This window comes from Triticum aestivum, chromosome 7A, assembly GCF_018294505.1.
Source record: "Triticum aestivum cultivar Chinese Spring chromosome 7A, IWGSC CS RefSeq v2.1, whole genome shotgun sequence".
NCBI lineage: Eukaryota > Viridiplantae > Streptophyta > Magnoliopsida > Poales > Poaceae > Triticum > Triticum aestivum.
Window position 1 is genome coordinate 585,220,430 of NC_057812.1, and position 71,546 is coordinate 585,291,975.

At 44.6% G+C, this 71,546-nt stretch overlaps 4 protein-coding genes and 1 long non-coding RNA gene across 9 annotated transcripts; 3 read left to right on the forward strand and 2 right to left on the reverse strand.

The window, feature by feature from the left end:
* Positions 1-24,436: 24,436 nt before the first annotated feature.
* On the forward strand, positions 24,437-26,095 carry LOC123152403 (uncharacterized). Its single transcript, XM_044571964.1, has one exon. It carries the CDS (start codon positions 25,245-25,247, stop codon positions 25,863-25,865), a length of 621 nt encoding a protein of 206 aa, XP_044427899.1. The 5' UTR covers positions 24,437-25,244; the 3' UTR covers positions 25,866-26,095.
* Positions 26,096-29,877: 3,782 nt separating this feature from the next.
* On the reverse strand, positions 29,878-39,097 carry LOC123148455 (uncharacterized). 2 transcript variants are annotated; one of them, XM_044567886.1, is made up of 14 exons: positions 38,817-39,097; positions 37,568-38,020; positions 37,397-37,474; positions 36,661-36,818; positions 35,506-35,569; positions 34,708-34,775; positions 34,101-34,356; positions 33,563-33,706; positions 33,334-33,440; positions 33,196-33,249; positions 33,036-33,119; positions 30,919-31,082; positions 30,686-30,832; positions 29,878-30,343 (listed from the first exon to the last, which is right to left on the reverse strand). In XM_044567886.1, the coding sequence occupies exons 2-13, from the start codon at positions 37,899-37,901 to the stop codon at positions 30,688-30,690; spliced, it is 1,656 nt and encodes a 551-aa protein (XP_044423821.1). In that variant the 5' UTR covers positions 37,902-38,020; positions 38,817-39,097; the 3' UTR covers positions 29,878-30,343; positions 30,686-30,687. The 2 variants fall into 2 exon arrangements, with proteins under 2 accessions (XP_044423821.1, XP_044423822.1); XM_044567887.1 differs by having other exon boundaries at positions 29,878-30,305; positions 38,817-39,096.
* A 1,204-nt stretch (positions 39,098-40,301) lies between these two features.
* LOC123152404 (uncharacterized) lies at positions 40,302-43,202 on the forward strand. 2 transcript variants are annotated; one of them, XR_006476179.1, is made up of 3 exons: positions 40,302-42,777; positions 42,853-42,906; positions 42,988-43,202. It is a non-coding gene; the product is annotated as an uncharacterized lncRNA (long non-coding RNA). The 2 variants fall into 2 exon arrangements; XR_006476180.1 differs by having other exon boundaries at positions 42,877-42,906.
* A 6,798-nt stretch (positions 43,203-50,000) lies between these two features.
* LOC123148457 (uncharacterized) lies at positions 50,001-52,749 on the reverse strand. Of its 2 annotated transcripts, none has more exons than XM_044567891.1 (3): positions 52,489-52,746; positions 52,221-52,388; positions 50,001-50,247 (listed from the first exon to the last, which is right to left on the reverse strand). In XM_044567891.1, the coding sequence occupies exons 1-2, from the start codon at positions 52,597-52,599 to the stop codon at positions 52,266-52,268; spliced, it is 234 nt and encodes a 77-aa protein (XP_044423826.1). In that variant the 5' UTR covers positions 52,600-52,746; the 3' UTR covers positions 50,001-50,247; positions 52,221-52,265. The 2 variants fall into 2 exon arrangements, with proteins under 2 accessions (XP_044423826.1, XP_044423827.1); XM_044567892.1 differs by lacking the exon at positions 50,001-50,247 and adding an exon at positions 50,269-50,461 and having other exon boundaries at positions 52,489-52,749.
* A 41-nt stretch (positions 52,750-52,790) lies between these two features.
* Positions 52,791-56,726, forward strand: LOC123148456 (protein N-terminal asparagine amidohydrolase). Of its 2 annotated transcripts, none has more exons than XM_044567889.1 (9): positions 52,791-53,046; positions 53,138-53,463; positions 53,818-53,882; positions 54,017-54,110; positions 54,200-54,238; positions 54,388-54,573; positions 54,963-55,141; positions 56,048-56,167; positions 56,313-56,726. In XM_044567889.1, the coding sequence occupies exons 1-9, from the start codon at positions 52,806-52,808 to the stop codon at positions 56,419-56,421; spliced, it is 1,359 nt and encodes a 452-aa protein (XP_044423824.1). In that variant the 5' UTR covers positions 52,791-52,805; the 3' UTR covers positions 56,422-56,726. The 2 variants fall into 2 exon arrangements, with proteins under 2 accessions (XP_044423824.1, XP_044423825.1); XM_044567890.1 differs by having other exon boundaries at positions 52,903-53,046; positions 53,138-53,311.
* Positions 56,727-71,546: the final 14,820 nt, after the last annotated feature.

Below are 71,546 nucleotides of genomic sequence, written 5' to 3' on the forward strand. Positions count from 1 at the left end.
CTTTTCCAGCCCAGAATTCCAGTTGCTGGCATTCTCCCTCTTCGTGTAAACCTTGTAAAATAAGAGAGAATAGGCATAAGTATTGTGACATAATGTGTAATAACAGCCCATAATGTAATAAATATCGATATAAAAGCATGATGCAAAATGGACGTATCAAGGGGCACCCCAAAGGCACACCAGGATTTGTCTTAGCCGTGTGCGGTGCCCCCCTCCACAGTTACACACCTCGGTCATATCGTCGTGGTGCTTAGGCGAAGCCCTGTGCCGGTAACTTCATCATCATCGTCGCCACGCCATCGTGCTAACGGAACTCTCCCTCGGCCTCAACTGGATCAAGAGTATGAGGGACGTCATCGAGATGAGCGTGTGCTGAACACGGAGGTGACGTACATTCGGTGCTAGGATCGGTGGGATCATGAAGACCTACGACTACATCAACCGCGTTGATATAACGCTTCCGCTTCGGTCTACTAGGGTACATGGACACACTCTCCCGCCCGTTGCTATGCATCACCTAGATAGATCTTGTGTGATCATAGGTAAAAAATTTGAAATTACTTCGTTCCCCAACAATAAGTACCAGAGGGGGCCCACCAAGTGGGCGCAACCCACCTGGGCACGCTAGGGAGCCCAGGCGCGCCCTGGTGGGTTGTGCTCCCCTCGGCCCACCTCTGGTGCCCATATTTTGGTATATAAGTCATTTTGACCTGGAAAAAATAAGGAGAGGACTTTCGGGATGAAGCACCACCGCCTCAAGGCGGAACTTGGGCAGGAGCACTTTTGCCCTCTGTCGGAGCGATTCCACAGGGGGAACTTCCCTCCCGGAGGGGGAAATCATCATCATCATCATCACCAACAACTCTCCCATCTTGGGGAGGACAATCTCCATCAACATCTTCAACAACACCATCTCCTCTCAAACCCTAGTTCATCTCTTGTGTTCAATCTTGTTACCAGAACTATAGATTGGTGCTTGTGGGTGACTAGTAGTGTTGATTACATCTTGTAGTTGATTACTATATGGTTTATTTGGTGGAAGATTATATGTTCAGATCCAATATGCTATTTAATACCCCTCTGATCATGAGCATGTTTATCATTTGTGATTAGTTACTTTTGTTCTTGAGGTCACAGGAGAAATCATGTTGCAAGTAATCATGTGAATTTGATATGTGTTCGATATTTTGATAGTATGTATGTTGTGATTCCCTTAGTGGTGTCATGTGAACATCGACTACATGACACTTCACCATATTTGGGTCTCAGGGAATGCATTGTGGAGTAGCAATTAGATGATGGGTTGCGAGAGTGACAGAAGCTTAAACCCCAGTTTATGCGTTATTCCGTAAGGGACCGATTGGATCCCAAAGTTTAATGCTATGGTTAGAATTTATTCTTAATATTTTTCTCGTAGTTGCGGATGCTTGCGGGAGGGTTAATCATAAGTAGGAGGTTTGTTCAAGTAAGAGCAGCACCTAAGCACCGGTCCACCCACATATCAAATTATCAAAGTACCGAACATGAATTAAACCAACATGATGAAAGTGACTAGATGAAATTCCCATGTACCCTCAAGAACGATTTGCTCATCATAAGAGATCGTTTTGGCCGGTCCTTTGCCTCAAAAGGATTGGGCTACCTTGCTGCACTTCTGTTATTACTATCGTTACTTGATCGTTACAAATTATCTTGCTATCAAACTACTCAGCTACTTACAATTTCAGCACTTGCAGACATTACCTTACTGAAAACTACTTGTCATTCCTTCTGCTCCTTGTTGGGTTCGACACTCTTACTTATCTAAAAGAGCTACAGTTGATCCCCTATACTTGTGGATCATCAGAGGCCGCGTCAAACTGGGTCCGGAAGTAGGACATCATCAATATAAAACCACTCCGAAGACCATTCTGGGGATACCTCTTTGGGAGTTCCAATAGGGTACCTGATCCGGCTATGTGCCATACTTCGGCGCCGCCCACTTCAAATATGGAGCCCCCTCGATGGCGAGGGACGAGGCAAAAGAACTTTCTCCATAATTTGAAATGGGCCTCGCAGCCCAGAAACAGTTCGCAGAGAGCGGCGAAGCCTGAGATGTGCCGAATTGAACCTGGGGTGAGGTTGTGCAGCTGGATGCCATAAAACTGTTGGGGAACGTAGTAATTTCAAAAAAATTCTACGCACATGCAAGATCATGGTGATGCATAGCAACGAGAGGGGAGAGTGTTGTCTACGTACCCTCGTAGACCGGAAGCGGAAGCGTTAGCACAACGTGGTTGATGTAGTCGTACGTCTTCACGGCCCGACCCATCAAGCACCGAAACTACGGCACCTCCGAGTTCTAGCACACGTTCATCTCGATGACGATCCCCGGACTCCGATCCAGCAAAGTGTCAGGGATGAGTTCCGTCAGCACGACGCCGTGGTGACGATCTTGATGTTTTACCGTCGCAGGGCTTCGCCTAAGCACCGCTACAATATTATCGAGGACTATGGTGGAGGGGGGCACCGCACACGGCTAAGAGATCAATGATCAATTGTTGTGTCTATAGGGTGCCCCCTGCCCCCATATATAAAGGAGTGGAGGAGGGGGCCGGCCAAGGACGGTGGTGCGCCCTAGGGGGGAGTCCAACTCCCACCAGGAGTAGGACTCCCCTTTTTCCTATTAGGAGTAGGAGAGGGAAGGAAGAGGAAGGAGGGAGGAAGGAAAGGGGGGGCGGCCCCCTTCCAATTCAGATTGGTCTTGGGGGGGCGCCCCTTCCCTTGCTCCTTTCCCCTCCTTTCCACTAAGGCCCAATAAGGCCCATATACCTCCCGGGGGGTTCCGATAACCTCTCGGTGATCTGGTATTGTCCCAATCTCACCCGGAACCTTTCCGGTGTCCAAATATAGTCGTCCAATATATTGATCTTTATGTCTCGACCATTTCGAGACTCCTCGTCAAGTCCGTGATCACATCCGGGACTCCGAACAACCTTCGGTACATCAAAATATATAAACTCATAATGAAACTGTCATCGTAACGTTAAGCGTGCGGACCCTACGGGTTCGAGAACAATGTAGACATGACCGAGACACGTCTCCGGTCAATAACCAATAGCGGAACCTGGATGCTCATATTGGCTCCTACATATTCTACGAAGATCTTTATCGGTCAGACCGCATAACAACATACGTTTGTTCCCTTTGTCATCGGTATGTTACTTGCCCGAGATTCGATCGTCGGTATCTCAATACCTAGTTCAATCTCGTTACCAGCAGGTCTCTTTACTCGTTCTGTAATACATCATCTTGCAACTAACTTATTAGTTGCATTGCTTGCAAGGCTTAAGTGATGTGCATTACCGAGAGGGCCCAAAGATACCTCTCCGACAATCAGAGTGACAAATCCTAATCTCAAAATACGCCAACCCAACATGTACCTTTGGAGACACCTGTAGAGCACCTTTATAATCACCCAGTTACGTTGTGACATTTGGTAGCACACAAAGTGTTCCTCCGGTAAACGGGAGTTGCATAATCTCATAGTCATAGGAACATGTATAAGTCATGAAGAAAGCAATAGCAACATACTAAACGATCGGGTGCTAAGCTAATGGAATGGGTCATGTCAATCACATCATTCTCCTAATGATGTGATCCCGTTAATCAAATGACAACTCATGTCTATGGTTAGGAAACATAACCATCTTCGATTAACGAGCTAGTCAAGTAGAGGCATACTAGTGACACTTTGTTTGTCTATGTATTCACACAAGTATTATGTTTCCGGTTAATACAATTCTAGCATGAATAATAAACATTTATCATGATATAAGGAAATAAATAATAACTTTATTATTGCCTCTAGGGCATATTTCCTTCAGTCTCCCACTTGCACTAGAGTCAATAATCTAGATTACACAGTAATGATTCTAACACCCATGGAGCCTTGGTGCTGATCATGTTTTGCTCATGGAAGAGGCTTAGTCAATGGGTCTGCTACATTCAGATCCGTATGTATCTTGCAAATCTCTATGTCTCCCACCTGGACTAGATCCCGGATGGAATTGAAGCATCTCTTGATGTGATTGGTTCTCTTGTGAAATCTGGATTCCTTTGCCAAGGCAATTGCACCAGTATTGTCACAAAAGATTTTCATTGGACCCGATGCACTAGGTATGACACCTAGATCGGATATGAACTCCTTCATCCAGACTCCTTCGTTTGCTGCTTCCGAAGCAGCTATGTACTCCGCTTCACATGTAGATCCCGCCACGATGCTTTGTTTAGAACTGCACCAACTGACAGCTCCACCGTTTAATGTAAATACGTATCCGGTTTGCGATTTAGAATCGTCCGGATCGGTGTCAAAGCTTGCATCAACGTAACCATTTACGATGAGCTCTTTGTCACCTCCATATACGAGAAACATATCCTTAGTCCTTTTTAGGTATTTCAGGATGTTCTTGACCGCTGTCCAGTGATCCACTCCTGGATTACTTTGGTACCTCCCTGCTAGACTTATAGCAAGGCACACATCAGGTCTGGTACACAGCATTGCATACATGATAGAGCCTATGGCTGAAGCATAGGGAACATCTTTCATTTTCTCTCTATCTTCTGCAGTGGTCGGGCATTGAGTCTTACTCAACTTCACACCTTGTAACACAGGCAAGAACCCTTTCTTTGCTTGATCCATTTTGAACTTCTTCAAAACTTTGTCCAGGTATGTGCTTTGTGAAAGTCCAATTAAGCGTCTTGATCTATCCCTATAGATCTTAATGCCCAATATGTAAGCAGCTTCAACAAGGTCTTTCATTGAAAAACTCTTATTCAAGTATCCCTTTATGCTATCCAGAAATTCTATATCATTTCCGATTAGCAATATGTCGTCCACATATAATATCAGAAATGCTACAGAGCTCCCACTCACTTTCTTGTAAATATAGGCTTCTCCAAAAGTCTGTATAAAACCAAATGCTTTGATCACACTATCAAAGTGTTTATTCCAACTCCAAGATGCTTGCACCGGTCCATAAATGGATCGCTGGAGCTTGCACACTTTGTTAGCTCCCTTTGGATCGACAAAACCTTCCGGCTGCATCATATACAACTCTTCTTCCAGAAATCCATTCAGGAATGCAGTTTTGACATCCATCTGCCAAATTTCATAATTATAAAATGCGGCAATTGCTAACATGATTCGGACAGACTTAAGCATCGCTATGGGTGAGAAGGTCTCATCGTAGTCAATCCCTTGAACTTGTTGAAAACCTTTTGCGACAAGTCGAGCTTTGTAGACAGTAACATTATCGTCAGCATCAGTATTCTTCTTGAAGATCCATTTATTCTCAATTGCTTGCCGATCATTGGGCAAGTCAACCAAAGTCCACAGTTTGTTCTCATACATGGATCCCATCTCAGATTTCATGGCTTCAAGCCATTTTGCGGAATCTGGGCTCACCATCGCTTCTTCATAGTTCATAGGTTCATTATGATCTAGTAGCATGACTTCCAGAACAGGATTACCGTACCACTCTGGTGCGGATCTTACTCTGGTTGATCTACGAGGTTCAGTAGTAACTTGTTCTGAAGTTTCATGATCATCATCATTAGTTTCCTTACTAATTGGTGTAGGTGTCACAGAAACCGGTTTCTGTGATGTACTACTTTCCAATAAGGGAGCAGGTACAGTTACCTCATCAAGTTATACTTTCCTCCCACTCACTTCTTTCGAGAGAAACTCCTTCTCTAGAAAGGATCCATTCTTAGCAACAAATGTCTTGCCTTCGGATCTTTGATAGAAGGTGTACCCAACAGTCTCCTTTGGGTATCCTATGAAGACACATTTCTCCGATTTGGGTTTGAGCTTATCAGGTTGAAGTTTTTTCACATAAGCATCGCAGCCCCAAACTTTCAGAAATGACAACTTTGGTTTCTTGCCAAACCATAGTTCATAAGGCGTCGTCTCAACGGATTTTGATGGTGCCCTATTTAACGTGAATGCGGTCGTCTCTAAAGCATAACCCCAAAATGATAGCGGTAAATCTGTAAGAGACATCATAGATCGCGCCATATCAAGTAAAGTACGATTACGACGTTCGGACACACCATTACGCTATGGTGTTCTGGGTGGTGTGAGTTGCGAAACTATTCCGCATTGTTTCAAATGTAAACCAAACTCGTAACTCAAATATGATGGGGAACGTAGTAAATTCAAAAAAAATCCTATGCACACGCAAGATCATGGTGATGCATAGCAACGAGAGGGGAGAGTGTTGTCTATGTACCCTTGTAGACCGAAGCGGAAGCGTTGACGCAACATAGAGGAAGTAGTCGTACGTCTTCCCGATCCGACCGATCCAAGCACCGTTACTCCGGCACTTCCAAGTTCTTGGCACACGTTCAGCTCGATGACGATCCCCGGGCTCCGATCCAACAAAGCGTCGGGGAGGAGTTCCGTCAGCACGATGGCGTGGTGACGATCTTGATGTTCTACCGTCGCAGGGCTTCGCCTAGGCACCGCTACAATATGACCGAGGTGGAATATGGTGGAGGGGGGCACCGCACACGGCTAAGGAACGATCGCGAAGATCAACTTGTGTGTTCATGGGGTGCCCCTTGCCTCAGTATATAAAGGATGGAGGAGGAGGAGGCCGGCCAAGGCTTGGTGCGGCCAGGATGTGGAGTCCTACTAGGACTCCAAGTCCTAGTAGGAGTCCACCAAGAGGGGAGGAAGGGCGAAGGAAGTGGAGGAGAAGGAAAGGTGGTCGTCCCCCTTTTCCCTAGTCCAATTCGGACTAGAGGGGAGGGGGGCGCAGCAGCCCCTTGGCCCTTTCTCCTCTTCCCACTAAAGCCCATCAAGGCCCATTGCTTCTCCCGTAACTACCCGGTACTCTGAAAAATACCCGAATCACTCGGAACCTTTCCGATGTCCGAATATAGTCGTCCAATATATCGATCTTTACGTCTCGACCATTTCGAGACTCCTCGTCATGTCCCCGATCTCATCCGGGACTCCGAACTCCTTCGGTACATCAAAACTCATAAACTCATAATATAATTGTCATCGAAACCTTAAGCGTGCGGACCCTACGGTTCGAGAACAATGTAGACATGACCGAGACATGTCTCCGGCCAATAACCAATAGCGGGACCTGGATGCCCATATTGGCTCCTACATATTCTACGAAGATCTTTATCGGTCAGACCGCATAACAACATGCGTTTGTTCCCTTTGTCATCAGTATGTTACTTGCCCGAGATTCGATCGTCGGTATCCAATACCTAGTTCAATCTCATTACCGGCAAGTCTCTTTACTCGTTCCGTAATATATCATCCTGCAACTAACTCATTAGTTGCAATGCTTGCAAGGCTTCAGTGATGTGCATTACCGAGGGGGCCCAGAGATACCTCTCCGACAATCGGAGTGACAAATCCTAATCTCGAAATACGCCAACCCAACATGTACCTTTGGAGACACCTGTAGAGCTCCTTTATAATCACCCGGTTACGTTGTGACATTTGGTAGCACACAAAGTGTTCCTCCGGCAAACGGGAGTTGCATAATCTCATAGTCATAGGAACATGTATAAGTCATGAAGAAAGCAATAGCAACATACTAAACGATCGGGTGCTAAGCTAATGGAACGGGTCATGTCAATCAGATCATTCAACTAATGATGTGATCCCGTTAATCAAATGACAACTCTTTGTTCATGGTTAGGAAACATAACCATCTTTGATCAACGAGCTAGTCAAGTAGAGGCATACTAGTGACACTCTGTTTGTCTATGTATTCACACATGTATTATGTTTCCGGTTAATACAATTCTAGCATGAATAATAAACTTTTATCATGATATAAGCAAATAAATAATAACTTTATTATTGCCTCTAGGGCATATTTCCTTCAGTATCCCACTTGCACTAGAGTCAATAATCTAGTTCACATCGCCATGTGATTTATTAGCAATAGTTCACATCACCATGTGATTAACACCCATAGTCCACATCGATATGTGACCAACACCCAAAGGGTTTACTAGAGTCAGTAATCTAGTTCACATCGCTATGTGATTAACACCCAAAGAGCACTAAGGTGTGATCATGTTTTGCTTGTGAGATAATTTTAGTCATCGGGTCTGTTATATTCAGATCCGTAAGTATTTTGCAAATCTTTATGTCAACAATGCTCTGCACGGAGCTACTCTAGCTAATTGCTCCCACTTTCAATATGTATCTAGATTGAGACTTAGATTCATCTAGATTAGTGTCAAAACTTGCATCGGCGTAACCCTTTACGACGAACCTTTTTTTCACTTCCATAATCGAGAAACGTATCCTTATTCCACTAAGGATAATTTTGACCGCTGTCCAGTGATCTACTCCTAGATCACTATTGTACTCCCTTGCCAAACTCAGTGGTAGGGTATACAATAGATCTGGTACATAGCATGGCATATTTTATAGAACCTATGACCAAGGCATAGGGAATGACATTCATTCTCTTTCTATCTTCTGCCGTGGTCGGGCTTTGAGTCTTACTCAATTTCACACCTTGTAACATAGGCAAGAAACTCTTTCTTTGACTGTTCCATTTTGAACTACTTCAAAATCTTGTCAAGGTATGTATTTATTGAAAACCTTATCAAGCGTCTTGATCTATCTCTATAGATCTTGATGCTCAATATGTAAGCAACTTCACCGAGGTCTTTCTTTGGAAAATTCCTTTCAAACACTCCTTTATGCTTTGCAGAATAATTCTACATTATTTCCGATTAACAATATGTCATAGACATATACTTATCAGAAATGTTGTAGTGCTCCCACTCACTTTCTTGTAAATACAGGCTTCACCGCAAGTCTGTATAAAACTATATGCTTTGATCAACTTATCAAAGTGTATATTCCAACTCCGAGATGCTTGCACCAGTCCATAGATGGATCGCTGGAGCTTGCATATTTTGTTAGCACCTTTAGGATTAACAAAACCTTCTGGTTGTATCATATACAACTCTTCTTTAATAAATCTATTAAGGAATGCAGTTTTGTTTATCCATTTGCCAGATTTCATAAAATGCGGCAATTGCTAACATGATTCGGACAGACTTAAGCATAGATACGAGTGAGAAACTCTCATCGTAGTCAACACCTTGAACTTGTCGAAAACCTTTTGCGACAATTCTAGCTTTGTAGATAGTAACACTACTATCAGCGTCCGTCTTCCTCTGGAAGATCCATTTATTCTCAATTGCTTGCCGATCATCGGGCAAGTCAACCAAAGTCCATACTTTGTTCTCATACATGGATCCCATCTTAGATTTCATGGCCTCAAGCCATTTTGCAGAATCTGGGCTCACCATCGCTTCTTCATAATTCGTAGGTCCGTCATGGTCAAGTAGCATGACCTCCAGAACAGGATTACCGTACCACTCTGGTGCGGATCTCACTCTGGTTTACCTACGAGATTCGGTAGTAACTTGATCTGAAGTTACATGATCATCATCATTAGCTTCCTCACTAATTGGTGTAGTAGTCACAGGAACAGATTTCTGTGATGAACTACTTTCCAATAAGGGAGAAGGTACAATTACCTTATCAAGTTTCTACTTTCCTCCCACTCACTTCTTTCGAGAGAACCTCCTTCTCTAGAAAGGATCCATTCTTAGCAATGAATGTATTGCCTTTGGATCTGTGATAGAAGGTGTACCCAATTATAACTTTTTGGGTATCCTATGAAGACACACTTTTCCGATTTGGGTTTGAGCTTAGCAGGATGAAACTTTTTCACATAAGCATTGCAACCCCAAACTTTAAGAAATGACAACTTTGGTTTCTTGCCAAACCACAGTTCATACGGTGTCGTCTCAACAGATTTAGATGGTGCCCTTTTGACGTGAATGCAGCTGTCTCTAATGCATAACCCCAAAACGATAGTGGTAGATCGGTAAGAGACATCATAGATTGCACTATATCCAATAAAGTACGGTTATGACGTTCAGACACATCATTATGCTGTGGTGTTCCATGTGGCATGAGTTTGTGAAACTATTTGACATTGTTTTAATTGAAGACCAAACTCGTAACTCAAATATTTGTCTCCGCGATCAGATCGTAGAAACTTTATTTTCTTATCACGATGATTTTCCACTTCACTCTGAAATTCTTTGAACTTTTCAAATGTTTCAGACTTATGTTTCATCAAGTAGATATACTCATATCTGCTCAAATCATCTGTGAAGTTCAGAAAATAACGATACTTGCCGTGAGCCTTAACACTCATTGGACCGCATACATCAGTATGTATTATTTCCAATAAGTCAGTTGCTCACTCCGGAGAACGGAGTCTTAGTCATCTTGCCCATGAGGCATGGTTCGCAAGCATCAAGTGATTCCAAAATCCCATCAGCATGGAGTTTCTTCATGCGCTTTACACCAATATGGCCTAAACGGCAGTGCTACAAATAAGTTGCACTATCATTATTAACTTTGCATCTTTTGGTTTCAATATTTATGATTATGTGTATCACTACGATCGAGATCCAACGAACTATTTTCATTGGGTGTGTAACCATATAAGGTTTTATTCATGTAAACAGAACAACAATTTATTCTCTTACTTAAATGAATAACCATATTACAATAAACATGATCAAATCATATTCATGTTTGACGCAAACACCAAATAACACTTATTCAGGTTCAACACTAATCCCGAAAGTATAGGGAGTGTGCAATGATGATCACATCAATCTTGGAACCACTTCCAACACACATCGTCACTTCACCCTTAACTAGTCTCTGTTTATTCTGCAACTCCCGTTTCGAGTTACTAATCGTAGCAACTGAACTAGTATCAAATACTGAGGGGTTTCTATAAACACTAGTAAAGTACACATCAATAACATGTATATCAAATATACTTATGTTCACTTTGCCATCCTTCTTATCTGCCAATCACTTGGGGTAGTTCCACTTCCAGTGACCAGTCCCTTTGCAGTAGAAACACTTAGTCCCAGGCTTAGGACCAGACTTGGGCTTCTTCACTTGAGCAGCAACTTGCTTGCTGTTCTTCTTGAAGTTCCCCTTCTTCCCTCTGCCCTTTTCTTGAAACTAGTGGTCTTGTCTACCATCAACACTTGATGTTTTTCTCGATTTCTACCTTCGTCAATTTCCGCATTACGAAGAGCTTGGGAATCGTTTCCGTTATCCCTTGCATATCATAGTTCATCACGAAGTTCTACTAACTTGGTGATGGTGACTAGAGAATTCTGTCAATCACTATCTTATCTGGAAGATTAACTCCCACTTGATTCAAGCGATTGTAGTACTCAGACAATCTGGGCACATGCTCACTAGTTGAGCGATTCTCCTCCATCTTTTAGCTATAGAACTTGTTGGAGACTTCATATCTCTCAACTCGGTTATTTGCTTGAAATATTAACTTCAACTCCTGGAACATCTCATATGCTCCATGATGTTCAAAACGTCTTTGAAGGCCCGATTCTAAGCCATTAAGCATGGTGCACTAAACTATCAAGTAGTCATCATATTGAGCTAGCCAAACGTTCATAACGTCTGCATCTGCTCCTGCAATAGGTCCGTCACCTAGCAGTGCATCAAGGACATAATTCTTCTGTGCAGCAATGAGGATAAACCTCAGATCACGGATCCAATCCGCATCATTGCTACTAACATCTTTCAACACAATTTTCTCTAGGAACATATAATCACAGGGAAGCAACAACGCGAGCTATTGATCTACAACATAATTTGCAAAATACTACCAGGACTAAGTTCATGATAAATTTAAGTTCAATTAATCATATTACTTAAGAACTCCCACTTAGATAGGCATCCCTCTAATCCTCTAAGTGATTACGTGATCCAAATCAACTAAACCATGTCCGATCATCACGTGAGATGGAGTAGTTTCATTAGTGAACATCACTATGTTGATCATATCTACTATATGATTCACGCTCGACCTTTCGGTCTCCGTGTTCTGAGGCCATATCTGTATATGCTTGGCTCGTCAAGTATAACCTGAGTATTCCGCGTGTGCAACTGTTTTGCACCCGTTGTATTTGAACGTAGAGCCTATCACACCCGATCATCACCTGGTGTCTCAGCACAAAGAACTTTCGCAATGGTGCATACTCAGGGAGAACACTTCTTGATAATTAGTGAGAGATCGTCTTATAATGCTACCATCAATCAAAGCAAGATAAGATGCATAAAAGATAAACATCACATGCAATCAAAATATGTGACATGATATGGCCATTATCATCTTGTGCCTTTGATCTCCATCTCCAAAGCATCGTCATGATTTCCATCGTCACCGGCATGACACCATGATCTCCATCATCTTGATCTATATCAATATGTCGTCACATGGTCGTCTCGCCAACTATTGCTCTTGCAACTATTGCTATCGCATAGCGATAAAGTAAAGCAATTATTTGGCGCTTGCATCTTATGCAATAAAGAGACAACCATAAGGCTTTTGCCAGTTGCCGATAACTTCAACAAAACATGATCATCTCATACAACAACTTATATCTCATCACGTTTTGACCATATCACATCACAACATGCCCTGCAAAAACAAGTTAGACGTCCTCTACTTTGTTGTTGCAAGTTTTACGTGGCTGCTACGGGCTTAAGAAAGAACCAAACTTACCTACCCATCAAAACCACAACGATAGTTTGTCAAGTTGGTGTTGTTTTAACCTTCGCAAGGACCGGGCGTAGCCACACTTGGTTCAACTAAAGTTGGAGAAACTGTCACCCGCAAGCCACCTATGTGCAAAGCACGTCGGGAGAACCGGTCTCGCGTAAGCGTACGCGTAATGTCGGTCCGGGCCGCTTCGTCCAACAATACCGCCGAACCAAAGTATGACATGCTGGTAAGCAGTATGACTTATATCGCCCACAACTCACTTGTGTTCTACTCGTGCATATAACATCAGCATATAAAACCTAGGCTCGGATGCCACTGATGGGGAACGTAGTAAATTCAAAAAAATTCCTACGCACACGCAAGATCATGGTGATGCATAGCAACGAGAGGGGAGAGTGTTGTCTATGTACCCTTGTAGACCGAAGCGGAAGCGTTGACGCAACATAGAGGAAGTAGTCGTACGTCTTCCCGATCCGACCGATCCAAGCACCGTTACTCCGGCACTTCCAAGTTCTTGGCACACGTTCAGCTCGATGACGATCCCCGGGCTCCGATCCAACAAAGCGTCGGGGAGGAGTTCTGTCAGCACGATGGCGTGGTGACGATCTTGATGTTCTACCGTCGCAGGGCTTCGCCTAGCCACCGCTACAATATGACCGAGGTGGAATATGGTGGAGGGGGGCACCGCACACGGCTAAGGAACGATCGCGAAGATCAACTTGTGTGTTCATGGGGTGCCCCTTGCCTCAGTATATAAAGGATGGAGGAGGAGGAGGCCGGCCAAGGCTTGGTGCGGCCAGGATGTGGAGTCCTACTAGGACTCCAAGTCCTAGTAGGAGTCCACCAAGAGGGGAGGAAGGGAGAAGGAAGTGGAGGAGAAGGAAAGGTGGTCGGCCCCCTTTTCCCTAGTCCAATTCGGACTAGAGGGGAGGGGTCGCAGCAGCCCCTTGGCCCTTTCTCCTCTTCCCACTAAAGCCCATCAAGGCCCATTGCTTCTCCCGTAACTACCCGGTACTCTGAAAAATACCCGAATCACTCGAAACCTTTCCGATGTCCGAATATAGTCGTCCAATATATCGATCTTTACGTCTCGACCATTTCGAGACTCCTCGTCATGTCCCCGATCTCATCCGGGACTCCGAACTCCTTCGGTACATCAAAACTCATAAACTCATAATATAACTGTCATCGAAACCTTAAGCGTGCGGACCCTACGGTTTGAGAACAATGTAGACATGACCGAGACATGTGTCCGGTCAATAACCAATAGCGGGACCTGGATGCCCATATTGGCTCCTACATATTCTACGAAGATCTTTATCGGTCAGACCGCATAACAACATGCGTTTGTTCCCTTTGTCATCGGTATGTTACTTGCCCGAGATTCGATCGTCGGTATCCAATACCTAGTTCAATCTCGTTACCGGCAAGTCTCTTTACTCGTTCCGTAATATATCATCCCGCAACTAACTCATTAGTTGCAATGCTTGCAAGGCTTCAGTGATGTGCATTACCGAGGGGGCCCAGAGATACCTCTCCGACAATCGGAGTGACAAATCCTAATCTCGAAATACGCCAACCCAACATGTACCTTTGGAGACACCTGTAGAGCTCCTTTATAATCACCCGGTTACGTTGTGACGTTTGGTAGCACACAAAGTGTTCCTCCGGCAAACGGGAGTTGCATAATCTCATAGTCATAGGAACATGTATAAGTCATGAAGAAAGCAATAGCAACATACTAAACGATCGGGTGCTAAGCTAATGGAATGGGTCATGTCAATCAGATCATTCAACTAATGATGTGATCCCATTAATCAAATGACAACTCTTTGTTCATGGTTAGGAAACATAACCATCTTTGATCAACGAGCTAGTCAAGTAGAGGCATACTAGTGACACTATGTTTGTCTATGTATTCACACATGTATTATGTTTCTGGTTAATACAATTCTAGCATGAATAATAAACTTTTATCATGATATAAGGAAATAAATAATAACTTTATTATTGCCTCTAGGGCATATTTCCTTCAAAATATTCTCATCCACGATCAGATCGTAGAAACTTTATTTTCTTGTTACGATGATTTTCAACTTCACTCTGAAATTCTTTGAACTTTTCAAATGTTTCAGACTTATGTTTCATTAAGTAGATATACCCATATCTGCTTAAATCATCTGTGAAGGTGAGAAAATAACGATACCCGCCATGAGCTTCAACATTCATTGGACCACATACATCTGTATGTATGATTTCCAACAAATCTGTTGCTCTCTCCATAGTACCGGAGAACAGCGCTTTAGTCATCTTGCCTATGAGGCACGGTTCGCAAGTACCAAGTGATTCATAATCAAGTGGTTCCAAAAGTCCATCAGTATGGAGTTTCTTCATGTGATTTACACCGATATGACCTAAACGGCAGTGCCACAAATAAGTTGCACTATCATTATCAACTTTGCATCTTTTGGCTTCAACATTATGAATATGTGTATCACTACTATCGAGATTCATCAAAAATAGACCACTCTTCAAGGGTGCATGACCATAAAAGATATTACTCATATAAATAGAACAACCATTATTCTCTGATTCAAATGAATAACCGTCTCGCATCAAACAAGATCCAGATATAATGTTCATGCTCAACGCTGGCACCAAATAACAATTATTTAGGTCTAATACTAGTCCCGATGGTAGATGTAGAGGTAGCGTGCCGACCGCGATCACATCGACTTTGGAACCATTTCCCACGCGCATCGTCACCTTGTCCTTCGCCAGTGTTCGCTTAATCCGTAGTCCCTGTTTCGAGTTGCAAATATTAGCAACAGAACCAGTATCAAATACCCAGGTACTATTGCGAGCTCTAGTAAGGTACACATCAATAACATGTATATCACATATACCTTCATTCACCTTGCCATCCTTCTTATCCGCCAAATACTTGGGGCAGTTCCGCTTCCAGTGACCAGTCTGCTTGCAGTAGAAGCACTCAGTTTCAGGCTTAGGTCCAGACTTGGGTTTCTTCTCCTGAGCAGCAACTTGCTTGTTGTTCTTCTTGAAGTTCCCCTTCTTCTTTCCCTTGCCCTTTTTCTTGAAACTAGTGGTCTTGTTGACCATCAACACTTGATGCTCCTTCTTGATTTCTACCTCCGCAGCTTTTAGCATTGCGAAGAGCTCGGGAATTGTCTTATCCATCCCTTGCATATTATAGTTCATCACGAAGCTCTTGTAGCTAGGTGGAAGTGATTGGAGAATTCTGTCAATGACGCAATCATCTGGAAGATTAACTCCTGGTTGAATTAAGTGATTATTATACCCAGACATTTTGAGTATATGCTCACTGACAGAACTGTTCTCCTCCATCTTGCAGCTATAGAACTTATTGGAGACTTCATATCTCTCAATCCGGGCATTTGCTTGAAATATTAGCTTCAACTCCTGGAACATCTCATATGCTCCATGACGTTCAAAACGTCGTTGAAGTCCCGATTCTAAGCCGTAAAGCATGGCACACTGAACTATCGAGTAGTCATCAGCTTTGCTCTGCCAGACGTTCATAACATCTGGTGTTGCTCCAGCAGCAGGCCTGGCACCCAGCGGTGCTTCCAGGACGTAATTCTTCTGTGCAGCAATGAGGATAATCCTCAAGTTACGGACCCAGTCTGTATAATTGCTACCATCATCTTTCAACTTTGCTTTCTTAAGGAACGCATTAAAATTCAACGGAACAACAGCACGGGCCATCTATCTACAATCAAACATAAACAAGCAAGATACTATCAGGTACTAAGTTCATGATAAATTTAAGTTCAATTAATCATATTACTTAAGAACTCCCACTTGGAAAGACATCCCTCTAATCTTCTAAGTGATCACGCGATCCAAATCAACTAAACCATAACCAATCATCACGTGAAATGGAGTAGTTTTCAATGGTGAACATCACTATGTTGATCATATCTACTATATGATTCACGCTCGACCTTTCGGTCTCAGTGTTCCGAGGCCATATCTGCATATGCTAGGCTCGTCAAGTTTAACCTGAGTATTCTGCGTGTGCAAAACTGGCTTACACCCATTGTAGATGGACGTAGAGCTTATCACACCCGATCATCACGTGGTGTCTGGGCACGACAAACTTTGGCAACGGTGCATACTCAGGGAGAACACTTTTATCTTGAAATTTAGTGAGAGATCATCTTATAATGCTACCGTCAATCAAAGCAAGATAAGATGCATAAAAGATAAACATCACATGCAATCAATATAAGTGATATGATATGGCCATCATCATCTTGTGCTTGTGATCTCCATCTCCGAAGCATCGTCATGATCACCATTGTCACCGGCGCGACACCTTGATCTCCATCGTAGCAACGTTGTCGTCTCGCCAATCTTATACTTCCACGACTATCGCTACCGCTTAGTGATAAAGTAAAGCATTACAGCGCGATTGCATTGCATACAATAAAGCGACAACCATATGGCTCCTGCCAGTTGCCGATAACTTGGTTACAAAAACATTATCATCTCATACAATAAAATTTAGCATCATGTCTTGACCATATCACATCACAACATGCCCTGCAAAAACAAGTTAGACGTCCTCTACTTTGTTGTTGCAAGTTTTACGTGGCTGCTACGGGCTTAGCAAGAACCGTTCTTACCTACACATCAAAACCACAATGATAGTTTGTCAAGTTGGTGTTGTTTTAACCTTCGCAAGGACCAGGCGTAGCCACACTCGGTTCAACTAAAGTTGGAGAAACTGACACCCGCCAGCCACCTGTGTGCAAAGCACGTCGGTAGAACCAGTCTCGCGTAAGCGTACGCGTAATGTCTGTCCGGGCCGCTTCATCCAACAATACCGCCGAACCAAAGTATGACATGCTGGTAAGCAGTATGACTTATATCGCCCACAACTCACTTGTGTTCTACTCGTGCATATAACATCAACGCATAAAACCTAGGCTCGGATGCCACTGTTGGGGAACGTAGTAATTTCAAAAAAATTCCTACGCACACGCAAGATCATGGTGATGCATAGCAACGAGAGGGGAGAGTGTTGTCTACGTACCCTCGTAGACCGGAAGCGGAAGCGTTAGCACAATGCGGTTGATGTAGTCGTACGTCTTCACGGCTCGACCGATCAAGCACCGAAACTACGGCACCTCCGAGTTCTAGCACACGTTCAGCTCAATGACGATCCCCGGACTCCGATCCAGCAAAGTGTCGGGGATGAGTTCCGTCAGCACGACGGCATGGTGACGATCTTGATGTTTTACCGTCGCAGGGCTTCGCCTAAGCACCGCTACAATATTATCGAGGACTATGGTGGAGGGGGGCACCGCACACGGCTAAGAGATCAATGATCAACTGTTGTGTCTATGGGGTGCCCCCTACCCCCGTATATAAAGGAGTGAAGGAGGGGGCCGGCCAAGGAGGGTGGTGCGCCCTAGGGGGGAGTCCAACTCCCACCGGGAGTAGGACTCCCCTTTTTCCTATTAGGAGTAGGAGAGGGAAGGAAGAGGAAGGAGGGAGGAAGGAAAGGGGGGCGGCCCCCTTCCAATTCGGATTGGGCTTGGGGGGCGCGCCCCTTCCCTTGCTCCTTTCCCCTCCTTTTCACTAAGGCCCAATAAGGCCCATATACCTCCCGGGGGGTTTCGATAACCTCTCGGTGATCCGGTATTGTCCCAATCTCACCCGGAACCTTTCCGGTGTCCAAATATAGTCGTCCAATATATCGATCTTTATGTCTCGACCATTTCGAGACTCCTCGTCAAGTCCGTGATCACATCCGGGACTCCGAACAACCTTCGGTACATCAAAATATATAAACTCATAATGAAACTGTCATCGTAACGTTAAGCGTGCGGACCCTACGGGTTCGAGAACAATGTAGACATGACCAAGACATGTCTCCGGTCAATAACCAATAGCGGAACCTGGATGCTCATATTGACTCCTACATATTCTACGAAGATCTTTATCGGTCAGACCGCATAACAACATATGTTTGTTCCCTTTGTCATCGGTATGTTACTTGCCCGAGATTCGATCGTCGGTATCTCAATACCTAGTTCAATCTCGTTACCGGCAAGTCTCTTTACTCGTTCTGTAATACATCATCTTGCAACTAATTTATTAGTTGCATTGCTTGCAAGGCTTAAGTGATGTGCATTACCGAGAGGGCCCAAAGATACCTCTCCGACAATCAGAGTGACAAATCCTAATCTCGAAATACGCCAACCCAACATGTACCTTTGGAGACACCTGTAGAGCACCTTTATAATCACCCAGTTACGTTGTGACGTTTGGTAGCACACAAAGTGTTCCTCCGGTAAACGGGAGTTGCATAATCTCATAGTCATATGAACATGTATAAGTCATGAAGAAAGCAATAGCAACATACTAAACGATCGGGTGCTAAGCTAATGGAATGGGTCATGTCAATCACATCATTCTCCTAATGATGTGATCCCGTTAATCAAATGACAACTCATGTCTATGGTTAGGAAGCATAACCATCTTCAATTAACGAGCTAGTCAAGTAGAGGCATACTAGTGACACTTTGTTTGTCTATGTATTCACACAAGTATTATGTTTCCGGTTAATACAATTCTAGCATGAATAATAAATATTTATCATGATATAAGGAAATAAATAATAACTTTATTATTGCCTCTAGGGCATATTTGCTTCAAAAAATCCAACAGACTCCTGAGAAAGGGATGAATCAGAAATCCTAAGCCCCGCAAGAGAAACGGAATGAAGCACACCCTCTCCTCCTTATTGGGGTTGGGGAAATTTGCTGCTAGTACATCATTGCCAATCAAAGCCGATCCCGCTCGTACAGAGACTAGATCTACAAGGGGAAGATATCCCTGCATTTGGAGTCGACTCGACTGAAGATGAGACCCTGAACAGCTCTGCCAATCACCCTCTTGAGGGCCATGGGGCGCGAAGAAGAGCCTGGGGCGCTGGCCATGTTTTGAAGTTTTTCGTTTCTAGTCCTGGTGTTCTCTACACGATGTCGATGGCACTTGGAGATCTAACCTCTTTATATAGGCGTCGTCCCTATGTGGCCAGGGGTTTTCTTTTTGGTAAAAATTATTATGGATCGTTTGCATTCGACCAGCGGGTGGAAATCGAGGCGACGACAGGGAAGGAGTCATAAAGGCAGAACATGGAAGTCAGGGCCGGATTGTTATCCGTCCAAGGTATGATGAAGAACCAACCTTGCAACAGCCGAAGACATAAGCCAGATACTGCATCGACATTTGAAGGCCTATTCGGGGGGCTACTGAGGGAGTCCTGGATTAGGGGGTCCTCAGGTGTCCGGGCTATTCAATATGGGTCGGACTGATGGGCCGTGAAGATACAAGTAGAAGACTTTCCCCCCGTGTCCGGGTAGGACTCCTGTATGCGTGGACGGCAAGATTGATATTCGGATATGTTATTTCCTTCCCCCACAAACCGACTTTGTATAACCCTAGGCCCCTTCGGTGTGTATATAAACCGAAGGATTTAGTCCGTCGAGGCTATCAGAATTCTCATAGGCTAGACTGCTGGGGTTTATCCATTACGATCTCGAGGTAGATCAACTCTTGTAACCCCTATACTCATCAAATACAATCAAGCGGGACGTAGGATTTTACCTCCATTAAGAGGGCATGAACCTGGGTAAACATTGTTTCCCACTTGTCCCTTTTTACCATCGATCCTCAGACGCACAGTTCGGGACCCCCTACCTGAGATCTGACATTTTTGACACCGACAATGGGGATCTCACGGCGGCGAGCTCGCGGCCATGGACGACACCGTGGAGGAGCTCAATCCTCCTCGCCGGAGCTGCCGAGGTCGATGTATGTCTCCTTCTACTCCTCGCGGATGCACCGCCACTCATCGTCCTTCTCCTTGGCAGTGATGTTGGCTGCGACCGCCTTCTGGAACACGAGGTCTTCGAGCTCCTCGTGGTGGCGCCGGTGCTCCACCTCCTCGCGCAAGCTCCGCTCGGCAATGGTGGCGGCGAGAGGTCGTGGTTGGTCCACTTCCTCGCCCCGCGCTTCCTCGCGCCGTCCGACCGGACGCGCCGCTCATGCTCGGGGTCACTGCCACCGCCGGATCTCCTCTCGGAGCCGCATCCGGGGCTCCACATGCGGCCCCACATGGCGGCTGGAGGCAGAAGGGGCTCGCCGGCGGCGAGAAATGAGAGGAGGTGAGTGGGGAATTGAGGAGCTCGGGGGCGGTGGGGGGATAGGGTTTTGACCCGCAAATGCGCCGCGAACCCGTAGATATACTAGTCGGGGCGGGCGGTTTGCGGGCCGCGGTAAATATTTTTACGGGCCGGGCGAGTATACGGGCTCTGTTCTGACCGGAAAATTGGGTCGAGCCCGTATACTCACCGGAATTTTGCGGCTTTTGCGAATTCTGCTAGAGTTGCTCTTAGAACAGATCACAAGATTAACACCGAGTGATTGACAAAAAAACTACCACTTTAGGGGTTACCGTCCCACATAACAACAATTTTTTTAAAACTGACCGAAAACTACCAAAATTTTCTAATTTTGTGACTAAAAACTATCACTTTCAAAAAATGGCCAGTTTAGATGATTTAAACAGGTTTATGACATATGCAGGACCCACCCGTCAGAGCTGACGTGGCTGCAAAGTCAACTCCATTTATTTTAACCATTATTTTGACCGTTATTATAGATGGGGTCCACATGTCAGCATCAACCTCCTCCTTCTTCATCCTCTCTCTCTAGCATTTCCTCGAACACCTCTTATGCACCTGCGAGCCACCTGCACGGCCCTCCATTGCCGGCGCTCGCGGTCGTGATCTACACAGAATTAACTTTACTCCAGTGCAGTGTGTGTCCCATGGGGAAGGAGCTGCAAGTCAAGGCGCTCCTGGGGCAGCGCCGGGGGAACTTCGCTGCGACCGGGTCCAAGTGTGCGCTGCGGTTCCCCGCCAAGGCTGACAACGCCATCTGGGCCGACGCCGAGGACGACCTCGACCCTGCCCCCACCAGCACCCTAGCGAGAGACATGCTCGAGGAGTTCGAGAAGGAGGTAGGGGCGGCAGCAGCATCCAAAACCTCGCCGGATCTGGCAGCGACGGCGGGTTCCTCGCCAGGAGATGGAGGGGCGGGTGCTCTTCGGCCCCGCGGCGCTGGCGGCTGCCTCACCGGGAAGATGGAGGGGCAGGCGCTCTTCGAATCCTGCGGCTCCGGCGGCCAGTGGCTGCCTCGCCGGCCGTATCGAGCGACGGTGCGGGCTCGAGAGCAGAGGTACGTGACAGCAGGTGGACTTCTTTTTTTCTTGATTGAGATTGTGGATTTAGGGGGAAAAATAAGCATATTTGTTAGACTGACATGCAGGCCCCACCTGTAATAACAGTCAACTTAATAGTTAAAATAAACGGAGTTGACTTTGTAGCCACGTCGACTATGACGGATAGGTCATGCATGTCATAAACCTGTTTAAATCGTCTAAACTGGTCATTTTCCAAAAAGGGTACTTTTTAGTCACAAAATTAAAAAAATACTAGTTTTCGATCAGTTTTTAAAAAGTGGTATTTCTGTGGGACGGTAGTCCATAAAGTGGTAGTTTTTTGTCAATCATTCATTAACACCAAGTTGCTCGATCGGAAACGTCGTGGATACAAACCAACCCCCGAGAGTTTAAATGCGGGAGATGAGAAGGTTCGCAGCAGGCCGTCGTCCCGTCCCTGGATTGGATGGTGGATCCATCCATCGATCATGCCATGCATGATCATGATCCGACCCATCCAGCCGGCTTCCCTGTACACAAATAGCCAGGCCTCTCGAGCTTGTGCTAGCTAAAAAAACGAGACGGGGACCGAAAGGATGGCGACGGTGGAGGCAACGACGCCGAAGCGGACGATCCCACACGTTTGGTTTCAACTCGTGGCGACACGACCTGGAAAGGAAAGGAGACGGTCGGGGCCCCGGACCGGTCACCACGCAGGCACGCACGCACAGTGCCGCCACCGCACTGTTTCTGTCCCCAATTAATTACGTGACCAAGCAAAGGTACGGTAGTAATATACGTTGGAGTAGTATCGAGCCGGCCGGCCGGCCGTCTCACGTACGATCTCGGCGATCCGGCCGGCGCGGCCGCCGGCCCCGTCACGTCACCGGTCCGGGCTGGTGCTGGTGGTGGAACAGCCGTACAGGTGCGTGACGCGGGTCGGCCGGCACCCGGCCGCGCCATTTGCAGCCGTCGCCGTCTGTCCCGGGCCGCCCGAGCAACAGCAGCAAATAAAAAGAAGGCTCGCTCGCACGCCCACCTCACCTGACGTTCGAGAAGAGTCGCCGCGCGCGCGCGCGCGCGGAGTCCGTCTTGCCGGTGCCAGGTCCGGGCGGCGACCCTTCCGCGAGCGCGCGCGCGTACGTTTCGTGCGCGATCGCTGTGGCATACTGATGAGACGCCGACGGCGAAAACCAACCAGCTGACACGAGCGCGCGCACTGGGACGCACGCATGCCCGCACGCTAACTCGTTTCCGTGGAAAATCCCCGCGGCACCTCCTTTTCGCATGGGCCCGTGACATTGTAGCTAGTAGTAGTAAGTAACATTTGCCAATGTCATCTTAGCCAAACTGTGATATCCTCGGTGTGTACAGAGCTGGGAGCGCGGCGTCTGATAATATACAGCAATACCTATCGATATCTATCTATCTACTCTACTCTACTCTCTGTGTGCGTCGTCCACCCATGGCCATGGGTCAACCAACCTGCACGCTAGCTCCTTCTCTTTTCAGCGCCTCCGATCCCGCGTTTACTTACCAACTGCCCGCGGGGTCAGCTTTATTTCCAAAAGATGTATGTATGTGTGCGCGCGCTAACCACCACGCAGTCAAGCAAGACAAACATAGTGGAACATCTTTCTCTTCCACAAGATCATATCTATAAAAGTCCACCGGAAGTCCAGTAGTATCTCAAACATAATAAAATATTAATTATATCGAGATTTTAAGAGCATTGAACGACCACTACTGCCGCCAGAATGAGCCGTCGACGCGCCGCTGTCGCTGCTCCTCACTCCTCTACCGGAGACAGCTTGACCATGTTGATGACAGCCGAGAAATTTTTGTGCACGCGCCCCTAAGGACCAACGCCGTTGAACCCTTGTATAGATCTGAAGTATCTGACGCCAAATCTTGCCACGTGACGAGAAACTCTAACCTCACTCTCCATGGAGACAACAGACATCTACGCCGAAGCTCCGTCAACTATGTCAGGACGAACGATGTCAAGGAGGATCGTAGCCCGGAAGACTAACTCTTGGGATTTTATTGGGTCGTGCACTTGTGTTGATGAAGTGAAGTTTCGTGCGTGCCTTGCGGGTATCTATATCGGTATCAGCTTCAATAAGCCAATTATTTTAGAATCTGATAGCTCATCTGCGGTTTCCTATCTTGCGGATGAAATTCTAGACAAGTTCCCACTTGTTGATCTTAAAAGAGAAGTGCTTGGCATTGAGAAGCTCACAAGAAACCTCAAGATCTTGAAGATCAATTGGCAGGCAAATATGGCGGCCCATAAGATTGCTAAGTTTAGTTTCGATTGCTAAGTTTAGTTTCGATAATAGGTCGGACAACTTTCATTTTAATAGTGTTCCGCCCTGCATGGCGTATGCTGCAATGAGCGATTGTACGAGCATTTTAAGTTGGTTAATATATGGGGTTTTTTAAGAAAAAGAAACGCCGTCACCCGCCTGTGTGCCGCACCTGCAAGGAATAAAAATCTCTAATCTAAAGTACTAACCGAAGAGAAGGCACCTGGATTCTCTTCCCCGCCACCGGCCGTCGGAGCGGCAGGCGAAGGGTTTGTGAATCCACAAGCTCATCGGTGAAACCTGCGGCGTATAATTAACATGTTCCCCCTCGTCCAGACCCATCGCAAGGAAAGCGAAAACCTAGATTTGCTTTATCGGGTATCAAACGGGAACTCCGAGCAAATAAAACACATTTCAAAAGAAGTCTGGAGGAAAGAGATTGTCATAGCCGCCTAGTATTAGAAACATAGTGGATCATAGCAGCCTAGGTTTTTGTTTGTACTCTAAAAAAAATCGACGAGATAAAAAAAATGAGCTAGTAGCATGCGTACGTCGCAAAGTTGCAAGACAATACAATCACCCACACAACAACCCAAGAGAAATCCACACGGCGATCGATGGGCAGACGATGAGATACATGCCAGTACAAGGCTAGGCGGCCGACACCCGATTTAAACTACACATTCTCCCCTCCCGCCGGTGACATCATATCCTTCAAATTTCAAGCCAGCCTTTGGAGATTGGTTTCGTCTTCCTCCTCACCGTCGCCATCACCATCGGCAACCTTTGCAACAAGCCACCCCCTTCCTCCAGCCATATATACCTCCACGCCTCCTCCTCGCCCTTCTCATCTCCTCATCGATCATTCCTAGCAAGCTCGCCCTCTCTCGAGAAAACAGAAGGCTCTCCTCTCTCTCTCACGGAAAACAGAAGGCTCTCCGGCTCTACTCCCCCGAGCTCTACACCCCGGCCTCTGCATCTCTAATGGGGGAGCACGCGTACGACCACAGCAGCAGCAGCGGGGGCGGCATGAGCCCGTCGACGCCGCCGGTGCAGCAGCGCAGGGGCCTCTCCCGCCACGCGACGGCGCCCAGGGCCACCACAACGCGGCCGGCGATAAGGATCATCCACATCATCGCGCCGGAGATCATCAAGACCGACGTCGACAACTTCCGGGACCTCGTGCAGCGCCTCACCGGGAGGCAGCACCACCAGCCGGCCGACGTCACGGCGAACGACCGCGCGGCAGTGACGGTGGGCGTGGCGACCACGCCGCCGTCGCCCGTAGAGGAGAAGCCGCAGCCGCAGAAGAAGAGGCTGGCACCAGCGCCGGCGCTGGCGGACGATTTCGTGGCGCAGCAGGAGAACAAGAGGAGGAAGAAGATCAAGTGCGAGGTGGTGAAGGTGGAGGAAGGAGGGTTGGGCTACGGCGGCGGCGACCTCGACTTCAGCGAGCTGTGGATGGATCTCAACCCCGGGGGCTTCCTGAGCTTCTTGGAGGAGGACGTGTTCCAGGGGATGATGGCTCCTGACCTGCTGCAGCAGCCGCTGGGGGCGCCGAGGATGGATTTAGTTGGTGAAATGTGCGCCTCCTTTCTGGCTTAGTTAGTTAGCCAGAGCTGTTCTTGTGATCTTTATCTTGTTTTTGTGAGAATTTTTTGCACTTTGGTTGAGAGAAATGGATTCTTTTCTCTCTTTCACTAGATGAACATATTTACAGTGGTCTTGAAAGAACTTGCGCCCATGGTTGCAAATACTAGTAGTGATTATGTAAGCCTCCCTGGTGGGATGATGATCAATGATCATCCAAGGAATATGATCGGTTTGGGTGCCTACATTTGTTTTCGGTCTCGATCAGAAATGTAAATAATTGTTCCATCTTGAAAATGCCATGTGGAGAACAAACAGAACAGTGATGGTTTCAAAACTCCATCGATACCGGTGCACTTCTATTTTCAAACTGTAGTTGCGCTTGCACTTGATCATCATTCCAAGTAGTTTTTGGAAGGAAAATCATACTCAATCTGAATAACATTTTTCTCTTTTTGCACAAGATGGAGCCCCATGATTCCATCAATTCAGTAGCTGCACCAGACAAAGGATGCTCTGCTAAGTGGTGTCTGTTTTTCTCTTTACTAGTTGCAAAATGATGTGGACAATCAGGTGTGTGTATGTGACTATGAAAAGCTGCGTAATACCTTGATGGGAATAATTATATTTTTGTACCACCATTCTTCTAGGTGAAGTCTTTAATAGTCCGGTTGTGTGTTGTCATTAGCAATATGCAGCGGTGTAAGCACGCTGGCAGAAAACGATGCTTGCGGTATGCTAATCCGTAGGTAACTTGTTAGCAAATACTTGCTTGTTCTGGCATCTTAAACAAGATCCAGTGGTTCTTTTTTAACAATTGGAATAATCACACATAATAGTACTACTGATCTAAGATGTGGTACTTCTGTACTTCAGAATAGATAGCCGTACCAAAGGGTAGCTTATAAATTCAGACAAAGCTATGGATGCTCAAATTTAGTTGACTATTAGCTTTTATTCAGCCAACTCCTTGTCAATCAATGGCCAAAGACTCCAGGAAATATCCAGTACTCATCTACCATGCATCTTATCCCAATGATAAAAATCCTAGGATATTATGTGCAATGAGCAACCTTTGATCTCACTTTCAGCCCTTAAATGCATGGAAGAAGTTTCTCTATATGCGTTAACTAGATCAGTGCCCACCTGAGCCCTCTCAAAGTCTATCACTAGTCACCTTAGCTTCTTTGTCACTCTCATGTCTTCAATTCCTTGATCTCTAGGAGAAAATTCAATTCTGGATTCATGCACCGTAGGCGTGCCCCTCCATCTACACTAAGAACATCATACATGTTTTCCCTGGGTTTCTAAGTGCTTTGTATGTAGGCAAAACAGGCAAGAACGAAACCGCTGAATATTGGCGTTTGCTCCGGTACGGCACTCAATCATTGTTCGACGCTAGTACCCGTAAAGAAAAATTGTGACTACCTGATAAAACATGTTGGACCCATGAAATAATGGAGGATTGTGCTTTGTATCTACCCTGTTATCCATGTCTCCCCAAGATGCTGGATATCCAACTCAATCCCAGCGGCCTCTCGGAAAATCCAAATGCCCAATGAGAGTATCTGGCACATCAACCATATTGTGTCCAAGAAAGAACTTTTGGGTGGTGGCCTTTTGTTGTTCCCATAGCACAGTTGTCACCACCCAACTGCTACCAAACGTTAAGGTCGGCTAGAAAATTGAGCTAGTGGCTCTTTTTTTGGCAGCTTTCAGAAGTCAAATGGAAAGGTTGTGAAATATCAGTTATCCCCATTGACAAGGGTAGACTTTTCCCTGTGGTTGCTTAATTAGCATTTTGAGAGCGGTTGTTCCCAAACAATGGTAGGGATGTGCTAGAGGCCTTGCCACGTTAGTTACTGGTAGTATTCAATAACAGTTGCACATGGAATGCCCCATTATATGTTCTTATCTGCGTTCGGTCTCTTATTTGATGGCCTTTTCTTCTCTGGCTTTTGGGTTTTTGTTAATGAAAATACGACCGGAATGAGTATGTATAAAGGATTTACAAAGGAATGAAGCATGAAACCTCGCTTCTGAGCAAGCAACTACTATATATGAGATAAAAAGCGCAAAAAGAAAACTACGAAATTAAAAAACTGTGGAAACAATAAGTTGATAGCCAACTACCCATCTAGGCAAGATGCAAGCTAAGAGAAGAAAAATCCTGTGCTGAGAAACTAGTTGATTAGCACGACGACATTTGAGTCGAGAGCTCTCTGATTAACTAACTAACTAGTTGGAAGCTACTACTAATTGGACCATTAGATAGAGGCAGCACCCATCAAAGTTGCTCACCCTTTGAGGCTGCCCCAACGGCCAACCACAGCATGGTGTGTCCTCATCAACTGTGTTAATCGAGAGAGACGCGCTGATAAACAATAGCTGGGGCTGATAGGCACTCCGTTTCTTATTGCCAACGTCCTGTGTTATCGGTTGGATCCACGTCCATGAATGAGATCTTTCTAGCGTAAACAAGAGAGCGCCAATTATTCAAACCCCCTCGTGCCCTGGACCTCGAGGTTGTGATGTCACAAGGTGGGCATCAGCGGGCTGGGTAATTAAGTGATGTTGCGCTGATTAAACTGCTTACTGCGTCGCTAATCTCCTCTCCAAACTTGTGGGTATGGTAGAAACAGTAATAAGTAACTACATGGAAAGGAATAGGGGTAGCTATATGTAGAATAGAATTGTGTCATCTACTGACTACTTCATCATCTTGTTTTGCTCATCAGTTTCTCCGCACTGGAGAAGAACAAATATCTCCAGAAACCAAAGAAGGAAATCACCAGCAAATTAACATGACAAGACAACTATAAAAAAAAAGGCAAGATAAGACAGTTACGGAGTTACCCAGTCCACATTTCTAGCGCGGTAATTGTTGTACAAAAACTGAACTGTGAACTGTCTCCTATACAAGAATCCTGGTGTGTTTCATATACATATGAAATATCTGTGTTCCTTCACATGCCGACTATACCATCGAAGAGACATACTAAGATTCCCGGTGTGTTGATATACAAGTGATGAAATACCTGTGTTCCTTGACATGCCGACTATCAGAGAGAATTAATACTGCTACTAAGACTTTTCCAAGGGGAGGGGAAAGATGGATGATCATCGATGGGGTACATGATGCTGAGCCGGTGCGATGATGCGGATCTCTGCTACTTGACCCCAGTGTCAACTCCTAATTAAAGGGTGCAGGTACGAGAAGTAGCACTCGGGAGGAGCAAGTTGGACAGCGACCAGGACGGGAAGGAACACGGCCCCTGAGAAGTTGTTTCCTCCCCCTGAGAGGTCGGGCAGGCAGCGGCAGGTGCAGGCCACCTTTCCGAAACCGCCTTCTCCGGCTTGACTTCCCGGTCAGGCAGGCGAGCGCTCCGGTTTTCCCAGCGGCGGCGGCCGCGGCCGCGGCCGGGGCGAGAGCGACGGCGGCCCTTGTTTTGGTCCGTTGCTTCTGGTCTCCGGCTTGACTTCTGGTTTTGGTCCGTTGCTTCTGATCATCAGCTGGAGGCTGGAGATCACGGTGGCAACTGGCGTCTGGCAGGGTGACGGGGTGACAGGGGACCTAACGTGGGGACGAGCGCACAGGGTACGGTGGGACGTGAGTGCCTGCGAATGACGCCTCATGCACACGTCGATCCTGGCCGAGCTGGACGCGATCGTTGTGTCACGGCACAAGATCAAGTGACTGCGGACCTCGCAGTTTGGTGCCTCCGCGATCATGCTCCGGACCGGAGCGGCAACAAAGCCTGAAAGCCTTGTGCTAGGATTCGACGGCACTGGCCACACGGAAATAGAAGAGGGGAATTGCTGTTATTTATCGCAATGCCAACATACCCCAGAAGAAGAGACCGGCATGCTTCGTTCACAAAGAAACATTGTTCGTCGACAGAGTCGAGCCTGGACTTAAGGTTTCTGCGACTGAACAAGCAAGTATACAGCTTTGAACTGAAGAAGCATCCATCCGTGCAAAATTGCCGCAACTCTGCAGAGCAGCCTCGAGGAAACAATACGTGTGTAGTCCGGACAACAAGCGTGCAATCATGTATGGTTTCCAGAAAACAGTTACAAGGAGGATATCCCAAGTATATGTAACCAACCGCAAGGGTGTAATCGCTTAATCAAGCACCCCAAAAAGCTAGTCCATTGGTAAAAACATATACATTGGGTGCGCTAACGGTCGGTATGGTATGGTACCTTGCACGACTGATGTCCGCATCACGTAAATCAAGTTCCACGGTTCCTGCTCTGTTCAATGGTGATGGACTATACATCAGACAGAAGCAGACTATTTCTGTAGCCCAAGTTTCCCCTCACTCAGTCTTCTTCAAAACCTTCTAGGTATTTTACACATATGAACTGGCCCAGTTGTGCATGCCGGACTACAGATAGTTCACCGAAGGTCCACGGATACCGATTTACAAATGATAGCAGCAACTTGTGGGCCTGAGGTAAGATACAAGAGGGCAGGGTATTCAGATTATCTGCGTATTACAGCGAAAAGTTAACACACATCAATCGTTTCAATATAGTTGGAAAGATAATAACAGAGATGATGTAACCGCTAGAACTAGGACGAAGATGCAAAGAAACCAAATGGAATAAGCACAAGTTGTTCAATTAACCTAGAGCTATACATCAACCAGAAGCTAGACTGCGACTCAGTAAGAAGGGACACTTCAGTTGGTATTAAAAATTTACTGATCATTTAAGAGCTCACAGTTAACAACTACTTTGACATTGTTGCGTACTTTTCCGGCTTCACTAAGTAACACCTTTGGCAAAGGCGAGACAGGCAAGAATCCGATGACAGACAGAGTGCATACCTTCAAGAGCTGAGAAGATTTCCAACCAATGCAGATCTATCGTTTCTTCCATGAGTAGCTCGTCTACGCATTGGCGGTGCATAAACTGTTATTGGGAGGATCCAGTCCCCCTTCTCTCTTTTCTCAACAAGAAGTGGGTGCTCATACCTGCCAAATAGAGACCAGAATTGACCACTCAGAGCTAGCAGCAGCAAACTAGAAAATTCACTCCATAAAATCATCACATCCCATACCGTGATGAGTCCATTCCTGCCGGAGTTGTGAAGAACTCAAATCTAAGGGACCACTGTACAGAAACCTTTGAGGTAGCAAATGACATTGGTCCATCGATAGGAATTGAAAAGAGAAAACTTGTCTGGTGAAGATCTGCAACAACTTCATGATGTTCGCTGTGTACCTGATCAGAGAGTCAACGTTGGATCACAAAATAACACAGGTTAGCGTTTTACAGAATAGAAATTGATGTTCAAATAGACCAACATAGCTTAGGCAGGTTGTTTGTAAAAATAAACCGAATATTGTTTAAGCACCGGTGCTTGTTCCTATAGCAGAGGTGCCTAAGCGTCTGTGCAATACAAATAAGCATCAGTGCTTAACAAAAAAATCGGTTCCTTTTCCCAAGCACCTCTCTAATCACTGTATTGTACAAGGCCTAAGGACTCGTGACATCTGATACTGCTGGAATATGTCTATTATTGTCATCATTAGGTAAACATAGGAAGAGTTCTTATCACATTATCTATTGGCGATCACGAGTTCATGACTTGTCATGGGAATATTTGAGGGCATCAGCACATTTCCTTTTCTGTTTTCTGAATCTTGAAAACATGGTTGTTTAGATATGTAATTGCAACTATGAAAAATGCCACTAATAACACTACTAACTCGAAAAATTAGGAAAGATGTCATCGGACTACATGTTTTCTTCCTTTTACTACCTACTTCCATTCCAAAATACTTTTATGCTAGGTCAATTATTTTTATGCTTGACCGAGTATATAGAAAAATATGCTAATATCTAGAACATCAAATATATATAGGCCAGGGCAGCCCCAGTGCATGTAGCTCCCGCTTGCGCAGGGTCTGGGGAAGGGTCCGACCACTAACATCAAATATATATAGCATCGAAATATATTCTATGACAAATACAATAATACAAAATTGATGTGGTGGATGTTAATATATTTTTCTACAGGCTAAGTCAAACTTAAAGAAGTTTTCGGAACGGAGGGTCATGCTTTCCCACCTACCCCTAGGCACATCCGACCTCAGCCAATGCTGCACTAGTAGCCACCTTGTCTGGTTAGCCTCTATCAATAGCAACCTCACATCTCTGACCTCCTCGAATTTTAAAATGACCAACCAGGGACTTGCTCCTGGTGGCATTTGTTTTAAAGAAGAGGAGACGTGAGCACACACACCCTGCAGAGGTTGAGCCTCGAACACAACAACCTGCTCCAACTAGCCACCTCAGCAGGCAGTCGGTCTCAAAGAGGAGCGTGATAACTACCACAAAGCTGGCTGGTGTTCGGGTCTAGTGGTGGGGATGTATTAGTGGGCGGCGGCAGCTTGATTTCAATGCAGAGATGGTGCAATTCATGCTGCATCCAACTTTGGGTCCAAAGGTGGAGATGGCGACTGCATCCAGTCATGGGTTTAATGATTTGTGTGCTATGCTGCACAGGGGGCGGATGGTAGCAGACCTGCTCCAGCTACAGTGAACCGACATGAGTGCCATCACCCAGTTACATTTGCCTTTTTACCCTACTGTCTCACATCAGCCAACACATAATCATCATCATTGCAGCCATTGTGAAGGATCTAGAGACATAGAAGGCGAGGACATTTGCGTCCAGTACATGTAAAATACAAAGGCTACTAGCAAGTTTTGTGAATACGGTGATTTTGCAGTGGCTTTTATTGAAGGTGGAACTTCATTGTACCATTTATCAAGAATGGGTACTTTGGAATGGCATGCATCTAAAGTAATGCCAACAAACAAAATCAAGTATACATCCTAATCAAACTACATGCACAAATGGCATCTGATCATGGGGTACCCATGTAGCTAAACCATCGAACATAACCTTGTACTAGTTTCATGAACTTGTTAAGACTTGAGACCAAAGCGTAGGCCATGTGGCATTAACACTGAGAAATATATCTTACATAACTCATCATTTGGACTAGAGGCAAAGTTCAGTCTGTAAGTCATAGAATGAAACATGTACAACAAGGATTACTTTTAAAATGTTTTGTCAAATTAGACTTTAATGCTAAACGAGTAAACATTGACTGCACATAGTACAAATTTTATAATGGTTCACAACACAAGCTGCAAAAAGGATACCTTGGTTATTGTCGGTGAGACCCTTCGTGAAGGGTGTATTACACGAGGATTAATTGTTTCTGATGTTTCCAAGGTTATAGATACCTGTGAAACACGTTAACTAGTTATATGTTTAAATCCCAGTTCAATACATAATAATTTATTAAACTCGGTCTTTTACCTCTAGACATCTCCGTGTTCCAGTTCCATGAAAAAAAGTGAGTGCTCCACCAATCTGCAATCGGCAAAATAAGATAATCAATCTACCAACAACAAAGCAGTAAGCCAGTAGCAAGCGCAGTAAGGGTAATTAAAATACCATATCACCAAAGTAATAAGTTGAGTCAGAATTCTTTGGTGAGAAACGAAGCAAGACTTGATCATCTATTCGTATATTATATGATCTTCCTCTCATAAAGCCTTCTGCTGCAAAACATTGAATGTGCAACTAAGAATGGAAATCAATGTTTGTCACATGGCATGTAATTTACAACAAAAGGAGCAATGATGGATTAAAATAACTCCATAACTGAGACACGGTGGCTTACATCCAGATGGTTCAACATGTTTTGGCGTGAGAGGGAGTCCAACGTCATCTTTTGGGCGGTCAGAATCTAGAGAAAATCTTTCGCCATTTGATGGATGACGATCCAAATGCAAATGATCTAGCTTCCTTAGAGGTGATACCGGTCCTGTTTGTGCCATTTACTTCATTAAACACCCAAATATTTACCATTAAACATTTACAGAAAGGACAAATAGGTAGCATTCTCATGGAGACCTGACTAATGTAAGACTTGTTATTTCATTGTGAAACGGAAGAGGAATAAGCCTAGTCAATTTGAATTCGAAAAGAAAAAAAAAGGAGAACTGAAAACAGGTCCTTGTGCATGAAAAGAAAACTGGGAGCTAAAACACTAATAATTAATATGACAATATGTAAGTGTAAACAGAATTAATCATTAGGAAGCACCAAGGCAGATAGAATCCTGTAGAGCAGAACTTGACAGTATTGGGACATTGGTGTTTCCTTATGAATATCACAGCTCTTGCAGTCCCACACAAACTATAAGGTTCACTCCTTACCTCCACCATGGTCATCAGAAATCTCGGACACTGAGAATCGAGGAATTGCATTATATGACGGGAAAGTGGGGCGCTCTCCCTGAGAATACAATGCTTCATTCATGGAGAGACGTGATGATAAGGAGAGCGTCGATGTTGAGGTCCTGATGGGAAAGTCCGTATTTGATTTGGAAGGGTTGTATGAGGAAACCGATGAAACTTCATCTTTCGAACTATCATATCCTTCTTCTAGATCAGTATTATCATTTGCTTTGATCTGCAATAAGAATATTATATCTCAGCATGGGTTGAAACAACAATCATGGAAATATACGGATATCACTGATTAGCATGATTAGTCGACAATTACTATGTACATGAAAAATACCATACATTGGAAAACAGTTCAGATCCTACTAACATTTTCATCAGTTGACAAAATTACAAACTACAGATCTTCTGCATACTGACATGTCCTTGTTTAAGTAATCGAAATAACTATGGACAATTCATACAAGATATCACTGTAGAAACAAACTCATGCAAGATAACGTGTAAGAAACGGATAAAAAATAATTTAAGTGCAATGAAATCTCGGAGATGGGTTACAAACTAAATAAGGACTCACCCATTCTGACTCATCATCTTTTTCCCTCCAAAATATACTCAGTTGCTCAACCGAGAGTGGAAAACTCCCTGAGATATGTAAACAGTTTAGCATTGATGAGGATTAACACAGTATGCAGTTTAGTATCACTAAAATTCTGCTGTTGCACATCCAGTAACAACTCTGCAGCATTCAGTTGTTGGTACGTATTTAAACAGGATTGTGGTGTCAGTCTCTACTATATTATTTACGACTGTCGTGCATATAGGTTTTCATGAAAGGTTGAAAAGAGAAAGCTACACGCATTTTCCTAAAAGAAGGAACCACTGGAATTCAGTCACCTATAGGAATCCCGGTGAAACTGGAATTGATATAAAGAGTATCCATGTTGAACAAAATCACTTGTGCACCACTGAGGATAAGGTGTTATGAAAGCACAAATGTACCAACCGCACAAAGATGTGAAGGTTATGAAAACTTTGAAAAGATCCATATAACAATCACAGCACGAGATGTGACCTGTGAGGAGTGGGTGTAGCAATACAAATAAAAAAGGCATTATTGAGCATCTCATGATGGTTACAAAATACAGTATCGTAATTAATAATTATTTCCAACCTTGCCAAAAATATATAGGCCCCCACCCACACACACACAAAAGCTATGTAACCCACATGTTCGGTGAATAAGTAAGCCCGCATGCTTCAGTGAGTGAATCCACTACTTAACAGAAAAGTAGTTTAATCAACAACATACTTTTAAAATACACAGGATGACTGAAGTGCAAGAACCTTAAATTATTGAATTTACATCACTGACCTTCTTCATTTAGTAAGGTGCTGCTTTTCTGGGAAACACATATCTGCAATGGGACTCGGGTTTCCTACAGAAATGAATTCAATTTTAAGCTATCGCTCTGAGACATTTGGCTTATTTTAATGTCCGAAACTTCCATAATTGCATTACAAGACTGGGTATGAAGTAGAGAATGATGCTAGAAATAAGAAAATGGAATCATGTTGTTTTCAGTCCAATGGTTAAGAGAATTTTCAAAGAACTCAGCTCAAGGCTAGCTTAAGCAGCACAAACATGCATTGACTATCAAATTCTCCTTTAAGGAGATAGAAAAATTAACATTAGTCTTGGTGATTCTTGTATAACTGAGGAAATAGATGGACCATATAATGCTCAAATATATGGAAGCCTGCAGTTGCCTCCCATCATCACAATATAATGGAGACATGCAGACATGTAAAAGAATTGTCGGCATATTCTTCTGATGCTACAGGATAGGCAACCAAGAACCAATATCAGTCAATGTCTTTCTGTGGGGTTCTAGTTCTACACTTCCAAGATTAAGTTTTCGAATTAAGTCAGGTCCTCATGCCCTAAAACCTCAGACATGTGCGATTATGAGTTTAAGACTAATATTTTTAACACTAAGTAAGATTGTTTATTAAAATACTGTATGTTCTTAACCCTTCAGTAAACTTGACTACCATCTTGCTGTGTCCCTTGGATAAGGATGTAGGGGTAATCAATAGAAGACCGAAGGTTGAACTGCGACACCCCATTTTGCAAGGTATTTACTTGGTTTTCTAATCATACATTAAAATTTAATATGTAAACAATGGGCTTTAGTTTTTTAATAATAATATATTATCTTGCTAGGATAGTTAGATTAGAATCTTAGATCCAAAATTATCACATTAGTACATCCAAGAAAACATGCACTAGAAATATTTCACAAGTCACAGGCTAGAGAACTCAGTTCAAAGAATAATACAAATCACCAATGAAATTATGGATGGTTAACAAATCAAAGCTTCCAACATTTCAGCAAAGGAGAGGCTCCTACTGCAACTAAATTAATAAAAGAATAATAATTACAAGACTAGGGTCAATTTGATTTCAGCACAGATTGTCTGAACTTAAGGAGTAGAATTTTATGCCAACTACAAGAAGAAAACTCACCAGCTGAACCGCACTATTTACATTGCCTTTAGTTTCATCCTCATTACCCAAGTCAATCAATCTCCCAAACAATGTACTTCTAACATAATAAATATAGCGAATACTGATGCCCCTATATGATGGTGGTAAAATCCTTGGGAGCTCTAGACGTACAATATCTGCAAAAAAAAAAGAGCTGGGTTGCAATTTCTTAAAAAAAATGTAGATCATTGTATTTCACGTGATGCAGAGGATTTAGTTAAGTGAGCAAGTTAACAGGGGGAAATTATCCATTGTCAACTGAAGATCCTGGGCAAAACAGGAACTGGCCCTCCTAGAGTGTTTGAAAAACATGCAAGCAGCATATCCCTAAATAGTAAATCCTCATAGTCATGAGTCATGACCTTCCATAAAAGAGGTATAGCCAAAACTGTATTCACTTTGACTCCACAAGTAGAATCATGGATGCTTAAAGTTTGATTTTGACGTAATGTGAAAAATGAGAACATGGATAGATCAATAACTAATATTTAAGATCAAACACAGGGTGGTTGACGAGACAGGTGATTTGCAGAATAAGAAGCAAAGCAAATTCAAATTACTGTATTACACCAACATGTCGTACAATACTAGGAAAAATGGAGGTAAAGCATATGAACAATATTTACTTTACGTTTCAAGCAATCTAGAAATGTAGCACTACATGATAAGTGCATTATCAACCTCCATTGATCCTCCAAAACAAGAGATAACTTACATGTTTTTGTTTGCCCCGAAGCAATTATTACTTTGGAGACTAATGAGGGTGCCGAACAATCCAAAAACAAATATTCACCTATATAATCAATTATAACACAAGAGGATTATCAGAAATAAAATAAAAGACACATTGATCAGTTATTTAGATGAAAGCTAGGTTGTTAAATACCTCTCCTTTGCTTAGACCCTGGTATGGGCTTTGGAACAGAGAACCATTGGCTATCCAACTTCTCAATTCCTTTAAGTTCGAAAGATAGCCCATCTACCAAGAGAGATATGACTCCACCTGACGCTGCCTCCGCTTCATCCTTTAAACTAGCGGGACTACAGATTTGGATAGTCGCGGTAACTGAATCACCAGGTCTATACACTTCCTTGTCTGTCTGGAGCTTAAATTTTGGAGACAAGTGCTGCTTGGCAGCTGAATCAACCTTACTGTCTTCAAACCACCCAACACTTTTGAAAAAGGAGAGCCCTTGCGGAAGTGGAAGTCGGAGTGACATATTATCAGACCAGTAACTCTTCCAATTCAACAAATTCCCGCCGGCCCATGGAGAAAGAATAAGCCCACAAGATGCATCGTTCTTCTAAAGCTGTGGCTGGTAACAATGACACGGTCCACCTGGAGATTCATCATGAATAAATCTATGTACATCAAACTGCAGCGGTAACTTATTCAGGAGGATTTTCTATATGTCAAAACAACTTCAGTACAAATCTACAGTTCTCTCCATAAATGGGAAACAAGCCTAGTAATTTTCCAGGTTGAGAAGCTTCTCTTCGTTTGCCCTGAAGTCGATTATCGATTGTAAGTTTGCCCTAGAGAGCTTTTTGGCACTACTAGTACACCTGACTTACTCAAAGCCAAACCAGCACAGAGAAGAAGAAAAAACATAATACACGGCAGCCTGCCAACCAGGTAGCGACCCCAGGACTTGAGAGTGAAGATAACTAATCGAGTAAGTAGTCCTTATGCTGCATAAATGGCGATGCAAAGATCCTGACTAGACAATGCCTGGAGAGAATGAGAGATAGAATGTTGTTGATTGGTTTGGAATGGCTTCGATTTTAGAGATAGAATGCGAAGCAACTCAAAGCAGCATCTCAATCTCGATCCAGAGACAGGCACGCGAATCTATCTACCACGCCAGGGCTACGTCGGATCTGGCAGCAGCTCGGGAACTCGCGCGAGCGGACTCAGCCGCAAGGGGGTGCTGCTGTGCTGCCTTGGAAACGGGATGGGGAAAGGGGGCTCCGCCGGGTGGGTGAGAGAGACGACATAGGAGATAGAGGGAGCAAATCCAACAATGGACGCATTCACACTAATCTAATGTACGTAGCAGCTAAGCGGCCGTGGGGGGGATCTGGGCTGGGTTCTCACGGCGAGCAGAATCAAGGAGAGATCGACAGGGACTTACCGAGGGAGAAGATGACTCCGGCCGGCCGGCCGGCGGGATCTCCACTCCGCGCCCGCCCGCCAACCGAGCTGAGGGGAGGACGGGACGGCAGAGGGCTTCGAGGCCGGTGCTTGGGTGGGAGTGAGGCGCCGGCGAGAATCGGGGTCCGGGGCCTTCAGATTTGGGGAGACGGGCGAGAGGGAGGAGGGACGACGTTGCCTACCGGTGCCGTGCGGTTCGCTGGGCTGGACGTGTGCTTTGTTTTCCTTCGAGCAAAAAGCACGGCACCGGTGGATCTCTTCTCAGCCGGGACAGTTTTTGCTGTTTCAGACCAAGAATTCAGACGGAAATTTTGAATTTGGTCATTCTTTGTCAATATCGTATGCAGGGTAGCGTCGGATGATACCAACCATGTACGTACGGATGAAATATGCAATGTTGTCCGGAGTTTTCTTTTTTTTTTAAGGAACACTTGTGTTTTATTTAAGACACGGCGAGACCGTTGGTTACATCATTGGCTTATCTGTCGCCATACACATCCATTGCCAATGGCTTAACCTTGCCCCCAACGCCGGCAGCACATGCGGTGGTGGCTTGTTACAATCACGGTGAAGATGTACCATACACGCCTGAATGGGCTGAGTTTCAACTTTCAGCTTGATCTCCTTGAAAAGGTTGTCCAACAGTACAAAACCATAAGCATCCAAGGAGACTGCACGTTGAAGAACCATGCTATCGGTCTCAAAAGGACCCTCCCTACTCTCATCTCGTCAGCAAAGGAAACGGCATGCAAGAAGGGCAACTGATTCGGCGTGAAGTGAATCTGATAAAACATTTGTAGAGCCAGCTGCAGCAAACTGAACTTTGCGGGCGGAATTCCTGCAAATAAATCCCCACCCTCCACTGCGAGATCCAGCGGAGAAATATGCATCGGTGTTGATCTTAACCATGTCTTGTGGCAGGGGCTTCCAGGAACGACGAGCGGTAACTTCAGTTGCTGGTGGCGGATTTAGAAACATTGTCCATTTGGTAACATTATGTCATACCAGATATTGGAATTCATCCATCCCAATAGTAGTGAGTTTTTGTCCTCGGGCAAACGAAGTATAGCTTGGATAATCTCCTTCGCTGAGCCGAGAGCGAAAAGACTAGAACCTACCTCCTCTAGCAGTAGTGCCTATTATCGTTCTTTTTTTTAGGATCCCATCATCATTCTTTAACTAATTTGCATTGAATAAACAGATGCATGCCATCTTCAAACAAACGACCACACACAACACATCTTGTGTCTAACTCCACTAATCTATCTCTACTCCTAATGTCTCAGTACGTAAGTCGTTCGTTTGTTTCGTTCGTTCCCACCCTTCCATCGATCTCTCCTCCACCAGGCGATCTCCTTCCCACCAAATTTTTTCCTTCCTCCGAAAACCAGGACCGGTTTTAATTCATGCATCACCAGAACCAAACCAACCCTTCCATCCTTCCATCGATCCCACTCTTCCATATAAAACACCAATACTTTCATCCTTCCCTTCCATATACAAAGCCAATCCTAGGAATCTGCGGTTTTGATGGTAGGTCGTGGTACGTCGTCATTCGCTTCCATCGTTTCGCTTCGATCGTAATTCAAGTCTTTTCCGATCGACGGAATAATCGTGTTGTAATCCCCAGTTTCCAGGTAAGGCAATTCTCTTCTGGAAATAATCCACGATCAAATCCTAACTTCCCGGTCCAATCCCACCTACCACTTCAGTTTTTTTAGCATACCAAAATTTTCTAGCCTAACAATTCCACCGGTTCTCTCCACATCCCTCCTCACCTCATGTATCCCACGACCATGTGATGACCGAGGAACAACGCAGATCTCAGGCCATCACCTGCCGACCTCTCATGTGCGGCCCGGAGGTCGACCCGTCCTGCTCCTCTTGTCCGCAGGTGCGCGTCGCCGCACGATCTGCTCCTCCAGCCTACCTCCCGCACCGAGCCAACTCTCATGCATCTCATACAGCGCGAGCTGCTCGTGGAGGCTCAGCTGTTCCTCCATGATGGCGACGTTGAGGGCTGGTGGAGGCCAATCATCATGGACGTGTCTCGCTTTGTGCAAGTCGAGGTGGTCGCCGAGGGCGCCGCGGCACTTCCAGGATCGTGATCTACCACTACGACGAAGCCATGAAGCTTCACCTCCGAGCAAAGGCCAGATGTAATACTTGCCTGTTCCCACGCACTGCTTGTTGGATTTTTTTGGCTACCTTTTGTTGCTAAGACTAGACCTAAGCATATGAGTTATGTCAAATTCAGCGCCGATCAGCAATATATGTGGACGATATGATGAAGGTCGTTGCATGCTGCAGCTAACTCTGACCTAGCAGGACACGTTAGTAATTTAGTATGCATATGTTGTCTTCCTAATGTACAAGCTGACAAGTAGTTGAATGCCATGACATGATGTTTCCTTCGTAGTCATGCAGATTTTGTAGCTTGCAAGATCCTTATCTCTATAATGTTCAAGTGAATGGATGAGAGATCAGTTTCCTACTCAATCGGTGTTCTCTCAACAATCTGAACTAATTTGGTGATTGGTTTATTACCTTCTAGGCGAAATCACCTCACGATATTATAGAGCCAGTAAATCTGGAGCCTACAAGTTTGTTTCCTTCTTTTGCAATGCAAAGTAAAAAAACTCATTGTGTGAGGGTGAAGCTATTTTTTAGGAAAAACTAAATCTTATGAACTCTGGAAGTTAGAGCTTTATGATTTACCAAGTATGGTTATAAATAGTTCTGGAGTTGCAACAACATCCCAACTTTAACAGTACATACACTATAAGCCCTCTTATGCATGATATATTGTTATACTGATAAAATTACTATTAGAGACAAATTTCAGCTCTCATAGGATGCTGATATATTGTAACCTTTTTGGATATTTTTGGTACTTTGTTTGATGATAAAAAATGGATCGTTGTCATCTTTCGGATGAATATTTTGAAGCTGGATAAACTGGTTTTGTAGCATGCCACTAACTGCTTCTGCGCATATACATGCAATTCTATATCTATTTATTGGAAGTCACAAATAGAATATGAAGAAAAGCATGTAAAAAGGCAGTATGTTTTTAACAGGTTCTCTTCTACGCCATACTTGCTTTGGAATGTTCAGGATGAGCTTCTTTAGGTACTTTGTGGATGATGAAGCAAAATCAACGCTCTTCAGTTTTGTCGTTGTTTGATTCGGCTTGCAGTTTCTACAAATGTTGTGCCACTTAGGCTTTGGATTGCGCCTTCTTATATGTTGACCATCTCATCTTTGCGGCAAATACGCAGATATATGTTAACCATCTCATATACTCATCTGTGCATGTTTACGTATTTCTTGTCTAACGGGTTCTTTTGGTGTGTCCTTGTAGAGACAAAAAAAAATAGTAGGAGGCTTTATAAACCAAAGGGGAAAAAACAAATTTATTAGCAAACTAATCAAATTCGGGCTCACATCAAGGTATTTTTTAGGGGTATTAATCCCATGTGCTAAATTCTGTGTTAGTATAGTTGAAGCCCAGGTCACATATTGATGATTCATAGTTCTCTGATTGGTCTTCTCATATTATTTGTCGTCTCCAAGCAAATTCTGAGAAACCATCGGAGTTCTTGATGCTTCTATTAATTCAGAAAAAGCAAGTTATTGTTTCCCTGGAGTTACTGTATATCTGCTATGGGATCGTTAGTTCATGAGTGTTTCGACATGGCACTCTGGAACAGGAGTTCAGAATTTGCCACTGACCACACTCCGGCGTGATCCCACCCATGATGCTACATTATGGGCTTTACAGGCAAGTGCCTGCTCTGTGACACCGTGCCTGCTAAGCTGATGGCCTCCTCGCAAATGTGTGCCATGTGGGTGGCAGCGACAGGAACGAGACGAGCAGGAGGGTGCCCTTCTACCCGGAGTTGCAGCTGCTCTGAGGATTCTTTAGAAGGACATGGCAGGTTCACCCACCACGCTTGTCTTCCTTCCCTGATTTTTGTTTCTCCTAATGCATTTTTATTTTATTTATGTTTCAGTGTTCCTGATGTTTGATATGATAGAGAACAGGTGCATGAAGGAATGCCTCCATGGTAGTAATGCACATCTCAGACGATAACATTCTTCTATTTTTTCAATCTAAGCTTTAACACTGATCATGCATCCTGGAATAGATCTTCTCAGGGCGCCATTCATTGGAACTTGATAATAGGTACAAATTTTGTCATTGGTACGTTGCTGATAATGCAATGTGTCCCCGGCACACTCAAAAAAAAAATCCATCGAGCAGCTGAAATTGTACTACTTTTCAGAGAAGTTAGTGTTGTCGGCCACTCACTCTTTGCAAAAACTTCGCCGAAGGTTTTCTTCACCATTTTGTGTCTGATAGGAGCCCTGCCCTTTATCATTACATGAGGTGGAAAGTTGTACAATCGATGGAGTTACCATTACAGAAAGAGAGAATAGAATTAAAAAACTGAACCAATTACTCATGAAATGAGTGACCTGAAGCATGAAGTTCATGATGTTAAGTGCTCATAATTGATTGGGTTGATTTTGTGTAGTTGTGATTCTGGATCAGTTATTTTTTTTTCACGAATACACAAAGCTTGCGTATCTTTTCATTGATAGAAGAAGAGAAAATGAGTACAATAGAGGGTACAACGAACCGAGAGCAGGGAGAGGGATGCTCAGCCCGAACAGGGAAAAGACACAACAAAACCCACCAAGCCTAAAACTTGAGAGGCAGATCGGATGAGCACAACATCGAACATCTTCAGAGCCAACACCGGGGACACCGCGAGCAAGCAAGATGACGCCTTCAAGAAGGGAAACGGCATTGTGAGGCCGTCGCCATCCGATCCGACAAATCGGACCTAGAGTTTCCCCCGAAGCTCGAAGAGGGGCACGGTGAGAGGCCATGACAGCGCCTCCAACAAGGAAAACGACACCCACGAGTGTCGCCGCTGCCAGCATCGGCAAGCCGAGCATGGATTTCGCCAAGCTTGTGTCCGTGCAATCCCATAGCCACCAGATGAGGAACTGTCCGTGCAATCCCATAGCCACCAGATGAGGAACTGAAGATGAGGAAGCCCGCCCGCCGATCGATCGCCACCTCATTAGGGGGGAAGGGGTGGGGCTGCATCTGCCGCCGAAAAAACACGAGCTTTGGAGCCGACATGGCGTGTAGGAGGATGGGGTCGGGAAGGCAGCAAGGTAGAGAGCCGACGCGGATGGGTAGGGGTGACGACCGGCGCCGTCGGCAAGCCAGGAACCGGAAGGGGAGCGCACTTCCGAGCTGCCGAGGACGGAGTAGCCAGAACACCGGCGAGCCAGAGAAGCTGGAAAGGACGCAGCAACCCAAGCACCGGGGCCAAAATCGCGCCGGTAGGACACCGGCATGCCATGGACACCGGAGAACGCAGGTCCGTGACCGTCGGGATCGGAGCGGAGCCGGCAAGGATCCACCACGAAGCTTCTACCGCTGCCAATGAAGACACCCATGACCTCACACCTGCAGATGTCGGCGCCGCGGCTCGGAGGAGACGCCGTCAGTGACGGAGAGTGGCCTGCACGGGGCAGGGCCAAGCCTCGGCCAGCCCGGCCACCTCCACCCAAGGGCCTTGCGCACGCCCCCCATGAACAGCAGCGCGAAGAAGAAGGGCTGCGCCGATGGAGGAGGCAAGGGTGGGCGGGGAGGAGCACGAAGGGCGTGCCGCGCCGCCGCGCCGGACAGGCAGGGGAGAGGGCAGCTGTTGGAGGAGGGAAGGCCGCCGTGCGCCAGATCGGATCTGGGGCGGCGGGGAAGGGGCCTCCGACGCCAGGGAGACCAAAAACCGCCCCGCCGCCGCCATCCCCAGGCACGGCGCGGGTTCCCCGGCCGGCCCTCCGGCAGCGGCGAAGCAGCGGAGGTGGTGGAGGGCGGGGCTTCCGCCGGCGGTCGAGGTTTCCCCCGTGTCGCCAGATGCGGGCGACGCGGGGATCAGTTATGTGTTTTAGTATGATCGTGTGATTGATCTTGATGTTATTCTAACTAGATGATACCCCGCACGTTGTTGCGGGAATATTTTGCAACATATTTCAATGTGACTCGTTGTATGAAACATGAATATTTGAAGTAATAATATAAAAAGCTAACAATAAAAATACATATAATTTATTGTGCTTGATTACTATATAGTTGTAAAATGTTTATTAAATGTATATAGCATAATAGAATGAAAACCCTCATGTATGTTACATGTTGAGATAAGTCTTTTTTTCATGCATGTCATGATGAAGTGGCATGCTTGCATGTTGAGAGACATATGATAGTGGGGGTGGGCCTTTTCTCATGCATGTTGTGCAATGATGTGGCATGCTTGCATGTTGAGAGAAATAGTTAGTGGGGGCTAGCTATTTAGATATAGAAGATAACAGAAGAGACGGGCACTTAGCTAGCCTAATATTTTATTTTCAAAGGAAGGAGTGTTTCTTCCTTTCAGATTTTCGTATGTTTCATATGTCCCAATCCAGTCCATGGCTATTTTTTGTTTGTGCCGGCATATGAGGTCCAGTGCATGGAAACCAATTACCGATTAATTGCTTGATTCAGCAATAGCATTGGTGCAACACGTCCAACCCCAGATGTATTTCTAAAATAACTATCAGAGCCCACGTCTGTTCGGTAGTTATACGTTTTATGTGTATATATACATACACATAAATCGTGTTTCGCCTTCCAGACCGTGAGACCGTGGGAAGAAACACAATGATGCGGTCACGTATGGATCGATGCCATCGTCGGCTCTGCCAGCTCCTAGCTACCTCCACTTGAAAGAGACACCTCCAGGCCTTCAAGCAGTTGGCTATGACATTGTGCACTCCTTGCACCAAGAATCGGCAAGGGACGCCATGGAGGTTAGAGGAGAGGTTGGGTGACGCCGTGAAGGGAAAGGGAGACGGCCGTGGAAGAAAGGTGTGAGCTGAATGTTGTGGTGTCGAGGGGAGGCGACAGTGAGAAGCCGTGGCAGGGAGATATGGCGGCGTAGATGTCATGGAGGGAAGAGCAGGCCGGAGGAATGAGATGTGAGTGTGAGCCTTGTGCCATGCGGTATGCCTAAGAAAGAGTGAATTGCTTTTGTAAGATACGAAGAAAAATGAGCGATACTTTTTATATGGTGAAAATATCACATACTTGTTAGGGAAAAGTGACGGTTTGTTATGAAAAAAATGTCACATACTGTTTTATATAGTAAAAAAATATCAGATACCATAACAAGCCATTTCTAAAGAATAATTATCAAAAAATTGATTTTAGGTGAGCCTACAATTTATTATAATTGGGATGCAACTCACTCTACTAGAAAGCAGGGTCCACGCTTATATCTAGCAGCTAACCAATGAATATATATTATGTATTAGCTTATTTTTCTTAGTATATGCGAAAATCCCTTTTGGAGGCCGAGCTCCAATGAGGCCGGTTTTTAAAAAATTCAAAATGAATCAAAATTCATGTTTTTTTTACATTTCAAATAATTCACAATTGTGTAAATTTTCAGGACATAATACGTTGAAATGAGGGTTGTGCAAAAAAGACAAATTTGAGCATTTTTAACACATGATACTATTCATCCTCCAAGGCCATGAATTTATCTTTTCTGTACATATCGCATTTCAAGCTATTTCATTCTGAAATTTTACACACATACACAGAACATCCTTGTTCCTTGTACAAAAAAGGTCAGTTTTTTTTAAACTCACAAGTTTGAAATTTGAATTTTTCAAGAAAAACGGCCTCCGCGTAATGCACAAGTGTGTAAATTTTCAGGACAGAATACGTTGAAATCAGGGTTGTGCAAAAAAGACAAATTTGAGCCTTTTTAACACATGATACTATTCATCCAAAAAAGCCATGAATTTGTCTTTTTTGTACAGATCGCATTTCAAGCTATTTCATTCTGAAATTTTACACACATACACAAAACATCCTTGTTTACTTGTACAAAAAAAGTTCAGATTTTTTTGAAACTCACAAGTTTGAAATTTGAATTTTTCAAAAAAAAGGCCTCCGTGGAGGCCGAGAGCCAGAACGCCTCACTCTTTATATGTTCATTTTCGTAGATCAAAGATGAAAACCAATGTCTTCAGCTGCTACTTTGAAAATGTCAATTGACAAAATCACTGTGTAACTATGATGGACCGGACTAAATACTTATCAAGTTCTACACAATCAGAAGATATGCGTACAGTTAATTGTTTTTCTTTATATATATGTTGCACATGATAATACAAAAGGTGTATTCCTCTGTGTTTATTTTCACAAAGTATGAGAGAGATGAAGATGGTTATGTTGACGTTACAAAATAATCCATCGACAACGGACCTGAGGAAACGTTGTTGGATGTGGCCAAAATTTCACTAAGTTTTTATATACGTGCAATTTAAAAAAAAAACTAAAAAGCCCGTGGCAACGCACGGGCATTCTACTAGTAATCTATAATACCTAAATAGTTCATTCACACTGTATTATTTCTCTTGACATGCATGTTATCCACATCATCAAGTAGACCCACACATAAATTTTACTCAATCCAAATGCCATCTATTTCCCCGCTACATGATCTACATCATCTGAGTCGATGTCATCGATCTATGGAGATGTGTTGTTCTATGGAGATTAACAGGCTGTGCAATGCCTATTTCAGTGACGATGTGTCAGATGAAGGATGTAGAAAGTAGTAGTGTGGTGATTAAACTGTAGATCCATGGAAATTTTCTATTGACAGAATCAAGTGTGTTCGTTGTGCCCAGTGAGATATTTGTAGATGAATATGTTAAATAATGAAGATTGTTTCTGAAATATGGATGCCCTCAATTGTTCTTCACGTGGTGCATAGGAGCAGAACATGTTTCTACATGTGCATGCCAAAACACGATTGTAGTTCGACATCCATTGACCCAAGATATAAGAGCATCTACAATCAGACTTCTCAGACCCGTCTCATACGTCTGAATGGACCGCCCGGTCACTGTCCGGTCGCGATTTTTGACCCAAATGGGCGTCTCAAACGACCCTCCAACCCCCGGACTAACCGGCACATCCTATATCCAGTCTAAATATGTGGCGGATATAGGGGCACCCGGGCACGCCCGCTACGTTGGACCCGGCCCACGGTGGCCCACCCGACCCCACATATATTCCTCCCCATCCGCTCGTCGGACCAGACCCAAGCCACTTCAGTCCATTTCCCTCTACTCCCCTTCGCTACCCGAGCTCATCTCCGGCAGTCTCCTGCCGTCTCCGGCATGGCGGGCGGCGGATCTGACTCTGATCAGTCCGGATCCGTCGACTGGGTGCCATCCTGTGCGGGTTGGAGGAGGCAATGGCGGTCCGCATTACACTCCGCCGCTCCCGGGAGGACAGCGCCTGGCCAACGGACGGATCTGTCTGCTGTGACTCCGTTGTGTCGGCTCAACGGGCGCTCGGGTCCTCCGGGACTGGATATCGCGGTCCCGGCAGCCGGATAACCTCTCCTTCCCCATCACCGGTCGGGCAGAGTATGAGTCCCATCCGGCGACGAGCAGATCCAGCGAGATCCCTACCGCGTCTTCGACCGCTACTTCCGCGAGAAGGACGACAAGGGCGCCGAGAAGGGCAAGGGCAGTCGTGGATGATCTTCACCATAGCCAAACATACTAAATTTTGGTAGTCCGATGACATGTTTAGTTAGTAATGACGGAGTAGCCGGACAATGCGTGTGTGACGTAGTTGCATGAGTTTGTATGGATTTGAGATATGAAAATTGAGGCGTTCGAATGTAAATTACATTATTTGAGGGGTGCCCGATCAGTGCCCATTTGAGGGGCCGGAATTGCTGTCCGTGGCTGTAGATGCTCTAAAGAGCATTTTCATGACAAATGCTCAAACATGTATACTACATGTGTGCATGCCAGAAGGGGATTATATAGTAGTCCGATTGCAAGTAAAGATAGATCCCTTCGTAATCTGTACAATGTATGGATTCAATTTTTTTTGTTTACAAGTACCTGTCAATAATAAGCAAAACAATCTCAGTTTTGAAGTCTCTGCTGTCATCACAGACATCACAGTTTTGAAGTACTCCCTACGTAAGCTAATATAAAAATGTTTAGAATACTAAAATAGTGATCTAAAAGCTCTTATATTAGTTTATAAAGGGAGTATCTATGATCCATATTTATTTTTCAAAGGAATCAGAGAAACAATCTTAGTTTTGAAGTCTTTATTATGTCAAATATGCCTGAATTCAGTAATGATAGGAGATTAAACTATTACAATTTACAATCTCTGAACAACTTACAATCTCTGAACAATTTATAATCTGATCAGAGTACAACTTCCACGGTTTCACGGCCGAGATCGGCTGACAGTCAAATCCAGACATTTTTCATCTCGGCCGAGGGGTTCAAATCCAGACATATGGGAGGACGCGGTATTCACCGAGGGGATTTTACATCTGCGTGCCACAGGAGGAACATACTACTACTAGCGAACAGATGAACCTATAAAACTCGCCGGTTTCCGACGATCTCTACGTGGACCTGCGATTTTCTTCTCGAAATTGCGCGTCTCGATCCAAAGGAAAATGTAGTAGTTGCAAAAAGAAAAAAAACATGATTATTATTATCATCGGTGGCACAAAGTACCAAGTAGTACATTTGGATCTCACATAATTGTGCACGTACATGCGCCTGCCCCAGTTTTTTTCATGGCCTCATCTGGGAGGCACAACTTGGCTAGCTTGTACTGCTCCTCATCGTCGAAATACGATGTCGACGCTTTGTGGTACCAGTACTTGCCAACGCGTCCCTCCCTGGACGCCGCCGGCCTCGTCCAGCGGAGGACGGCGCTATCCCCGGTCATCTCCGTCGCACGGGTGATGAGGACGGTGGGGCAGCGGGCGCCGCAAGACGGGCATGTAAGCTTGCGGCGACAGCGGTCCGTCAGTGAGCACTCTGAGCAGATGTTTCGGTGGCCGCACCGCCCGACCGCCACCCTCTCCATCTCCAGGGGATGGAGGCACTCTTGGCAGCGTCGGAGGCGCTCCATGATCCGGCAAGGGCTCCAGCGACTGGTCGAGTCCTTTTGCCGGGTGCCGGTGCCGCGTGGATCTTATAACGACGGGAGCACGACGTGCGGGAGAAAACGAGCACACAGAGGAAACGCTTTTGGAAGGTTACAACATACTCCGAATTGCCCTCGAAGCATACTCATACAGCTACGATCCGTTTTCACGCAGCAGGGTCCGAATCTTACAGTACTTGCAGAGTTGCAGCTAGGCTCAACTTCCAACTGGTGCACACTCTTTCTCCACAAAGAAAAGGGGAAGAAAAATTATCTCTTCATGTTCACAAAACGACCATAGACGCAAGAGGCACACCTCTCAAGAAGCTTTGAGCCGCTAGATTATGTTCTGCAAATAGACATGAATGAATGAATGAATGAAAAGTAGTTGGTTCAAATCCAACTGAATGTGCTTGGGCTATGCGAGAGCAAATATGCAGAATGAATAGCAGTCTGTTCAACATGGCGAATTCTTCCAGAAGTATTACTACAAAATTGTTCAAAAGAAGAATGAACTCCTACAAAGCTCCTGATGGCAGATATCCAACACGTCAGGTTATGTTCTGCAAATAGACATGCATGAATAGTGGATTATGCTATACTGGTTTGCATGTTCAGGATGTAATGAGAAAAGCTATCACGTGGGCTTTCGGATGAGTCATGGCAAGAAATATTGCTGAAACAGAAAAAGTCATGTACAAACCTTTTGGTATTCCTCTTGGTTTTTTTAGCATCATCAAAAGCTTTTATGAGAACTTTAACAATGAGAAAATTGTAGTCTTCAGGGTGCTTCTGTGAGCAATTTAATGTTAGAAGTGTGCCGGTGCTCTACTACGTGGCACGTCGGAGTTCTTCTGTAGTTCTGTTATATGCCTTTGGATTTTACTATCTAATAATGCAGAGTATGTTGCATCTACAATAGTCAATCATTTGATTTTTCCATTATCTGATGCTTTTTTTTTTAATAGTTTGGATTGCTTACCACATGTGTCACGTGGTCAATTATCTGATACTTTACAGCATTGCCACTTCTCGTATGTTGGACAACAGATACCTTTCGGAAAAAAAGAGCACTACTCCTTAAAAAATCAGTTCAATTTCTTTTGTCTACATATTATTATGTATATTGGCAACTGAAAGTGCAGGAGCCAGGAATCGTCTTCAACAGCTCGAACCCACATATAGGTTAATCAAGCCCCCTATTTTTGCATGGAGATACAACCCATAACTGAAAAGCTAGACACGTACAAATTACTTGTTGTTCACCATGAAAAAGCTTATCTAGTTCGATTATGTCTCTCTATGTTACATTGCATACCTGATTCTTGTCTTGCCAGTATATGGATACCTGAAATTCTCTATCTGCTTAATTACCAGCCCACTCTTTCAAATGAACTGCTGGCATGCATGAAGCACAGATACATTTTATTGCTAATGTGTTCATAATTGTATGTGCTTACAACTTCCAACAAACCAATACATTTTTATATGATGTTCTCCACATAACCAAATTGGATGTCGTGACAAAGAACTTTAGAAACTTGTCGTCTTTTATGTGTTACTTGAAATATGTTTGTATTTTGTGGTTTCGCCATTACGTTCACGAAGAAGTGCTATTGTGAGGCAGCTGACAGCTTGAGATAACCTTTGTAGGGTAACCCCTACATAATTGCCATTGCCATTAATGCAGTGCCTCTGGTCACATTAAAAAACAAATTCAGTTGCCATGGTCGTCAACCTGGAGGGAGTTCTGACAATTTTCTGTTTATACACAAGCTCGAACTCTTAACTTGAACAATTCATTTATTTTTATTAGTTGGACCCAAATGGGGTCCTAAAACTTCAGCACGCCAATCATGCGGCCATGCCAAGTGCCACTGCCAGAGCTATCAGCACTGCCAAAAATGACCAAATTTGTTGATTTTCTATGTGCCTAATCCACCAGTGTGGTAATGGCAATGCCGACACTAGTAGATTAAGCCAGACTTATAACGAGCCTCAGCGACTTGTTCCACATTGTATACCTGAACCTCAAAGAACTGAAGCACTAGGCAGGTTGCGACAACAATGATACTGACAATCTGACATAGCTAGATGGTAGCAAGGCATAGCGCACATTTACATTTGGTTTTCGGCTGGATCAGATAACCGCAGGCAAATTGGAGTGCTAAAGCTTAAATCCGGACTGTAGACCAAGGTACTAACAGGCAATACAAACAGCTCTGAATTTTGGCATCAGGCTCCGAAATTTATGATGCAGTTCATACCACACAAGTACACATCTATCAAAGAGGCATGGTAGTTACAAGTAGTACTACTCACCTAACAGCTCGGGAAGGCGAGCCGGAACAACAGGATGAGAGGAAATCACGAGTCCGGCAAGACCTGCGCCTGGTCCTCGCGGCGCCCCTCGTCCTGGAGCTGCTGCGCCTCCTTCTCCTTGGCGAGCAAGTGCGCCTCGTACCTCCGCAGCCTCTCCTCCATCCTCACCTGCAAGAGCGGACGTGAGCGCGGCGGCTTCGACCAAAATGATTTGCAAATCGCGGTAGGTAGGTTGGACGGGGGACGGGTATGGCGGGGGTCGGCGTGCCTTGTAGGAGGTCTCGATGCGGTGCATGACGTAGAAGCCGAGGCCGCCGCCGAGGATGGTGCCGGCCATGATCCGCACGTACGCCCACCGGCGCGACCCGGGCGGCGCCATTTCTCACTGACCTTGCTACGCCGCCGCCGCACGTAGAGGTGGATGGGGCGCCCGGCTCGACGGAGATGGGGTGTCCAGAGCAGAGGAAGGGAAGGGGAGGGGAGGGGGATCGGGAGGACGGCGACTTGGGATGCGGCGGAAGCGGTGGAAGTGTACTGCGTAGCGACGGCTGATGGCTGGGCTCAAACGACGGCTGCTTCCGGCCCATGGACTTGTTCTGGACCAGGATCCGCGATGATCGTAGTGGGCCGCTTTGGTGGACAGCAAGCAGCTGGATGCTAGCACATAAAAAAAAAACAGGATTCCCTCAAAAAAAAAAAGGAGTGGCCGGCCATTTCCTTGGTCGGCTCCGCGACCTCTGCTTCGCTCGGTCACACACCCCCACCAACTCCGACGGCGATAATGCTCCTCGTCGACGGCGAGCCCGTCCCCTGCTCCACCCCCGAGGTGCGTACGGCACGCTCATGCGGTTACACGTGGACGCGTGCTCTCTCTTTCTCCTCCTTGTGACGACCCTATCGGCTCCCGATTCCTGCAGGGGAGCAGCGGGAGGGAGCTCGTGGCGGCGCTCATGGGGAACCCCGGGCTGCGCGCCGCGTCCGAGCGGCTCAGGGCCGCGCCGGAGAGGCGGGTCCCGTCGGGGCCGGAGGGGCCCAGGCACGTGTACGTGTTCCAGCGGGAGTACGCCACGGTCGATCCGGCGCGCGTCGAGGTGCGTTGTGCTCAGGTCTTCGATCGAGCAGGGATTGGGGATCCTTGGTCCGATCCGCGCCGTTTGAATCAGTTGCGCGGTTCCGTGTTTTGCTGCCTCAGCGACGACTTTTCGTTTCCCAATGGTGGAAATCGTACCTGTGTTGCCTCCTGGTAAATGGGGATTGGGCAGGCACTCTTGGAGTTCACTTTGGTAGTTTATGGATGTGCGATCACTTTATTCAAGTTATACTATTTGTTTGGATTGGTGTATGATCATCAGAGGGCTATTGGATTGTTATTCTGAATGCCAGCATGTAGGATTTCCAATTTTACCTGTATACCTGATTGCCTGATCAGTTTTGTGTTCGTGGCCCTGAATAAACTGGCATCCTACTAAAGCACATCATTACTTTCTGCTACATTTCACTCACTTTGCCTTAATTCCTAGGGTGATTAAAGCATAGTTAGGCGTAGACCGTTCAAATAGTGCGATTGGTGAATTAATCAGTTCTTTTGCATCTGTAGTTAGTGGGCACAGATGAGATGACTACATGTGTGGGTGTTGCGATTCGCAACAACAAGACTGGAATGTAAGTGAAAAAGAAGCGAGCGTTTTATCTGATCCTGTAAGACTTTGGTTTCTTGTGAAACTCAAAACTCATGTATTTTCCCAACTCACAATAACATTTGCTGATTCATCCGATCTTCCATTAATTGATTTCAGGACTTCCATTAGCCATATGGACTTCCCAAAGATTGTAGAAGGAGGATTCAAACAGATGCTAGAATTACTTGGTGATGACGACGAACCATTTGATGTTGGTTTCTTCTCCTGTATTTCCCCCTCAAAATATACAATGAGCAGTTAAGCACCCTTGGGAATGTTCTCACTAGCATTTGCTTACAGGTTCACCTGATTGGTGGCTTCGATGATGCTTCTACAAAGGTTGAATTCAAAACTTTTTGGGTGGTTAAATTTCTTTTAGATTTCTTGACCCTGCACAAGCGGGAGCTACGTGCACCGGGCTGCCCTTAATTTTTTGATTGACACAATATACATGAGGAAGCATCTAATTACCATAATTCGCCCCACAGGTAGTCTATTCTTCTGGAGGAAAGCACAGCATACAGGAAGGATACTCCCATCCACTTTGTTGCAAGATAGTTGAAGTGCTGCATAAATCCCAGCAACGGTTCCACCTCCGGTCTTTCTGTGTCCTTGGGATCAACACTATGACTGATTCTTACGGGAATGCACGACCCATAGTTGGTGGATTTGTGGTAAGGGATATCCTCTCCCCTGAATCTACTGAAGTGTCAATTAGTAGTTTTTGGTGCCAATGAACACCACATTTGTAAAATAGAACATTGTAAGCTCTGGAACAAGGAACTTTGAAGGTTAATCTAAAAGAAGAAGGAAAAAAGAAGAGGGAGATTCTATTTTGTCTGCATCTCATACTAACATTTCACTTACTCCCTCCGATCCGAATTAATTGACGCAGCCTCTATACAATGTAAAATGGACATTGTATAGAGGCTGCGTCAATTAATTCGGATCGGAAGGAGTAGTTAGTTTGTGTAAACTAGAATTGTTATTTAAATTGTTGATTTGAAACATACCCCAGTTCATAGTAAGTTTTCTTAGAAACAAACACTCCTGCTGTCTTCAGATGCAAACATCATCGGGAGTTGTTACTCCTGCAAGCTTTGACATCACTTCAAGGTGTCCTGATGAAATAGTCAGAAGAATTCGTGTGAGTGTTTCTTCTTATGATCCAAATTGGCGAGGAAAGTTACTGGAGACTTACGACACACATGCTGATATTTTCCAAATTGCCCCTGCCTGCTGGTCCGTCTCTTACATTCCCATCCATTTCATTATGTATTGTACATAATAAATTGAAGATTTTTGTAGCTACATATTCAGCCTCTTTGTACTTAACTATTGACCTTCTGTTCCTGAACGTTGTTAATCCATGGACACATGGACGGAGTTGGCACTGTAGCATCAGGGTCAACTGACCCCAATAAAATTTGGCAAAACCTTTAGTAAATTATTGCTATTAAAGACCAATTACTGTTGAATTCATGTAGTATATCTCGATGAGCCCATTGAGTGTTTTGGCTAGCTTCGGCCCTGTATGACATAGGCATTAAGTGACATCACACAGGTTGCTTTTTGGTTCAGTCTGATCTTCAAAATTTCCATACGTGAAGTAACTACCAATTGGAAAGAAGTGATGGAGGTTTGCATTATGCAATAGGACAATTTTAAATTGTTGCCTGACTTGTTGTCATCATACTCCATGTATGTTCAATGCCACCTATGCATGAAATGCTGTACGGCGGTTTTGCCACTTTTTATTCATCAGCGAATTGCACCACGTGTACGAATTATTACCATTCATGGGCAGGCCACATTTGCCCAAGATTCGACCCACTATCATATTCTAACACCCAATAAAAAATATAATTGTTTGCAGAAAATAAACAAATAAAATCATATTTTTATGCTTTGATCCTGGCCCAGCTTCCGTCATGAACACCTCTAACAGGGACAAAAATGATTTTTCTTCCTTCTGGCTATTTTAATAATGGGCCTTTTGTTCTCATGCATGTAAACTACATCTTGCATGATAGTTCAAGAAATATTAAGAGCATACATCATTACGAGTGCAAGTACTTGTGCCTCTTTACTTTGCTAGTTAACTAACTGTTCCGTGTGATATACCCATGTCTTGTCCTGCTTGTATAGGATGCCAGATTGGGCAGAAATGGCATCCTCACTTAACCAGCTTTCAGACTCTGAAGTCCTGCTTCAATGCTCCACCTCTCCAGCTGCAGAACCACCTCATTTTGTGGAAACTGAGAGAAGGTGTGTGTTCCTTTTATCCTACAAATCGGAAACTGTATTGCATGAACCATCTCTATCATATGTGTGTGCAATCTTTCTGTTTATCTAGGTATAACTCGTGATTAGCTAACATGGTTTATTCTTGCTTTGTACTTTCTTGTTGTAGGATATGGAAATACTTGATCGAGAACCCAGACTGGGAAGATGCATTTCCAAAGTACAAGCCCCGGGTCTTCCACTGGACGAATGATGGCAGGTGGTCAAGGCACTCTTAGCATCATCCTTTTCCTGTCTTGCCATCCATTGGTGCTCTACAAGCGGAGCAGTGACAGATTATGGTCACACCAGCACTTATATGATCCCATTCATTTCGTCCATTTCCATACGCCTTTCATCTTCAGTTATCTCATGCATTAGCCATGGGTGATTCAGGATTATTCGGTTCTTCCGTAAATGTATGCTGAGAAACCGGTCTGAAGTTGATGCATTAAGCACGGTTTGTGTGTTGTGTGGTAGATTCATTGTTGGTTCATACCTGACCTCTGAAATTCGATTTGGTCGGTTAAATGTTTGCGTGCAACTTACCTGTTGTGTTCAGAGGCGTTGTGTACACTAGGATGCGTCGGGTGATATTATTCGGGGTTGTTTGCAATGTTGTGTCTGGAAATATCTTTACTGTAGCTTGGTCGCTGTGTTCTGCTCGAAAGGTTCAATGGTTGTTTGGTTTCATGCCCATCATGATGCCCCACTAAACAGATTCTAACATCTTTAAATTTTATAGATGTTGGTTCCCTTTTTAGGTAACTTTCATCCAAAACCCGAGCATCCAATTTGGACACTACTTGGAAATGTGTTGTCCATTTACTAGCGTGTGCGGTATGGTTTGAAGGGTGCTAGTCCCTCCAGTCTTGTACTGGTCAAACTGTAAACCTTTTTCCCCATTAATATTTTGATATGTGAAAATCGTATGCTTGGATTTGTATCAGAAAATACTAATGCAAAATAATGATTTTATGGTTATTGTGTATTACCTCCGTTCCAAATTATTTGTCTTAGATATTTTTTCTAGATATAGATGTATCTAACACTATAACGTGTAACTCTACACTTTTTTAAAAAAAAAAAATCTATTCATCTTCAATCATGATAGTACAATGAACATCAGAATAATAAAAATTACAACTAGCGACGACTACAAATACTTAAGCGAGTTGAAGGCCCGCCGCCCTCATCGCCCCTCCTTCATCAGAGCCGGGCAAAACTTGTTGTAGTAGACAATCATGAAGTCGTTGTGCTAAGCCCCCATAGGATCAACGCACTAGAACAGCAACCGCCGATGTCATAGATCAAAAGGATCTAGTCTGAAAACACATGAACGTAGAGGAATTACGACCAAATCCGATTAAATCTACCAAAGACAGATCTGTCGAAGACACACCTCAACATGCACATCGACGATGTTCGACACACCACCAGGACGGGGGCTAGACAGGGAGAACCTTATTTCATCTTCAGGGAGCCACCATCGTCTCGTCTTTCTAAACAGGACACAAACCTTAATAAAACAAAGACAAATTTAAGACAAATAATTTGGGACGGAAAGAGTAGTAGAAACTAATGGATAGGGCTAGAATTCGAGCCGAGTCGAGTCAGCTCAACTCGCTAGAGCTTGTTTCATTAACGAGCTAGCTCGACTCGACTCATTACTATAACAAGCTCAACTCCAAGGTTGGCTCGACTCGTAGCATGTTTAGCTTGTTAAGCTCGTTATAGATATGGACATAAAACCTTGTGAATATGATAAAAATTTATTAATTGGGAATGTGACATGTACATATTAAGCATGTATGATGTTTACAAACAATTGTAAGTGGTATCAACAAGTCAGTAACATGTACATAACCATAATAATCAGCAAGTTAGTAACATACACATGACCACAGTTCCACATATGACCACAATAATAAGCAAGTTAGTAACATCCGAGAGGTGGTTTTATGAGGCACTGCCGCCCTCGTAAACTCACGATTCAAAAACAAAGGAAACAGGAGGGGAATAGACAGACTGGTCTCTCGCTATTTCGCTAGGGATGGAAGAAAAGGAATTGTGGCGTGTGTCTCCTTGGCGGCCGAGCCTAGTGTTTTGCGGATGGGTCCTGCGTTGGCCTATGTGACTGGCCTGGGATGCAAGCTGGTGTTGGGTGGCTGATTTTTATACCGAGCTTAATGAGTTACACGAGTACTCGTGAACTCAGTTCGTGGTATATAAACGATCTTAAAATAAAGCTCGGCTCGACTCGTTATTCTTCGTGTTCAAGTCAATTTGAGTCGAGTCACGAGCTACTCATTTAGCTCGCGAGTTTCGAGCTTTTTTCCAGCCCTACTAATGGACAAAGTTACATTTTGAAAGGCATGTCAATATTGAAAGTCCTTTTAGCTCAAAAGGAAAAGTTTCCTTTAAAAAAAACAGGTGGTATGTCGGATCTGATCATCTTTACTGCTTGTTATTTACTCAGCCATGCTCCCTTTGCTGTACACGTTCTACACTAATGTGACCATAAAGCTCCAAGGACACCTCTCAAACAAAAAAAAAAGCTCCATGGACAACTGACAAGAGAGGAGCAAAGGTTCTCAATTCGTGACTCATGATGCCAGTGGTGGCATGCGGTGGCCGTCGCTTTTGGAGTGACTATTAAGAGCCTGCTTGTTTTGGAGCCTATATTTGCAAGCCACTTTTGGCAACTCTAAAAAATGAGCATGATTGGTTGGGCTTCAAATTTGGCAACTCTTCTAGCTAAACACTAGTCAAAGTTGTCAAATGTTGGCAAGTTTGAACTTTGCCAAGTTTTGGCTTCAAACCAAATAGCCCCTCAATGTGAGGTTGGATGAGGCGGCAGCCTTGACACCAGCCATAGATCACGATGGAGGAGGGAGACAAGGAGTTAGTGGCGAATGGATACGTTGAAATTATTGGGATTATATCTCACTTTATAATTTTTAATAATTCCTAGGAGATCCCATATGGCTCATTCATGCATGGCAAGGGAAGTGTGAAAAATTTAGTCCCACTCACCCCCGTGTATGTAGATAAAACACTACCATTCGACAACTTATGCCTCTACCTCCCACTTCCAAATCTTTGCATCATGGGTCTTTCCCACTCTGCTTCACGGCATGCACCGTGAAGTGGAGCATTAGGCCTTTGAGAGCCCGCTTCTTGTAATCTTGTGCTGGAGTCTAGAGATGGTCGATCGGGGTTTGAGGGAGCGCTCATGCGTTACTTCTGGCTTCTTCTCTAACATGGTCGCGCACAACTACTTCCCTGACGTCGACAATCTCTTCAGTGACATGGTGATACGTCTCCAACATATCTATTTTGATTGCTCCATGCTATATTATCTTCTGTTTTGGACATTATTGGGCTTTATTATCCACTTTTATATTATTTTTGGGACTAACCTATTAACCGGAAGCCCAACCTATAATTGCTGTTTTTTTGCCTATTTTAGGGTTTCGAAGAAAAGGAATATCAAACGGAGTCCAAACAGAATGAAACCTTCGGGAACGTGATTTTTGGAATGAACAAGATCCAGGAGACTTGGACTCTACGTCAAGCAACCAACAGGGAGGCCACGAGGTAGGGGGCGCGCCTACCTGTTGGGTTTCGTAGTAATTTCAAAAAATTTCCTACGCGCACACAGGATCATGTGATGCATAGCAACGAGAGGAGAGTGTTGTCTACGTACCCAACGCAGACCGACTGCGGAAGCGATGACACGACGTAGAGGAAGTAGTCGTACGTCTTCACGATCCAACCGATCAAGCACCGAAACTACGGCACCTCCGAGTTCGAGCACACGTTCAGCTCGATGACGATCCCCGGACTCCGATCCAGCAAAGTGTCGGGGAAGAGTTTCGTCAGCACGACGGCGTGGTGACGATCTTGATGAACTACAGCAGCAGGGCTTCGCCTAAACTCCGCTACAGTATTATCGAGGAATATGGTGGCAGGGGGCACCGCACACGGCTAAGGAATCGATCACGTGGATCAACTTGTGTCAACTTGTGTGTCTTTGGGTGCCTCTACCTCAGTATATAAAGGAGCCAAGGGGGGAGAGGGGCGCCGGCCAAGGAGGAGGGCGCAGGAGGAGTCCTACTCCTACCGGGAGTAGGACTCCCCCCCAATCCTATTCCAACTAGGATTCCCAAGGGGGAAAGAGGGAGAGGGGTGGCCGGCCACCTCTCCTAGTCCTAATAGGACTAGGGGAAGGGGGGAGGCGCGCAGCCCCCTTGGGCTGCCCCTTTCTCCTTTCCACTAAGGCCCATGAAGGCCCATATGGTTCCCGGGGGGTTCCGGTAACCTCCCGGTAACCCGGTAAAATCCCGATTTCACCCGGAACACTTCCGATGTCCAAACATAGACTTCCAATATATCAATCTTTATGTCTCGACCATTTCGAGACTCCTCGTCATGTCCGTGATCACATTCGGGACTCCGAACAACCTTCGGTACATCAAAATGCATAAACTCATAATATAACTGTCATCGTAACCTTAAGCGTGCGGACCCTACGGGTTCGAGAACAATGTAGACATGACCGAGACACGTCTCTGGTCAATAACCAATAGCGGGACCTGGATGCCCATATTGGCTCCTACATATTCTACGAAGATCTTTATCGGTCAGACCGCATAACAACATACGTTGTTCCCTTTGTCATCGGTATGTTACTTGCCCGAGATTCGATCGTCGGTATCCAATACCTAGTTCAATCTCGTTACCGGCAAGTCTCTTTACTCGTTCCGTAATACATCATCTCACAACTAACATATTAGTTGTAATGCTTGCAAGGCTTATGTGATGTGTATTACCGAGAGGGCCCAGAGATACCTCTCCGACAATCGGAGTGACAAATCCTAATCTCGAAATACGCCAACCCAACATCGACCATTGGAGACACCTGTAGTACTCCTTTATAATCACCCAGTTACGTTGTGACGTTTGGTAGTGCCCAAAGTGTTCCTCCGGTAAACGGGAGTTGCATAATCTCATAGTCATAGGAACATGTATAAGTCATGAAGAAAGCAATAGCAACATACTAAACGATCGGGTGCTAAGCTAATGGAATGGGTCATGTCAATCAGATCATTCTACTAATGATGTGACCTCGTTAATCAAATAACAACTCATTGTTCATGGTTAGGAAACATAACCATCTTTGATTAACGAGCTAGTCAAGTAGAGGCATACTAGTGACACTCTGTTTGTCTATGTATTCACACATGTATTATGTTTCCGTAATACAATTCTAGCATGAATAATAAACATTTATCATGATTATAAGGAAATAAATAATAACTTTATTATTGCCTCTAGGGCATATTTCCTTCAGTCTCCCACTTGCACTAGAGTCAATAATCTAGATTACACTGTAATGAATCTAACACCCATGGAGCTTTGGTGCTGATCATGTTTTGCTCGTGGAAGAGGCTTAGTCAACGGGTCTGCAACATTCAGATCCGTATGTATCTTGCAAATCTCTATGTCTCCCACCTGGACTAGATCCCGGATGGAGTTGAAGCGTCTCTTGATGTGTTTGGTCCTTTTGTGAAATCTGGATTCCTTTGCCAAGGCAATTGCACCAGTATTGTCACAAAAGATTTTCATTGGACCCGATGCACTAGGTATGACACCTAGATCGGATATGAACTCCTTCATCCAGACTCCTTCATTTGCTGCTTCCGAAGCAGCTATGTATTCCGCTTCACATGTAGATCCCGCTACGACGCTTTGTTTAGAACTGCACCAACTGACAGCTCCACCGTTTAATGTAAACACGTATCCGGTTTGCGATTTAGAATCGTCCGGATCAGTGTCAAAGCTTGCATCAACGTAACCTTTTACGATGAGCTCTTTGTCACTTCCATATACGAGAAACATATCCTTAGTCCTTTTCAGGTATTTCAGGATGTTCTTGACCGCTGTCCAGTGATCCATTCCTGGATTACTTTGGTACCTCCCTGCTAAACTTATAGCAAGGCACACATCAGGTCTGGTACACAGCATTGCATACATGATAGAGCCTATGGCTGATGCATAGGGAACATCTTTCATATTCTCTCTATCTTCTGCAGTGGTCGGGCATTGAGTCTTACTCAATTTCACACCTTGTAACACAGGCAAGAACCCTTTCTTCGCTTGATCCATTTTGAACTTCTTCAAAATTTTGTCAAGGTATGTGCTTTGTGAAAGTCCAATTAAGCGTTTTGATCTATCTCTATAGATCTTAATGCCTAATATGTAAGCAGCTTCACCGAGGTCTTTCATTGAAAAACTTTTATTCAAGTATCCCTTTATGCTATCCAGAAATTCTATATCATTTCCAATCAGTAATATGTCATCCACATATAATATCAGAAATGCTACAGAGCTCCCACTCACTTTCTTGTAAATACAGGCTTCTCCGAAAGTCTGTATAAAACCAAATGCTTTGATCACACTATCAAAACGTTTATTCCAACTCCGAGAGGCTTGCACCAGTCCATAAATGGATCGCTGGAGCTTGCACACTTTGTTAGCTCCCTTTGGATCGACAAAACCTTCTGGTTGCATCATATACAACTCTTCTTCCAGAAATCCATTCAGGAATGCAGTTTTGACATCCATTTGCCAAATTTCATAATCATAAAATGCGGCAATTGCTAACATGATTCGGACGGACTTAAGCATCGCTACGGGTGAGAAGGTCTCATCGTAGTCAATTCCTTGAACTTGCCGAAAACCTTTTGCGACAAGTCGAGCTTTGTAGACAGTAACATTACCATCAGCGTCAGTCTTCTTCTTAAAAATCCATTTATTCTCAATTGCTTGCCGATCATCGGGCAAGTCAACCAAAGTCCATACTTTGTTCTCATACATGGATCCCATCTCAGATTTCATGGCTTCAAGCCACTTTACGGAATCTGGGCTCACCATCGCTTCTTCATAGTTCGTAGGTTCATCATGATCTAGTAGCATGACCTCCAGAACAGGATTACCGTACCACTCTGGTGCGGATCTTACTCTGGTTGATCTACGCGGTTCAGTAGTATCTTGATCTGAAGTTTCATGATCATTATCATTGGCTTCCTCACTAACTGGTGTAGGTGTCACTGAAACAGTTTTCTGTGATGAACTACTTTCCAGTAAGGGAGCAGGTACAGTTACCTCGTCAAGTTCTACTTTCCTCCCACTCACTTCTTTCGAGAGAAACTCCTTCTCTAGAAATGATCCATTCTTAGCAACGAATGTTTTGCCTTCGGATCTGTGATAGAAGGTGTACCCAACAGTTTCCTTTGGGTATCCTATGAAGACACATTTCTCCGATTTGGGTTCGAGCTTATCAGGTTGAAGCTTTTTCACATAAGCATCGCAGCCCCAAACTTTAAGAAACGACAACTTTGGTTTCTTGCCAAACCACAGTTCATAAGGCGTCGTCTCAACGGATTTTGATGGTGCCCTATTTAACGTGAATGCGGCCGTCTCTAAAGCATATCCCCAAAATGATAGCGGTAAATCAGTAAGAGACATCATAGATCGCACCATATCTAGTAAAGTACGATTACGACGTTCGGACACACCATTACGCTGTGGTGTTCCGGGTGGCGTGAGTTGCGAAACTATTCCACAGTTTTTCAAATGTACACCAAACTCGTAACTCAAATATTCTCCTCCACGATCAGATCGTAGAAACTTTATTTTCTTGTTACGATGATTTTCAACTTCACTCTGAAATTCTTTGAACTTTTCAAATGTTTCAGACTTATGTTTCATTAAGTAAATATACCCATATCTGCTTAAATCATCTGTGAAGGTGAGAAAATAACGATATCCGCCACGAGCCTCAATATTCATCGGGCCACATACATCGGTATGTATGATTTCCAACAAATCTGTTGCTCTCTCCATAGTACCGGAGAACGGTGTTTTAGTCATCTTGCCCATGAGGCACGGTTCGCAAGTACCAAGTGATTCATAATCAAGTGGTTCCAAAAGTCCATCGGTATGGAGTTTCTTCATGCGCTTTATACCGATATGACCTAAACGACAGTGCCACAAATAAGTTGCACTTTCATTATCAACTCTGCATCTTTTGGCTTCAACATTATGAATATGTGTATTACTACTATCGAGATTCAATAAAAATAGACCACTCTTCAAGGGTGCATGACCATAAAAGATATTACTCATATAAATAGAACAACCATTATTCTCTGATTTAAATGAATAACCGTCTCGCATTAAACAAGATCCAGATATAATGTTCATGCTCAACGCTGGCACCAAATAACAATTACTTAGGTCTAATATTAATCCCGAAGGTAGATGTAGAGGTAGCGTGCCGACTGCGATCACATCGACTTTGGAACCGTTTCCCACGCGCATCGTCACCTCGTCCTTTGCCAGTGCCCGCTTATTCTGTAGTCCCTGTTTCGAGTTGCAAATATTAGCAACAGAACCAGTATCAAATACCCAGGTGCTACTGCGAGCTCTAGTAAGGTACACATCAATAACATGTATATCACATATACCTTTGTTCACCTTGCCATCCTTCTTATCCGCCAAATACTTGGGGCAGTTCCGCTTCCAGTGACCAGTCTGCTTGCAGTAGAAGCACTCAGTTTCAGGCTTAGGTCCAGACTTGGGTTTCTTCTCTTGAGCAGCAACTTGCTTGCCGTTCTTCTTGAAGTTCCCCTTTTTCTTCCCTTTGCCCTTTTTCTTGAAACTAGTGGTCTTGTTAACCATCAACACTTGATGCTCCTTCTTGATTTCTACCTCCGCAGCTTTCAGCATTGCGAAGAGCTCGGGAATAGTCTTGTTCATCCCTTGCATATTATAGTTCATTACGAAGCTCTTGTAGCTTGGTGGCAGTGATTGGAGAATTCTGTCGATGACGCAATCATCCGGAAGATTAACTCCCAATTGAATCAAGTGATTATTATACCCAGACATTTTGAGTATATGCTCACTGACAGAACTGTTCTCCTCCATCTTGCAGCTATAGAACTTATTGGAGACTTCATATCTCTCAATCCGGGCATTTGCTTGAAATATTAACTTCAACTCCTGGAACATCTCATATGCTCCATGACGTTCAAAACGTCGTTGAAGTCCCGATTCTAAGCCGTAAAGCATGGCACACTGAACTATCGAGTAGTCATCAGCTTTGCTCTGCCAGACGTTCATAACATCTGGCGTTGCTCCAGCAGCAGGCCTGGCACCCAGCGGTGCTTCCAGGACGTAATTCTTCTGTGCAGCAATGAGGATAATCCTCAAGTTACGGACCCAGTCCGTGTAATTGCTACCATCATCTTTCAACTTTGCTTTCTCAAGGAACGCATTAAAATTCAACGGAACAACAGCACGAGCCATCTATCTACAATCAACATAAACAAGCAAGATACTATCAGGTACTAAGTTCATGATAATATTTAAGTTCAATTAATCATATTATTTAAGAACTCCCACTTAGATAGACATCCCTCTAATCCTCTAAGTGATTACGTGATCCAAATCAACTAAACCATAACCGATCATCACGTGAGATGGAGTAGTTTTCAATGGTGAACATCGTTATGTTGATCATATCTACTATATGATTCACGCTCGACCTTTCGGTCTCCGTGTTCCGAGGCCATATCTGCATATGCTAGGCTCGTCAAGTTTAACCTGAGTATTCTGCGTGTGCAAAAACTGGCTTGCACCCGTTGTAGATGGACGTAGAGCTTATCACACCCGATCATCACGTGGTGTCTGGGCACGACGAACTTTGGCAACGGTGCATACTCAGGGAGAACACTTCTTGATAATTTAATGAGAGATCATCTTATAATGCTACCGTCAATCAAAGCAAGATAAGTTGCATAAAAAGATAAACATCACATGCAATCAATATAAGTGATATGATATGGCCATCATCATCTCGTGCTTGTGATCTCCATCTCCGAAGCACCGTCATGATCACCATCGTCACCGGCGCGACACCTTGATCTCCATCGTAGCATCGTTGTCGTCTCGCCAATCTTATGCTTTCACGACTATCACTACCGTTTAGTAATAAAGTTAAGCATTACATCGCGATTGCATTGCATACAATAAAGCGACAACCATATGGCTCCTGCGAGTTGCCGATAACTTGGTTACAAAACATGATCATCTCATACAATAAAATTCAGCATCATGCCTTGACCATATCACATCACAACATGCCCTGCAAAAACAAGTTAGACGTCCTCTACTTTGTTGTTGCATTTTTTACGTGGCTGCTACGGGCTTAAGTAAGAACCAATCTCACCTATGCATCAAAACCACAACGATAGTTTGTCAAATAGACTCCGTTTTAACCTTCGCAAGGACCGGGCGTAGCCATACTTGGTTCAACTAAAGTTGGAGAGACAGTCGCCCGCAAGCCATCTCTGTGCAAAGCACGTCGAGGGAACCGGTCTCACGTAAGCGTACGCGTAAGGTTGGTCTGGGTCGTCTCGTCCAACAATACCGCCGGTAGGCAGTATGACTTGTATCGTCCACAACTCACTTGTGTTCTACTCGTGCATATAACATCAACATCAATAACCAGGCTCGGATGCCACTGTTCGGTTTCGTAGTAATTTCAAAAAATTTCCTACGCGCACACAGGATCATGTGATGCATAGCAACAAGAGGAGAGTGTTGTCTACGTACCCAACGCAGACCGACTGCGGAAGCGATGACACGACGTAGAGGAAGTAGTCGTACATCTTCACGATCCAACCGATCAAGCACCGAAACTACGGCACCTCCGAGTTCGAGCACACGTTCAGCTCGATGACGATCCCCGGACTCCGATCCAGCAAAGTGTCGGGGAAGAGTTTCGTCAGCACGACGGCGTGGTGACGATCTTGATGAACTACAGCAGCAGGGCTTCGCCTAAACTCCGCTACAGTATTATCGAGGAATATGGTGGCAGGGGGCACCGCACACGGCTAAGGAATCGATCACGTGGATCAACTTGTGTCAACTTGTGTGTCTTTGGGTGCCTCTACCTCAGTATATAAAGGAGCCAAGGGGGGAGAGGGGCGCCGGCCAAGGAGGAGGGCGCAGGAGGAGTCCTACTCCTACCGGGAGTAGGACTCCCCCCCCCCAATCCTATTTCAACTAGGATTCCCAAGGGGGAAAGAGGGAGAGGGGTGGCCGGCCACCTCTCCTAGTCCTACTAGGACTAGGGGAAGGGGGGAGGCGCGCAGCCCCCTTGGGCTGCCCCTTTCTCCTTTCCACTAAGGCCCATGAAGGCCCATATGGCTCCCGGGGGGTTCCGGTAACCTCCCGGTAACCCGGTAAAATCCCGATTTCACCCGGAACACTTCCGATGTCCAAACATAGACTTCCAATATATCAATCTTTATGTCTCGACCATTTCGAGACTCCTCGTCATGTCCGTGATCACATCCGGGACTCCGAACAACCTTCGGTACATCAAAATGCATAAACTCATAATATAACTGTCATCGTAACCTTAAGCGTGCGGACCCTACGGGTTCGAGAACAATGTAGACATGACCGAGACACGTCTCCGGTCAATAACCAATAGCGGGACCTGGATGCCCATATTGGCTCCTACATATTCTACGAAGATCTTTATCGGTCAGACCGCATAACAACATACGTTGTTCCCTTTGTCATCGGTATGTTACTTGCCCGAGATTCGATCGTCGGTATCCAATACCTAGTTCAATCTCGTTACCGGCAAGTCTCTTTACTCGTTCCGTAATACATCATCTCACAACTAACATATTAGTTGTAATGCTTGCAAGGCTTATGTGATGTGTATTACCGAGAGGGCCCAGAGATACCTCTCCGACAATCGGAGTGACAAATCCTAATCTCGAAATACGCCAACCCAACATCGACCATTGGAGACACCTGTAGTACTCCTTTATAATCACCCAGTTACGTTGTGACGTTTGGTAGTACCCAAAGTGTTCCTCCGGTAAACGGGAGTTGCATAATCTCATAGTCATAGGAACATGTATAAGTCATGAAGAAAGCAATAGCAACATACTAAACGATCGGGTGCTAAGCTAATGGAATGGGTCATGTCAATCAGATCATTCTACTAATGATGTGACCTCGTTAATCAAATAACAACTCATTGTTCATGGTTAGGAAACATAACCATCTTTGATTAACGAGCTAGTCAAGTAGAGGCATACTAGTGACACTCTGTTTGTCTATGTATTCACACATGTATTATGTTTCCGGTAAATACAATTCTAGCATGAATAATAAACATTTATCATGATTATAAGGAAATAAATAATAACTTTATTATTGCCTCTAGGGCATATTTCCTTCACTACCCCCCCCCCCCAAGCGCGCCCTCCACCCTCGTGGGCCCCCTGTTGCTCCACCAACGTACTTCTTCCTCCTATATATACCTACGTACCCCCAAACGATCAGAAACGGAGCCAAAACCCTAATTCCACCGCCGTAACTTTCTGTATCCACGAGATCCCATCCTGGGGCCTGTTCCGGAGCTTCGCCGGAGGGGACATCGATCACGGAGGGCTTCTACATCAACGCCATAGCCTCTCCGATGAAGTGTGAGTAGTTTACCTCAGACCTTCGGGTCCATAGTTATTAGCTAGATGGCTTCTTCTCTCTTTTTGGATCTCAATACAAAGTTCTCCCCCTCTCTTGTGGAGATCTATTCGATGTAATCTTATTTTGCGGTGTGTTTATTGAGACCGATGAATTGTGGGTTTATAATCAAGTTTATCTATGAACAATATTTGAATCTTCTCTGAATTCTTTTATGTATGATTGGTTATCTTTGCAAGTCTCTTCGAATTATCAGTTTGGTTTGGCCTACTAGATTGATCTTTCTTGAAATGGGAGAAGTGCTTAGCTTTGGGTTCAATCTTGAGGTGTCCTTTCCCAGTGACAGTAGGGGCAGCAAGACACGTATTGTATTGTTGCCATCGAGGATAACAAGATGGGGTTTTTATCATATTGCGTGAATTTATCCCTCTACATCATGTCATCTTGCTTAAGGCGTTACTTTTTTCTTATGAACTTAATACTCTAGATGCATGCTAGATAGCGGTCGATGTGTGGAGTAATAGTAGATGCAGGCAGGAGTCAGTCTACTTGTCTCGGACGTGATGCCTATATACATGATCATACCTAGATATTCTCATAACTATGCTCAATTATGTCAATTGCTCAACAGTAATTTGTTCACCCACCGTAAAATACTTATGCTCTTGAGAGAAGCCACTAGTGAAACCTATGGCCCCCGGGTCTATCTTCTATCATATTAATCTTCCAACACTTAGTTATTTTTATTGCTTTTATTTTACTTTGCATCTTTATCATAAAAATACCAAAAAAATTATCTTATCATATCTATCAGATCTCACTCTCGTAAGTGACCGTGTAGGGATTGACAACCCCTTATCGCATTGGTTGCGATGATTTATTTGTTTTGTGTAGGTGCGAGGGACTCACACGTAGCCTCCTACTGGATTGATACCTTGGTTCTCAAAAACTGAGGGAAATACTTACGCTACTTTGCTGCACCACCCTTTTCTCTTCAAGGGAAAATCAACGCAAGTACTCAAGAGGTAGCACATGGCTACTGATACATCTGGATCTTCTTCCATAGCATTGTATGTGTCCTTACTACTTATCCCTTGTGTTAGCTATTATTTCCAGATTTTGTACTAGAAATTTATCTAGATACTGTACTTTTGTCATACATGCTTGATTATATGTCTAGTACTTTTGATCATTTGATCTTCATGTTTAATTTGTTTATCATGATTTATCTATCGCATTTATGGATTAATTTATATGGAAAACTGCTCAAACTTTCAACAGAACAAAGGTGACTATCTGGCAACATTGTGGTGGCCTTTCTATGGGGTGTTCGACAACATGACAGGAAGGTCGGTTGATACGTCTCCAACGTATCTATAATTTTTGATTGCTCCATACTATATTATCTACAGTTTTAGACATTATTGGGCTTTATTTTCCACTTTTATATTATTTTTGGGACTAACCTATTAACCGGAGGCCCAGCCCAGAATTGTTGTTTTTTGCCTATTTTAGGGTTTGGAAGAAAAGGAATATCAAACGGATTCCAAACGGAATGAAACCTTAGGAAACGTGATTTTCTCATTAGATAAGATCCAGGAGACTTGGACCCTCCGTCAAGGAAGCCACGAGGTGGTCACGAGGGTGGAGGGCGCCCCCCTAGGGCGCGCCCCCTGCCTCGTGGGCCCCTCGAAGCTCCACCGACGTACTTCTTCCTCCTATATATATCCACGTACCCCCAAACGATCAGATACGGAGCCAAAAACCTAATTCCACCGCCGCAACTTTCTGTATCCACGAGATCCCATCTTGGGGCCTGTTCCGGAGCTCCGCCGGAGGGGGCATCGATCACGGAGGGCTTCTACATCATCATCCAAGCCCCTCCGATGAAGTGTGAGTAGTTTACTTCAGACCTACGGGTCCATAGCTAGTAGCTAGATGGCTTCTTCTCTCTTTTTGGATCTCAATACAATGTTCTCCCCCTCTCTCGTGGAGATCTATTCGATGTAATCTTCTTTTGCGGTGTGTTTGTTGAGACGATGAATTGTGGGTTTATGATCCAAGTCTATCTATGAATAATATTTGAATCTTCTCTGAATTCTTTTATGTATGATTGGTTATCTTTGCAAGTCTCTTCGAATTATCAGTTTGGTTTGGCCTACTAGATTGGTTGTTCTTGCCATGGGAGAAGTGCTTAGCTTTGGGTTCGATCTTGCGGTGTCCTTTCCCAGTGACAGAAGGGGCAGCAAGGCACGTATTGTATTGTTGCCATCGAGGATAACAAGATGGGTTTTTTATCATATTGCATGAAACTATCCCTCTACATCATGTCATCTTGCTTAAGGCGTTACTCTGTTTTTAACTTAATACTCTAGATGCATACTGGATAGCGGTCGATGACTGGAGTAATAGTAGTAGATGCAGAATCGTTTCGGTCTACTTGTCTCGGACGTGATGCCTATATACATGATCATACCTAGATATTCTCATAACTATGCTCAATTCTGTCAATTGCTCAACAGTAATTTGTTCACCCACCGTAGAATACTTATGCTCTTGAGAGAAGCCACTAGTGAAACCTATGGCCCCCGGGTCTCTTTCTCATCATATCAATCTCCATCACTTTATTATTGCTTTGCTTTTACTTTTCTTTTACTTTATTTACTTTGCATCTTTATACCAAAAATACCAAAATATTATTTATCATCTCTATCAGATCTCACTTTCGTAAGTGACCGTGAAGGGATTGACAACCCCTAATCGCGTTGGTTGCGTTGAGCTATTG

Excerpts from the sequence above, each read along its gene's own strand:
- LOC123148455 (XM_044567886.1), bottom strand. The coding sequence starts at position 37,901 with ATGTCACTCCGACTTCCACTTCCGCAAGGGCTCTCCTTTTTCAAAAGT. Across the intron at positions 36,819-37,396 it reads TTCGGGGCAAACAAAAACAT|ATATTGTACGTCTAGAGCTC; the intron begins GTAAGTTATCTC and ends TTTTTTTTGCAG. Across the intron at positions 34,357-34,707 it reads AAGATGATGAGTCAGAATGG|ATCAAAGCAAATGATAATAC; the intron begins GTGAGTCCTTAT and ends TTCTTATTGCAG.
- LOC123152403 (XM_044571964.1), top strand. The coding sequence starts at position 25,245 with ATGGGGGAGCACGCGTACGACCACAGCAGCAGCAGCGGGGGCGGCATG.
- LOC123148457 (XM_044567891.1), bottom strand. The coding sequence starts at position 52,599 with ATGGCGCCGCCCGGGTCGCGCCGGTGGGCGTACGTGCGGATCATGGCC. Across the intron at positions 52,389-52,488 it reads GCATCGAGACCTCCTACAAG|GTGAGGATGGAGGAGAGGCT; the intron begins GCACGCCGACCC and ends CCGCTCTTGCAG.
- LOC123148456 (XM_044567889.1), top strand. The coding sequence starts at position 52,806 with ATGGACTTGTTCTGGACCAGGATCCGCGATGATCGTAGTGGGCCGCTT. Across the intron at positions 53,883-54,016 it reads CGCAACAACAAGACTGGAAT|GACTTCCATTAGCCATATGG; the intron begins GTAAGTGAAAAA and ends AATTGATTTCAG. Across the intron at positions 56,168-56,312 it reads TTTGTGGAAACTGAGAGAAG|GATATGGAAATACTTGATCG; the intron begins GTGTGTGTTCCT and ends TTCTTGTTGTAG.